The following is a 72,089-nucleotide window of genomic DNA, read 5'->3' as shown; positions in this document are numbered from 1 at the left end:
AACGAACCAAGGCATGTATATGTTTTTATTGACTCTTCAATCGAGTCATATTAATATTTTAAAACATCATATGTGCATCAATCATGAAGGGGAAAACCGAAATTTTCAGCAACAAGAACAAGAAATAAATTCTGCACGTTTTCCTTTCCATTTCATGCTTCACGGGTTGGCTTGTTTTCCTTGTTTCAAGTATTGGTTCAATTCCAGGCTTCCAAGGCTGCTCCTAGACATGCACTAAGGTGTGTCAAGACCATGTTGGTCCATTCGTTCAGTCCCATACACGCTGGAAACTCGCATGTGACAGCAACACCCCAAATGTGTCCCTTTGAGTCTCGATTTGTATAGTTGTTGTCAAGGGAGGGAGTTTCTGATCTTGGATGCCCTAGGGGCCTATAGCCATGGTTAGAACGCTTCCCTATCATGTCTAAGACGTGATCAAGTTGCCCTTTTGAGGCTTGGTCCATGGTGAATTTTTTTTCAAATCAAAAAGAAACAAGAACAGATTTTCGGCCCCTTCCCCTTATTTCATGTGTTGTTCGATTTTAGGGAGTGGTGTGGATCTTGTTTGGCCTCTGGCCCTTAGCCACGGTTCACACCCTACCTCTTGATGTCTAGATTGTGCCATGGTCAATCAAATGGCCACTGGAACGACACGAGACAGCAAACAAAGAAAAACACCACACGCACGCAAGGGTGCTCTCGGGTGGGACTTTTCGGTTGGTTTCGAGTGTGGTGCGAATTGTGGCTGGGCTAGGGCCCTTAGCCATGGCTCAAATCATTCCCTAGGATGTTGGTAAGAGCTTTGGTTGGTGGTGCAAGCCCCAATGGCCGATAGTCTCGAAAACGACACAAGAAAGCGAAGGCACGGCTGCTGTATTTTGTGGACAGCAAGTGGTGCGTTGGTTCAGAGGCTCGTTCGAGTTCGTGGTTGGCTTCTAGCCTATGGCCTTGGACTGGACAGTGCCTCATCAAGTTGGAAGGTCATGGTTTTGGCCGTTTGTGATTCGGATCATTTTAGAGGTCGTACGAGAAATTACGGTGCGATGTGCCAAATTGACTCTCGAAAGAGCGTTTCATGTTTTGGCCTCCATTCACCAAAATTTCGACTTGCATCATTTTTGGAGCATTATTTCGTTATTTTAGGTTTATTTTAATCATGACTAAATGATGGTTCGGGTTGGCACGGAGTCATGATTAAATACGAAGTCGTTGGGCGTAATTGTCTCGTTTTTGGATTCAATTACAAAGTTTGGTCAAGAAAATCATTTGCACATTTTCATGATAAATTTAGGTCGCAGCGAGCCTTGGAAAGATCCAATCCATGTGGTAAAATAATACAGGATATTTCATCATGCCATTTAATTATATTACGTGCATAAAAATATAAAATATTCATTTTTGAAATTTATGCGATATTGCTTGTGGCCATTTCACTATCATGGGATCATTGTATCATCCGGTCGTCAGTTACCGGTCAGTTCAGTTCAGTTCCACCCAGTATACTGTGGCATTAGTCTGATCAGACGTTCATTACTTCACCCGGTCGCCAGTTATCGGTCAGTTCAGTTCAGTTCAGTGCAGGGGCCACTTGCGTAGAACATAATCTCACTAGAAAATTATTACATGCTATTTCATTACAGGGCTCCAAGGATCAAACATTTTCACTATGACTTTCAGTTCAGTTATGCACGTATTATAATTAATCTTGCCATGATATTTTACATTATGCCTCATGAAATGATATTTTCACTTGCATGCAATTTTATTATATTATTTACTCGTTATTTACGATATATGCATGCTGAGTCTTTAGACTCACTAGACTTGATTGTTGTAGGTATTGATGATGTTGGGGGCCGAGGGCGGGGACCAGTGAGCTAGCTTGGATCGGCAGTAGTGGAACCCGAGGACCTCATTTACAGCATTCGCCATTTTTATGCTCAAACATTTTAATAGTTGTTGGATTACTTTAAACTTGTTATTTTGCGAACAATAAGTTCTTCCGCTGCTATTTTTAAACATTAAACTTGATTTATCAGTTTATTTTGTTAATGAGGCATTTTAATTATTTTAAAAAGAAAATTTTTTATTTTTCCGCAAATTTTCAAACACGAATTTTCGGGCCATTATACAATTCCTCATCTGGAAGCTTTGAAGAAGACCATTGAAGAATATATCTGGATAAAGGTCATGTCTTCATGGTTCAAGGTGCATGATCTTCAGAATGTGTATCAAAATGGTTTGACTTCTACTACTGCACAAAGAGCAACAGCAAGGAAGTACAAACGGGAGTTTGAAGTTGATCGTGTTTCTGAGCTTGCTACTGATAGAGTTCTGCTTCACTTGATGCTCTGGAAGGAATGGAATCAACTAGAAAAGATTTCCAGTGCAGAATCTTTTAAAAGGATTAGGAGTCATGAGTTGAATAACTGGATTTCTGAGTGGCAAGACTCTGTAGGAAATGAATTAGATCGTGTAACTTGGTTTCGATTACATTCTAAATTAAATAACAATAGTTGTCACATGTTGTCTCTTTACTCTTCTGCAAATAAATCAAAGTTATTCGAATAACATATAACTGATTTTACCAAAATAATCAAGTTAAATCAATTAAGCCGAGTGTATTACGGAAATAAGAAAACTTATTCTCAGGCAGAGGTTTTGTAAAGATGTCTGCTACTTGTAAATCAGTAGAAACGTATTCCAGACGAATGTTCTACTTCTGCACATGATCTCTAATAAAATGATGTCTAATGTCGATGTGCTTTGTTCTGGAATGAAGTATTGGATTTTGCGTAATTGCAATGGCACTGGTATTGTCACAGAAGATAGGTGATTCAGAAGCATGAACTCCACAGTCTTTAAGCTGTTGTTGTATCCATAGTATTTGAGAACAGCAGCTTCCAGCAGCGAGGTATTCTTCTTCTGCAGTAGACGTAGCTATGGAAGTCTGCTTTTTACTAAACCAGGAGATCAGCCTATCAACAAGGAATTGACAAAAACCACTTGTGCTTTTTCTGTCTAGCTTGCAACCTGCATAATCAGCATCTGAATATCCAATAAGATTAAAATATGAATCATTGTGATACCATAAGCCGACATTTTGAGTTTCCTTTAAGTACTTCAGAATACGTTTAGCAGCAATGTAATGTGACTGCTTATGGTTAGATTGAAATATTGCACAAATGCAAACAGCAAACATAATATCAGGTCTACTAGCAGTAAGATATAACAGAGAACCAATAAGACCACGATACTGAGTTACCTCTACTGAAGTTCCACTATCATCCTTATCAAGTTTAGTAGATGAGCTCATTGGAGTGGAAGCAGCAGAGCATGCTTCCATGCCAAACTTTTTCAGTAGCTCCTTGGTGTAATTAGCTTGATTTATGAAAATTTCAGTATCAAGTTGCTTGATCTGCAGTCCTAGGAAGAATGTTAATTCTCCCATCATGCTCATTTCAGACTGATCCTGCATTAACTTAGCAAACTTTGCACATAATTTGGGGTTAGTTGACCCAAAAATTATGTCATCAACATAAATCTGTACTAACCAAATGTGTTTATTCTTAACTAGGGTAAATAGAGTATTATCTACTGTGCCGATTGTAAAATCATGATTGACAAGGAATTGTGAGAGGGTGTCATACCATGCTCTAGGTGCCTGTTTTAAACCGTACAGGGCTTTGTGTAATTTAAATACATGATGAGGTAATAAATGATCGATAAAACCTGGAGGTTGTTCAACGTAGACCTCTTCTTGCCGTAGACCATTTAGGAATGCGCTTTTCACGTCCATTTGATAAACTTTGACATTTTTGAAAGCAGCAAATGCCAAAAATATTCTGATGGCTTCAAGCCTTGCTATTGGTGCAAAGGTTTCATCGTAGTCTATTCCTTCTTCTTGTCTAAAACCTTGAGCTACCAATCTTGCTTTCTTTCTGACCAGAGTGCCTTCTTCATTTAGTTTGTTTCTGAATACCCACCGAGTTTCAATAACGGCTTGATGAGATGGTCTGGGTACAAGAAACCACACTTCATTTCTCTTAAATTGATTCAGCTCTTCTTGCATAGCTCCTATTCAACTGGGATCCAGAAGAGCTTCTTCAATTTTCTTTGGTTCATCCTGGGAGATAAAGGCAGCATGCATATATTCATTCATCATTTGCCTTCTAGTTCTTAACGGAGCTGCAAGATTACCAATAACCAGGGATGGAGGATGTGATTTCCTCCAAACAATGGGGTTTAGCGAGATTTCTTCCTGGTTTGATGTATTCGAATTGGGCTCAGCTGGAGCAGTAGCAGGTTCTAGAATGTTCACTTCTGGTTCTGATAAATTTTGTGTCTGAACAATTTGTTCTACCAGAGGAATGTCTGGTTCTGGATTTTGTGCATCTTTAACTCTAGGTTCTGCATCATCTTCACTATCCAGTTCCAGATGAATTCTGTCTAACCTATTACTTAGATTTGATACGTTAGATATTCCAGGAGCACTGCTATCCTCATCAAAGACAACATAAATAGATTCTTCAACATTAAGAGTTCTATTGTTGAAAATTCTAAAAGCTTTGCTTACTGTTGAATAACCAAGAAATAGTCCAGCATCTGATTTTGAATCAAATGCAGATAAATAATTTTTACCGTTGTTGTGAACAAAGTATCTGCAACCAAATACATGAAAATAAGATACGTTAGGCTTACTCCATTTCCATATTTTATATGGAGTCTGATTGTGCCTTTTGTTGATCATGGTTCTGTTTTGTGTGTAGCATGTTGTGTTGATTGCTTCTGCCCAGAAGCACTGAGAGATGTCTGGATCTGGTAGCATTGTTCTAGCAGCTTCCTTAAGAGTTATGTTTCTCCTCTCAGCCACTCCATTTTGTTGAGGCATTCTGGCAGCTAAATATTCATGATGAATACCATGTTCATCTAAGTACAACTAAAGAATCTTGTTGGTAAACTCAGTACCCCGATCACTTCTGATTTTAATGATGGAAATAGATTTTTCATTTTGAATCTTTTTCAGAAGCTTGATCAGGAGACTACTGGTTTGATCTTTTCCAGTAAGAAATATTACCCATGTAAATCTAGAAAAATCATCAACAACAACAAGTGTATAATTCATTCCCCCTAAGCTTATGATAGGGATTGGACCAAACAGGTCCATATGCAATAATTCCAAACACCTTGAAGTTGATTTGCTACCTTTATTCTTGAAGCTAGATCTCACCTGCTTTCCAAGTTGACATGCAGAACATACATGATTCTTAACAAAGTTAATATCGGGCAATCCATCAACTATGTTCTGCTTCTTGAGATTATTTATTGACTTGAAATTCAGGTGATTCAATCTCTTGTGCCAGAGCCAATGCTTATCAGCAAGAGAGGCAACTAAACATGTAAGAACAGTAGCATGATCTAAGTTCCATGAAACTTTGTAGGTGTTGCCTTCTCTCTTTCCAGTTAATACAGTAGACTCCGCAGAATCTTTAACTATGCATGTGTGCTTCTGAAAAGCTACAGAATAACCATTATCACACAGTTGACTAATGCTAATCAAATTATAACAGAGATTCTCAACCAATAGTACATCATTGATAGTTATGTTACCATGGATAATCTTACCCTTACCCACGGTTTTACTTTTTGAGTTGTCCCCAAAAGTTATCTTTGGTCCAGTACAACTCATTACTTCTGATAGTAAATTTTTCTGTCCAGTCATGTGTCTTGAGCATCCAGTGTCCAGATACCATGTGGAGCTGCTGATTTTGATTTTCTTCTGTTGTTCCTGCAAACACAAATTTTAGTATCTGGTACCCAAGTCTATTTGGGTCCAAGCCTTATCAGTCATTTAGGGACCCACATTTGTACAATTCTTGGTGACCTTGTACTTCGGGTATCCAAAGAGGTTTGTGCAATAGAAGGTCTGTTATTTCTAACAGTATGCATATTGGAATGTTGTTCTTCCCTTCTGTTTGTGTTGTCTGGCCTGTATCTCTTCTGAACAGGTCTAGAATTATAGTACTGGTAGTTTTTAACCTTCATAGAGGATTGTCCTCCTGAGTTGAATCCTTTACTGGATCCAGCACTCTGGTGAACTCTCCCCTTAGGTTCAACATAACCCAGACCATAATGCTTTCTTCTGTTCATCTGATTTACATTCCTTTCAACTCGAACAGTTGGTACTTCAGGTTCATATACCACACTGGATTTGACAAAGTGAATGAATTTCCCTTTGCCTTTATCCAGTTCTGGCTTGGTTAATAGTTTCAGAAGTGCTTTCATTATTGCTGAATCCGAGACCACTTCTGTCACCGGATTGCTTCTGCAACTCTTGCATCTTCTCTAAAGAAACAGAAGACTTGTTCCATGCATTTACCAGAATAGATAACTTCTGATTCTCAGACTTCATCGTCTGGTAATTTGCATTAACCCTGTCATTCTCAGTTCTTAACTTACTTATCTCAACTTTTAAATCATTGCAGCTATTCTCTTGTAAACAAGTGAACTTACTGACTTTATTTTTTAAGTTTTGATTTTCGGTCTTAACTTCCTCGAATGACTGAGAAAGTCTTGAGTACTCTTCCACCATGTCATGCAGTGCTTTAATCAAATCAGTTCGTGTAAATTCATCAGAGTCAAAGTCAAGTACCTCTCCAGATGTCGAGGTTGGTTCAATATCCACCATAAGAAACTTGATCTCTTCTGCATCACTTTCGCTAGAATGACTTTCTGAGTCAGAGGACTCAGAACTAGAATCCGCCCATTTAAACTTGCTTTCCTCAGCAATCATCGCTTTGCGGTCTCTTCTGAATTTCTTGTCATTCCTTTTGTATTCCTTCTTCTTCTGGTCATCCTTCTTGGGCTTTGGACAATCAGCAATAAAGTGACCGATCTTTCCACAATTAAAGCACGCCATATCACTAGGTGGTGAATTCTTCTTAAAGTTCCGATTAGGACTTTGGCAAGCTCGGTGATTCTTTTTCATAAATCTGGAAAATTTCTTCACAAAGAGAGACATAGCATCATTACTGATTTTTTCAGCAGTCTTTTCAGAAGTGGTCTCAATGATGGTAGCAGGTACTGCTTGTGGAACAACTATAGCAGCAGCAACTGTGGGATTAGTAGCAGCAGTAGCCACAAGAGCCTTGGTTGGTAGATTTGTTGAGGGCTCTTTTCCACTTTTTACTTCCAATTCGAACTCATAGGCCTTCAAGTCAGTGAACAAGTCATGTAGTTCCAACTTGTTTAGATCTTTAGAGATTCTCATAGCCATTGTTTTGACGTCCCATTCCCTGGGTAAAGCTCTCATCACCTTGAATGTTATTTCTCTGTTGTCATGCTCTTTACCTAGAGCTGCTAGCTCATTAACCAAGCTGCTGAAACGTTCATCAAACTCATTGAGTTTCACCAGCTTTCATTTTCAGATTTTCAAACTTCTGCATTGCTAGTTTCACCAGCTTTCATTTTCAGATTTTCAAACTTCTGCATTGCTACAGACAGTTTCTTTTCCTTCGTCTGCTCATTTCCTTCACATATTTGGATGAGCTTCTCCCAAATCTCTTTAGCAGTAGAACACATTTTGATTTTGCTGAAGGTATTTTTATCGGAGTTTTTTAAAGAATGTTCTTATAAACATTATCAAGATTGGCTTTCTTCTTATCTTTGCCAGTCCATTCGCTTCTTGGTTTTTCAACCATTTGCGTTGCACCATCAGTAACAGCAACAGCTGTATTAGGCTTTAAAATTTTTAATGGACCATCTGTGATGACATACCACATGTCAACATCTTGGGCTGCAAGATGAGCTTGCATACGGATCTTCCAATCATCAAAGTTTTCTTTTGAGAACATAGGAACCTTGCTGAAATGTGCCATAACTATTTGTAAATATTTCAGAACAAGAGAAATCTGCTCTGATACCACTTGTTGGGGATCGATGAAGAGTTTAGAGTGGGGGTGAATAAATTCTTCCCTTTACTGATAGATTTTGCAAAGGGTGCTAGAATCCTGTTAGAGATTGTAGTTGTTCTTGTTCAAGAGTACGTCCAGCAGATCACAATAATAAGTGCGGAAACAATCCGATGGAGTAGGGTGAGAAACAGTAGTAACAATAGGCAGTAGAACAGTAGTTTCTGCAAGTTCGAAGATAAAATCTTCTACGTCTCCCCTTCTTCTGTTTTCAGAAGGTATTACTAAAAGACTTTGGATTTTACAGTACAACACTCGTACACACCCACTTCAGCAGTACTTATCCTTTGCCTACTGAAACTCTTAGTAACTCAACACAATATGATTCAATATGACAAGGTTCTATAAAAAGACTATTTTCCAGTTTACAAACTCTTCTTCAAAAGAATATCGTAAGGCGTTTTACTAGAAGAAGTGAAGAAACAGCAGTAGAAAATGATCTCCAAAGATCAGATGTAAGATATTAAGCGTGTACTGCTTTTCTGCAAGTTGAGCTTGGAAGATAACGATTTGTTCGCGATTGCTCAATGTAACGTTGGATAGATAGTGTGTTTCTTGATAAAAAAAATCAGTGTTGTTTTCATCAAATGAGTTTGATCCATATACAGATGACTTGAATCCAACGTCTATAATCAAAACGGCTTCTTTGACTTCTGATAGAAACAGCTTTATTGCTAAAAGTAGTTCCTACAAAAAGGCTTCAGAACAATCAGTCTTGTTACATACTAAAATAGGTATTGCATATTAAATGATTTTGTTCATCATTAATGAAGCATTTAATACTCGTACTTGGTAAAGTAACGGTAACATCTAATATATCAAGGATAGGTTATGTTTCTAGCAGTGAGTCAAGTTCTGCTTCTGTTTTTCAAAACTGATAAGTACTCGAAGAGTACTACTTAGTTAAGGCGACAAGAGAACTTCTGTTTTTATATAGTCTTCTGGTTTCACTTAACGAGATCTACTAATTTTAACTATCATCACCGCAATTAAATTAAGTGTATCAATTTTAATATGTTAAATTATGATTTTTAAATGTTTATAGATTTTTATGATTTAACATTGACATTTAAAAGATATGTTGCATGCTTGGTTTAAAATAAAAACGATATTATATGCATGTTTTTATTAAGTGTTGGAAATACGAAATGTTGAAGGACATGAAGGGATTGTGACTAAATATGTTGGAAATATCATGAAGGTTATGGTCCCAGTGGGAGCCCGACGATCGTGTTTCCGTTGATACGAATACGAATACGTTAATATGTTAATACGTTGGCCAAGGCCCAGTTGACCGATGAGAGTGTCGCTGGTGTCCCCGTCGCCCAATACTATGGTTTTCTCTAGATGGATCGATCGTCCAATACGATTAAGAATACGAGTCACAATCACGATTTGAATTCAACAAACACAAACATGATTATAAATATGAATATGATGATATGAATATGTTGATATGAATATGGATACGAATATGAATATGTTTATGTTTATATGAAAATGTTTATGCAAAAGTTATGAAAATGTCCATGTTTAAAGTTGATGCATCATTATGAAAATGTTTTTATTTAAAGTTTATGCATCATGAAAATATTTATGGAAATGTTTATGTTTAAAGTTTATGCATCTTCATGAAAGCGATATTTTAAGTACAATAATTTTTCACTGTTGTATGTGATCTGTATATGTATTATGTTGTTATCAATGTTATGGTGTGTTGAGTCTTTAGACTTACTAGGTATGATTGATGCATGTGATATTGATTATGTATATGATAATGAGATCTTGATAGTTGACTTTGCTGGACTGAATGTGCACATAACCCGAGGACCGACGCTAGCTTTCCGTACTAGTTTATGATATATGATTTTAAGTTATGTTAAAAATATTTTTTGACTTTTATTCATGGTTATGAGGGGTTTTGAGATGTTATAGTATGTGCTATATATTTCGAATAATGTTTTTAAGTTTGGTAAAATGTGTGATGATTTTATGATTGAACTAGTTTCATTGATTTTTAAATGTATGTTGGTTGTTTTATTTTAAAATGGTATCAAGGTATTTTAAAGTATATATATATGTGTGTGTGTATTTTGAATTATGGATATTAAGGAGTAAAAAAAAATTATAGCACGTTTTAAGCAAAACGAATAGCAGACATTTCAATACTGATCGATGCCTGATAATTGTTGTTGTATGTGAACTGCACAAGAGATAACTTCAGCTCCCAGCTGCCTTGGAAGTCGATCATGCAAGCTCAAATCTCTGAATCTCCGTCTGTAGCAGTCTCTGTACCGACAATTGATCAATCACTGCATGCTTCCTGCTCAGAGCATCTGCAACCACATTACCCTTACGCGGATGGTAGCTAATGTCACAGTCGTAATCCTTCACTAGCTCTAGTCATCTCCTCTGTAAGGTTCATTAATTTAATTCACGTAACCTGGATGCATACAATCTAGGATTTTATTTTATATTATTTATTTAATTATTTTTATGCATTTTATGCATAACTCATGCATGGTAGAATTTATTTCATGAAATTTTATCAGTTCATTCATTAGGGTTTCTAGGTGCATTTCACGCTCGAACGAGAAACGGAAACCGGAGAATTTTCAGGAAAATTATTTTTATTACATGATTAATTTTTATTAACTAATATAAGGTGTTCTTAAGAGTATTTTTCAAAAATGAGATTTTATTGGGTATTTTTACCCACATGATGTTATTTTTAACGGTACGTAAATTTTTTCGAATCGGGGGACTTTTTAAGGGTTCGGCTAATATTTTCAAAATCTTTTCAACACGAAATATTTTTCGAGAGTGTGTTTGTATTTAATGGACCTACTTTTAAGCTTATTGGGCTTAATTATCTTTTTAAATTTTTAACTATCAAATTAGGGCCCATTATCTATTAGTTTATTATATAATTACCACCTAAACTACCATTTAACTAAAACTAATTCACACTCTCCACTTAGCCGCCCACACCCTCCAATCACTCGTCCTTCTCGTGAGTGCATCAACAAAGAATTTTGATTTTTTGTTTTCTTTCAAAATCAAGCTCTCGGGTGTGCATTCCTTCGAGAATTTGTGCACAATAAATCACCAGGCACGCCACGTATCTCCTTTGCTCATCATCCACGCCACTTTTATGTGTTATTTGTATGTTTACACTAGCATGCATCGGAACTATCATGTACATACGTTTGCATTTGTTTGATATAAAAAACTTGACTTTCTTTGCATGTTTCTCACGGTTTTCATGTTGCTATTTAAGGGGGTTGTCAATTGTTGGTGCTAAAGGCCAAATCATGGCATGGTATAGAGAAGACAGGGCTGGAGTCGGTGTGGGTCGAAGCTTGGTGTAGATCGAGAGGAGGGTTCATCGGGGGTGGCTCGATCTTTGGGTTTATAGCATACAGGGTTCAACCAGCACTGCAGGGACCCAGCTGAGGCTTATACCAGACCCTGGTGGGTGTGAGACAAGGCTTGGAAGGGCTTGGCTTGTGCTGGAACCATCCCCAATCGTTGTGGATCGAGAAGGTAGAGGCTTGCCTTCGGTTTTGACATTTTGGTGAGATTAGCAATTTGAAGGGGGCTGCGGCTTGCATGGGATGATTTGCTTGGGTTCAGTAGGTTCACGGGAGTCCTAGGGTGGTCTAGGTAAGGTTGATTTGAGGCTTGTTCCATCGGTGGTGAGCTAGGACGCAACCTTGGAGGTTAGTGCACAAGGGTGACTTAAGTGGGAAGGACCGAGAACTTCATTCACTTGCTGGACCATCAGCCATAGGTTTAAGGGTCCGAGATTAAGATTTTAGGACCATTATAGCGTTTTTAAGATACGACAAAAAGTTGGGAAAAATTCGGTTAAGTTTCGAGTCGATTCGGGTTAAAACCGGGATCCCCGATCCAAGTTTTAAAACGAATCAGTTAAGTTATGAATTAAGCTTGATTTTACGTCTAGGAATGCTTTTAAAAATGTTTTGGGACATTTTAAAGAGTTTGATAAGTTTTGAGTCATTTTTAGAGGTCCAGGGGTGAAACGATAATTTTTGGGTTTCAAGGAGCAAAATGGTCATTTTACACCCGGGGTGAGATTTTGGTCCTGGCAGCGCCCCGAGCACAAATTTATGACATTTTAAATGTTTATGCATCATGATTCATGATTTTTAAGATTTTATGAAAATATACGTTGCATGCTTGAATTTAAAGAAAATTGCATTTGCGCATGATTTTTATAAGTGATGTTTTGAATGATGAGAATTAGTTGTGGTTATCGAAGTATATGTAAATGATGATGATGAGGCCTAGGTAAAGTGGATGGATAATCCTGTCACTGATGTCCGACAGCCACCGGGTACATCGTAAATGATGATGTACGATAGTCATCTCTAATGAACTGAATGATGAATGATAAAAGATGATTGATGATTAACGATGACCTGTTTTGACACGTCACGATTGCATATGACACGTTTACATTAAGTTTTTAAAGTTCATGAAAGATATGTTGAATATGATATTTTTCACTGCTATGTGCTATGTATAGATATTTGTTATTTATGGTACAGGTGTGTTGAGTCTTTAGACTCACTAGGCGTGTGTGATGCAGGTGAGTTTGATGTCGAGGAGACTGAAGGTGCTGAACTCTGATTCAGCGGATCTGGTGGGCGACACGACCCGAGGACCTTATGATTTTCCGCACGTTTTCGATTTTATGTTTTGAGAGGATATGAGGATTTTATACGCTGTTTTATTTTACTTTTGATGTTAGGATTTTACTCGTTTTTACTCCGCTAAATTTTTATTGATAATTGCTTATAATAATTTTTAAATGATGTTTTTAAGTAGGATTTCATGCATGTGATTTATTTAAATGTTTATTTTCAAAGTGAGAGCTTTTAAAAGAATATATATATTTCCGCACTTTTAAAACGATAGACATTTCATCCTCTGTCTCATGCTCAGTTATTTCTGTGTGAAGAAGTACTTCAGGCTCTTGTGATCAGTGAAAATCCCGCACTTCTCCCCATACATATAGTGTCTCTAAATCTTCAGGGTCAATACCACTGCTGCTAGCTCAAGGTCATGAGTCGGGTAATTCTTCTCATGGACCTTCAGCTGTCTGGATGCATAGGCTATAACTCTGTCATGCTGCATTAGAACCGAACCCAAACCAAGCTTTGAAGCATCTGTGTAAACCACTGAACTCTCCCTGCCTTAATGGCATAGCTAGAACTGGTGCAGTGGTCAATTCTTGCTTCAATCTGTCAAAGATCTCCTGGCACTCAGATCCCCAAGTAAACTTGGCATTTTTCTTCATCAAGGCTATCAAAGGCACCACAATGGAAGTGAAGTTCTGAATGAATTTCTTGTAGTATCCAGCCAATCCCAAGAAGCTACGGATCTCTGTCATGCTTTTAGGCACTGGCCAATCTCTGACTGCCTCGAGCCTTACTGGGATCGACCTCAATACTATCCCGAGATACAATGTGGCCCAAGAATGCCACTCTATCGAGCCATAACTAGCACTTACTGAACTTGTCATACAGCCGGCTGTCATGTAGAGTCTGCAATATGGTCCTCAGATGCTGACTGTGCTCCTCTCTGCTCTTCAAATAGATCAAGATATCTTCAATGAAAACTATGATGAACTGATCTAAAAATGGCTGAAACACGCGATTCATGAGATCCATGAAGATCACTGGCACGTTCGTCAAACCGAAGGGCATCACCATAAACTCATAGTTCCCATAACGCGTCTGGAAGCTTGTCTTATGCACGTCAGACTCTCTCACCTTCAGATGATGGTATCCGGATTGAATATCTATCTTTGAAAATACCGAAGCTCCCTAAAGCTGGTCAAACAAATCCTCAATCCTCGGCAGTGGATATTTGTTATTGACTGTAACCCTGTTCAGCTCTCGGTAGTCAATGCAAAGCCTCATACTGCCATCTTTCTTTTTAACAAACAGTACCGGAGAGCCCCATGGAGAAAATCTAGGGCGAATAATCCCTTATCTAGCAAATCATGTATCTGATTTTTCAGTTCTTTCATCTCGGCAGGTGCTAGACGCTAGGATGCCTTAGAAATCGGTACTGTACCTGGCATGAGCTCAATAGTCACTTGTATCAATAACACCTAGTGAATCTAAAGAATCAACACCCATAATCTTGATAACAAATAATATGTATACATATCACATACAATAATGAAAAATACTTGTAGTTAAAATAACATTTTCATGAAGATGCATAAACTTTAAACATTTAGAAAAGTCCACCTCCTTGTCTGGTGGAAGACCTGAAACATTTTCAGGGAAAAAACTGGAGAACTCTCTGACCACATCGACGTCCCCTAGCCTAGGATCGTCTGGCCTAGATACTGATACAATGCTGGCAAAAAAAATCTGGCAGTCTCTCTTCATAAGCTTCCTCGAACACATGCAGGAAATGATGTGCGGCAATTGCTAGCATCTGGATGCCTCAAATATAAACGGATTACCACTGAAAGGTCAGATAGATTCTGATCTCTGTCGAAATACTATGACAGTTCTGTTCAACGAAAGTTAGACCATACCCAGAATAATGTCGAACTCCGGCAACGGTAACACTATCAAATCTGCTTGACCGTATATTTCTGTAACCTAAGCTCCAATCCCTTCATTATCTGGGAAGTGAACATCTGATCCCTGGATGGAATCGATACTATGAACCCTGAATCCATCGCCACTGGTATGATTCATAGTCGCTTGACGATTGATTCAGATATAAACGAATGTGTAGCTCCTGAATCTAGCAATGCATACATGGCTACACCTGAAATCTATATCCTTCATGTGACAAAACATACCATCAAATCTGATCTCGTTGAAACTTAAAAAATTTCTTACCACCAATTATCCCAAAATCCTCAAAATTCACGGATTTGATCCCAAGTATCCCACGAAAACTACACTTTGAACCCTATAAATTTTTTTCGAAATATACGGTTCGAGTCCTCAGCATTTTCGAATTCTTACTCCAAAAATCGTAAAATTCCCGAAATATTAGAATAAACCCCAAAAATTAAGAAGTTTCAAAAATAGCCCCCTAAAAATCTCTCTTTTTGCAATTAGGTCCTCAAATTTCTCAAATCATGCAATTAAATCCTTAAAGTAAGTTAAGTAGAACATGCACCCTAATCCTTCTATGTTTGTAATTTAATAAATTAATTCCCATAATAAATAGATCACTTAATGCAGTCAAAATGGTAAATACATAAAACTTAAGCGTAAAAGTTATCGGTGATCAAAGTGGAGTCTGGCTCCGCCTCTGCCTCCTCGGCATGCATCACGTATGCCATGTCAGTAGTGGGGCCCTTGCTCTGAGGGCAATCTGCCGCCTTGTGCCCCTCCTATTTGCACACGAACCATCTGAAGCTGCCCCACATGCATTTGTCGCAGTGCAATCTGTTGCACTGCTTGCACACATGTCCTTCCGCCGCCTTAGGAGTCCCGGGTGCCTGAGGTGGCCTCTGCTGTCTAGGCCTCTGAAACTATCCCTGGGGTTTCTGCTGCCCCTGCTGTCTCGGTGGCCCTGTAAACTGCTTTTTTTGCGGCTGTGAACTGGACTGAGTCTACTGTCTCTTCTTTTGCACCTAAAAATCAATGTCTCGCAGCGCCTGCTCCGCCTGAAAAGCACAGGCGGTGGCCTCATCATAACTCGCCAGTCTCATCAACATAACATCCCGGCATAGGGGTTGGCCTCAGTCCGTCCATAAAATGCCTCAGCTTCTGAGCGGCATCTCTAGCGATAAAGGGCACAAAATGACAGCCCCTGTCAAACTTACGGATAAACTCCTGCCACAGATAAGTCTCTCTGTCAGAGACTCGTGAACTCCCTCGTCAGGCGGTCCCCTGACATCAGCTGGGAAATACTTGCCGTAGAATATCTCCTTGAACTTGTCCCACATGAGAGTATCCAAGTCCACTGCATGAGCGGCTCCCTCCCACCATAGGGATGCATCATCCCTCAACATATATGTGCGCACCTGACCCGCTCATCATCCATCATCTGCAAATACTCAAAATGAAGATCTAGCGATCGGATCCATCACTCTGCCAAGAATGGGTCTGTGGTACCCCCGAAATCCTTCGGGTTGAGCCGTCTAAACTGCTCAAAAATATCGATCTGAGGTCTGGGAGCCTGCTGCACTTGCTCCAATATCCTAGCCATACCCTCCAGTACACGGGTTGCTGCATCCATCGGTGGTGGTGGTGGTGGTGGAGGGCCTCTGCCACCTGCAGGAATATCGTTATGTCTGTCTACGCTGGGGTCGCGTGTGGGAGGCACGATAACTGAATACAGTCCAAATTCTAAACGTAACCCATCATGCAATTTAATCTAGTTTTTAAAACATTTAACCATGAAAGTAGCTAAGCATTCACCGTAAATCATCGTAAAACGTATATCACGTAAACATGCAGGCGATAGCAGTAATCATTTAAAACATTTAAAACATAAAAGCTTACAGACTTGAGACATGAAGACTGAGCTGCAGTAGCTGGCGGTGGCATAACCCTATACAGGACCCTTGCTCTAATATCAAATGTAACGTCTACTAATTTAAAAATGCTACTAGATTTTTTTTTGACAAGCTCATTTTTCGAAAATAACATTTAAATATTTTGCATGCATGCACCTCTGCGGAGAAATATGCCATTTAAAAATAATAGTAAACAATCGATCAATAAATGTTGTGGTTTAAAAATTGCCAACTCGGCTTTCAATCATGCATGAATAAAATAAAACAAGTAAAATCCTGAAAATCAACGGTGTATCATAAAAACGTATAAAACTGAACGTGTCTACTCCAAACTCATAAGATTGCAATGTGCGGAAAAGTGTGGTCCTCGAGTCGTGCACGCACATACAGCACTGCCTACTCAGAGCTCGGCACTTCCAGTCTCCTCATTCAAATGCTCACCTGCATCACACATGCCTAATGAGTCTAAAGACTCAACAAACATGTACAGTTAATAGCAAATACATATACATAGCACACAGCAGTGAAAAATATAGTATTCAACATACAATTTCATGATCATGAAAAAACGTATGCATAATCGTAACCTGAACAAAACATAATAATAACCATAGCACATATTATCATATCAACATATACGTTTTCGTTTTCTTAATTTGATTTCCGTTCGTTAGCTGTGACTTTCGTATTATCATGTCAGTCGATGGATCCATCAACGTGTAACCGCAGTACCCGACGGCGGGGACATCAACGACAATATTACCTGTCTACTGAGCTTTGACCTTACATATCATCGTATTAACGTATTCGTATTAGTTACAACCAACTCCATTCCTTCAAAAACATGTCATCATATTCATCACTTAATAAAACATGTATATACATAAACTTTTCTTGAAATCAACCATGCAACGTAATTTTCGTAATTACATAAAAATCATATACATGATGCATAAACATTTAAAAACATGATAGAATTGTGCTCGGGGTGCTGCTAAGATTAAAAACTCACCTGGATTCAAAAATGACCATTTTGCCCCTAAGAACACAAAATGACCATTTTACCACTGGACCTCTAAATTTCAATCCGAAGCTTACCAAACTCCTGATAATATCCCAAAACATATTTATAAGCATTCCTTAGACGTAAACTCGAGCTCAGTTTAAAACTTAAACGATTCGTTTTAAAACTTGGATCGGGGTCCCGGTTTTAACCCGAATCGAACCGAAACTTAATAAAATTTCTCCCGAAACTTAATCAAATTTCTCTCAACTTTTTACCACACTTTATACACACCTTAAAAGCCCTTAAACCCTCAAGACTAGCCCCATAAAACTTCAAACAGCCCCAAGTTGCTGCTAGAATGTTTCGGCCATAACCCTTCCTCAAACCCTATCCGCACCAACTCAAGTTTTATCCATTCCAGACATAACCCTCGAGGACCAGCCTTGGAAACACCTTCCTAACCACCCATATGACCCTACTGGACCTACTCGCTCATGAACACTGCCCCATGCTAGCCCCACAACGCGCACACTCATTATTTCCCTAAACCGCAACACCCGAACCTCCTCTCCTTACAAGCGATCGGCCGACTCCACAGATGGTTCCAGCGGTGGTTAGGCCTTCCTATGACGTGGCTCAGATCCACCAGGATCTGGTCCATGGCTCGGTTCAGCCCGTGCACGGTCTGATCCCCCTTACTCGATTCCCAAACAAAACGGGCCAACAAGAGAACTAACGATCGGCCTTTACTCACACTCGACTACTTAGTGTCTCCAACTCGTTGACACCATGAATCCCAAGGTATACAGCCCTCAAACATTCAGTCGTGGCAGCCCCTTACATAAAAGTCATGAAAAATTCGTGGGTTGCAAGAAAGAACAAGTTTATTTCATGATGAACGAAGCATAATCGAAGCAACAACGGGTTTAAATGTTTTTCTTATGCAAACACACATGTAACAACATATAATGGCGTGAATGATGGAAAAATAAAGATACATGGCGTGCCTTAGTGATTATATGCCCCTAAACTTGAAGGAATGTGTGTCGGGGAGGTACCGGAGAAGCGGAGAGGAAGTTTTCTTGAAGAAAAAGGGGAGGAAAACCGATGGTGACTGCTTGAAACTTTCGAAGGAGTGCTGCTGTTGTTGAGGGGAGGGGAGGCCGAGATGTGCAGGTTTAGGGTTAGGGTTTTTAGTTGTAGGTTTAAATAAAATTTGTGTATAATAGGCCATTAATAAAGTAATTAATTTAAAAGGGTTTTAGGCCCATTATGCAATTAAAACAAACCCCTCAAGCCCATTATGACAAAACGAGTAAAAATACCAACTAAGGCTCAATTTCGAAAAATACACTTAAAAGCACTCCATATTAATTAATTAAAATTAATCTCTTCATAAAAATAATTTTCCTGATAATTCCCCGGTCTTCATTCCTCGTTTGAGCGCGAAATGCATCTAGAAACCCTAATGCGTGAACTTTTAAAAATATCATGAAATAAATCATAACCAAGCAATAATTATGCATTAAATGCATAAAAATAAATAAACACATGATTTAAATAAAACCCTAGATTGCATGCATTCAGGTTACGTAAATTTAATTTTTTGAACCTTACAGGTTCTTACTCCATTTCCTAGTCAACCAATGACACATTCGAGATATCGGTACATTCGAACCTTCACAACGTCTAGCAGACATTCCAGCAATTGCTGGAAAATATTCATATGCTAGCACAAAAAAATAAACACATTTATCAATATGATAAAAAATAACAACGATATTTCATATAATGAACAATATTTAGTTATATGTAAATGATGAATAAATCCACTTATATGGAAGCTACTGCACCCACTAAAATCTGGATCATTCACATGGCGTGAGACCAAATTTTCATACCTTCTGAACTTACTTTCGAGATCTTTCTAAGTCCATAAAGTACTTTTTTGAAAGCTATTGTACTCCATGGATAGTTAATAAAACTATCAAAGTTATTAACTAATCTAATAAATTCTAAATCAGCTGTATCATTTTTATTTTTCTTTTGCCTACCCAATACACCTCATGAACAAAAGACTAGTCAATTTCAACTTCTCTATGTTTATCTCATCCCCTATGTCATTCTCGTACTCATCCATTTTAACTATGAAATCCCCCAAACCTATACTGTTTGTTCCACCAAAATGTCCTCCACCTAAATTCATCTTCCTCAGGTATCTCAAGGATAAAATTTTGAACAATTTAGCCCCATTAACAAGCAATACTCTAACAATGAAAATTGTAAATGTCGTTTACGATATTTCATCCAAAATTCATTACATCCAGTATCATAAGTTTGTCTACTCATCAAAAACCATAACAATTGAATTGTTATAATCCTTAGCACATATAATTAAATTACCGAATTGTGTATGCTTGACCAAATATGGTATTTCTTTCTCATTCAAAAATGATACAATCTTCTTACAAATCTCAACGTATTTTGATCCTAAAGTTAACTTACATTCAAAGAATTGATTCCTTCCAAATTTAGTCCTAAAGTTAACTTACATTCAAAGAATTGATTCCTTCCAAATTTAGTGGGGAAGTGAATCTGCAAAAAAACAAAAATGTTATTAGTTGTCAAATTTTAAAATTAAATTGTATTCATTTAAAAAAAATTGGGTTGAATCTTCGACCACGTGTGGGTCGAGGTCGAGCTCTTCTCAGATCGACCCAGGCCTGGGTCGAGCTCTTTACACCTGGGTCGGGCCTGGGTCGATCTGAGAAGAGCTCGACCCAGCACCTCCCACATGGATCGAGCTCTTCACACTCTCATGCGTCGATTGGTCGATCGCATCAGTCGAACTCATGGGTCGAGTTCGACCTAGGAAAATTCAAAATAAAAAGTTGATTTCTTACCTATACGTGATTCTCTCGTTCGATCTCTTGCAGACGAATACCTTGTAGACTCATTGTTAGCTAGAAACCAAACATATCAAAGTAGATTTGGTAAGGAGGATTGAGAAGAAGAAGATATTTTGTGAAGATTGAGAAAGAATGGAATGAGATGTAGATTGAGTTGAATTGGATGAGATTGAGTCGTATAAGTTTTTTATTTAGTTAAATTATAAATTTTTATATATAAAATTAAAATTAAATTTATATACACTAATTAAAAAAAGTAATTTTTAAACAAATTTAAAAAAAGATAAAATAAATTATATTTACTCTCTTTTTCTAATAAACACTTTCAACCCACGAAATTTTTTTTTTTTTCAACTTGAACCCAACCAGAACCTGAAGCAACCCGAAAACCCTCAACCCGAACACGAACACGAACCCATCTAACCCGACTCAACCCGTCTAACCCGCCTAACCCGAATTTTATTTATTTTTTTAATAAAATTAATGAAAAAAACTCGAAAAATATAAAAAAATTTTAATTTAAACACATAATAACAAAATTTCCAATTTAAATTTGAAAGTTTAATTGTAGAAAATTAAAGTATATTTATTAAATCAAATAAACAATCGTTAAAAAATAAAAAATATACAAAATAAATATTAAATGATGAAAAATTTATCATTTAAATATATAATAAATTTTGTTCAAACATATAATATATAAAAATATAAATAATATTTTCAAAAAAAAAAGTTTTTGGGTCAACCCGCGACCTAATCCGACTAAACTCGAAATCCGTTTAACTTGATACTAACCCGAATCTATCCAACTCGAACTCGATCCGAATCCGAAAACCAGACCCGAATCCGAAAAACACCAACTCGAACCAAATTGAATTGACGAGTCATGCTACATTTTGACCGCCTTGATTTTTCCTCGTTTTCCCACTTTCTTTCTCTATAATGGCGATTACTGTACTCTGACACACCCCAAAGAGACTGTTCAATTCTCCATTGCTCCTCCGCGCCGATGGCCAGGAAAAGGAGAGTCCCGGAGGTCCTGTGGAGGTTGTTCCACAACAGTGCTCGCACTCTAGCCGAAACAATATTAGCTTTGGTCCCTCCACAGCCGGCCGAATGCAGGTGCCGTGGGCGGCGCTGCCTCAGTTGCATGTGCGACCAAGCAATGTCCTTCATTCTTCGACCCGAAGATCCTCCCGAGTACCGTAAGCTCTTAACTGGATGCTATGCTGTTGTTTCAGAAAATGCTCCTCCGATTCCTGTGTTTGACCCTCACTGCCGTTGGCCGCAACGAGAGGTATTGTTCTCCATGCCTTTCTTTGGTTGTCAGTGCTTCTTACTGTAGAGATGAAGAGAATAGTGAAGTATCTCCAGTTTTGGCGGGAAAACGCGTTGGGTCTCGTTTCATTGATTTTTGAGGGAGGCTTTTACTATGCCATGGCGTGATTCGTGTTTTTTTGCATTCTCTTGTAATAGTTGTCGGGCCTCCAGTCCGGGTTTAAACATTTCGTGGACCTGTATGAAGTTTCTACGGTGAACCGTTAGATTTACAAACATGACGTGCATATCTAGATCCTTGTGTACTTTGGAATTTCTTGAATGGTCGAAAGTTACAGATATATTCACCATGGTGGATGGCCTAGACGAACTTCTATGGGAGATTTATTAGGAAAATTAGAGGTGAACAAGATGAATGACCTTGAAAGCCACCCTCTAAGAAAAAAATAAAAACTTGAAAAGGAAATCGTTGAATCATGACTCCCTGTCCTTTTGAAATGATTCCTTTACACAGTTCAATACTCGAGTTTACATGTTTTTAGCTGGAGTTTATCTGAGATTGCGGAGACATCAGAATGTACAAGTCACCGATTTGGACACACTAGGTGTGCACCTGATCAAGCGATGTACTAATAATACATAAAAGTGGTCGAGCATGCCTACAACAGAGAGAGACTGCATCATGTAATTTGGATTTCCACCATTGTATCAGTATTCACATGGTCATTAAAATATGCATGGCATTTAAACTTATCGGATTCTGAAATCTGAAGAACCCTTAAACTTGATTGTTTGGGCACCTCATATTTGTGAATATTACAAATTACCTTTAGTGACAAAAGGTTCTTTCAGACTACTTGATTTAATATATTATTTGCCTTCAAGCTTTTGGCTCTTGGTACTTGCATTTATCAATGCTCTTATTTTACATTCATAAAGATTACCACCCACTTTCAATTTGTTGAAGCATTCATGATTTGACACATGGACGCACATATTATTCAGTTTAGATATACAAGTATATAACTGAATATCCTTTGTTTTCGGACGCATAACTCTTATGTTACTGTTGTGAGTATGGTTCTAATGTGATGTCACTTTCAAGAGGGAAATGTATCAATGTTGCTTGTAAGAATATAGACCCCACTTAAGCAACTGTTTTAATTTGCTTGTAAGTGGAACTCTGGGCCTGACTAAAGCAATTATCTTAGTTTCAATATACCAATTGGAATGAAGTTTACGATTTTGGTTGTATTATAGTCTAATATCGTACTTCCTGAGTCAGATTGTCAGAAGATCCATTGAAATGATATTGTATGAACAACCATCTTCTTCAAATCTGATCTGCTGCGGGTATGACAAAGTGAGTTTTTATAATTTTTACAAATTAGTCTATTCAAGTATACTATTACCGGTAGAAGTTTCATATGCTAAAATTCATCGAGAGGATCTCGGAGACCAACCAAATATACATACAAATGCCATTTTAATTATCGTGCATAAGATAGCTTGATGGTAGGTGAATTCCCATTGAGGAATTTCATATCTGGCAGGCCAATCGCTCTAGTGGAATCATTGATATATTAATGTCCTCAGCATGGATTCTACTCCTTACAAGAGTAAGTAGTTGTATGGTTTCTATCAGTATTTTCTTTAGTTTTGTATATTGCAGCCATGGTGGTGTACCAATTACAATTTACGTAGGTCGGAGACACTCTGATGATGTATTTACTGAAGTACACTTCACTATTTTTGCCCCTGCCTCGACATAAACAACATCATCAAATAATTGGTTTTCCTATCAGCGAGCTGAGCTTAAAGTTGTCTAGTTCCTTGCCTGAGTCTAAATCTCATAATCATCCACTCACCTATTGCGGTAATGCTTTGGACTTGTGTTGTTTGAAATGGTTTCTCGTATGTATTTTGTTTTCTTAGATTGACAAGCTACATGAGTTAAATGACACTGCATATAAACATAGTTATACCCCATTTCAGAAAACTTACTGGAAGATGTTTGTGCTAATTTTTAGATTCAACCTACAAGATATGCTATCGAATCTGGGATGACCGTGTTGTAAACTTCCTTGGAGACCTAAAAATCTGGAAGTTCTATAGTAAACTATGCATTTTATTTAAATTCTTTTCAAATTGGAATCATTCTGACAACCACCTTTACAGCCAAGTTGGCAGCATATATGCAAATTTCAGTTATTGTAACTATGCAATTGCTTAACCATTTGTCGACATCAAAGGACCTTAATGTATAGCACTGTCTCAAAGCATTTTAGCCTTTTCAAATTGACACTAACTGTTTCAGAAAATGTTTGTCAATAGCTTGAGCCCACTTCTTTTCATTGCTACTCTTATAGTCTGTTGCATTCAAATTGTCTTTGAAACTTGTATCACTTGACTTCGTGAGAATTGCCGATTTATTTAAGGTTTTCGTAAAGTGTATCTGGTTCAAACAATTTTTATGATTAGGGAAGAAGAGAAAAAAGGCCGACGAAGATGAGTCAATAGTAGGGAAACAGCTCTGCTCACGTTCTTTGGGTGTTGAGCCTTCTTCAAGCTGTATTAGGCATGTTGATAGTCTTGGACCTCATGGTAGGGTTGACTCAACTTTATCTCGTAGTTCGTTTCTTATTAAAAAAAGAACTTTATCTCGTAGTTATTGACAAGAATAATACTTTCTCAAAAAATTTGCCGAACAAGATGTATAACTTGCAGGATCTTGGTGTTCTTCTAAGGAAGAATTTACACTTCAAAAATCTGAGGGGACCTCAAAACCAAATGTTGGACCTCGTCGGAAGCGTAAAAGACTGTATCGCTGGCAACGCCAAATAAAACGTAAACAGTTGGCCATTCAAGAAACCTGTTCTTTGATGATGCTCGGTGAAGAAGATTTTAGCAACAACAATGGCGTATCCATAGGCCTTCAAAATGCCATCTTCTCAAGTTCAGTTCAAAGTGATGAAACTGTACGTATGTTGGTTTTTGTCAAAAGTAAACGGTTCATTCCTTTTAATTGTATGCAAGTTTTCTCGTATTGATGAACAAAAATAATTAGGTCTTCACTAATAGCAGAATCTATTTACTTAAACTACTACTCTATAGCAATGACAAATGCCTGGTGGACATTAATATCTGTGTAAATAAGGTGTCAATCTCTATGTAAGCTTAATGATTGGACGTTCTTATTGAGTTGCCTGACCTTATCGATCCCCCAGGCTGATCTTGGGCTAATTCTGTTATGAATAGATTCAGAAGTTCTCTCCAGTCTGGATATCTATCACTTCATGTAATATTATTAATCAAATCGATATGAAGAATAATTGAGATAAAATCCCAAGTTTGGACATCAATCACTTGATGTAATATTATTAATCAAATCGATATGAAGAATAATTAAGTTAAAATCCCAAGTTTTTGCTTTGTTCATGCATTTGATTGTTGTTCTTTGATTATTCAACATTACTAAATGCTTTTCTCTTATTTTATACTGTTCCATTTAATTTAAGTGACTTCTTAGTCTTTAAAATTTCTTCGTCTTTAATTAAGGTATTAATTATTTTTTTTCCATAAGTACCTCATTCGTGATGGCAATATCTCTCATTCTAGTTATTAGCAATGATTCGCCCTAATAACTAGAATGAGAGATGCTGCCATCACCAATGATTCCCCCTTAAAAGGGAGTAGAATTGATAAACTATGGCCTAATATTATCAATCGAGGCTTCCTATATATGTTTTTTTCTCGAAATCTTCCCTCCAAACTGTCAGAGGGGAATGTAACAATCAACAAAAAATTTATAAGGGTAGGATAATATTCTATTGTTGGTAAAGAAAATATGACTAGATCTCATTGGGTTCACTGTGTTTGTTTTCATGTCAACTCTATTTAAAGTAAAACTCCCTCTTAAATGGGAAAATATGAATTTGAAGAAGGACTGATATTGTGAGCTTTGTTTGATAGCTGAAAATAGAACAAAATTACACCTCTTCTCCTAAGTTCTTGTCAATAAAATAGGTGTGATTTGATTAGATTAAATATGTCATGATTTTATCTGATTGACATAAATTTAGGAAGGTAATTATTAGGATTATAATATTTCCTTATTTTGTGAGATTTGGACTTGTACAACGATGTATTGAGATCTGAATTTTAAATGAATAGAAAAGAAATTTCAGTTTTTTCTTTCATTTTCTTTTGGCGCATTATTCACTGGGTATCAGAGACCGGCTCTCGGTCATGAATTTCAAAGCCGCTATGGTTGGCGCAAACTCAAAATCGTCTGGGTCGAACACTGGCTATAGTGGACCATCCTTGGAATGAAGAACCGACTAAATCCAAATATCTCCATGTCCGATTCCCTCCAAATCACCATACATAGATTCAATGGGAAAACTACCTTGAATGGGCTCAATCTGTGTGCTTGGTGATTGTTGGTAAAGGGAAACTCGAACATTTGAATGGAGAAATTAAGCCACGAGCCTCAAATGATCCGAAATAGAAACCATGGTGCTCGGAAAATTCTTTGGTGACTGCCTAGCTTATTAACTCAATGGACCCGATCATTGGCATGCCTTTCATGTTCTTACCAACAGCTCGTGATATACGGGAAGGTGTACGTGAAACCTAATCTGATATGGAGAATCATTCTCAACTGTTCGAATTAAATATTCAAATGTGGAGAATGCATCAAGGAAACCGAGATGTTACTGCCTATTACAATGAAATGATGACTGTGTGGCAGGAACTAGATCTATTTGAAGAAGAGGAATGGGAAAACTCCAATGATGGTATTCGATACAATAAAGAACCTAAAGAGAACCAGGGTGTTTGTGTTTTTGACAGGTTTAAATAAGGAGCTTGATAAAGTTAGGGGATGGATACTTGGGAGAAAACCTCTGCCTGCCATTAGAGAAGCTTTTTCAGAAGTCCGTCGATAGGAGGCTCGACGCCAAGTGATGCTGAAAGGAATTGAAGAACCAAAGATAGTGGATAGTGAGGGATCTGCCCTTGTCACCAAAGGAACCAGCTTTGAAGGAGATAAGCCAAAAATCTGGTGTGAAAGGTGCCACAAACCGTGGTGGCACATTTGTGGAGACATGCTGGAAAATCCATGGCAAACCAGAAAATTATAGAAAGAAGTCAGGCAGCAGCTCTAAAGCTACTAAAGGTGGTGTTTGGGCCCTTCAAACAAGTGGTATTGATTCTGGACAGCAATCATCAGCCTCTGAATCTCTTACTTTCACAAAGGATCAAATAGAGCACCTGTATAAAATACTTCAATCTCAATCTCACACTGTTGGAAATTCTAACTCTTCTTGCTCTTTAGCTCAGACAGGTATATTTCCTATAGCTTCCATCTCCATCACAAACTCATATGGTTCTTGGATATTAGATTCAGGTGCCACCGTCCATATGATAGGGATATCATATCACAATTTTTCTCTTCATATACACCGTGCGTAGGGAATAAAAAGGTTAAAATTGTTGATGGATCATTTGTTACTATCGCTGGGAAATGAACCGTTGTTGTCTCTCATTTCCTTGTCCTTGTCCTTAGAGATGCTTTGCATGTTCCATATTTATCACATAACCTGTTATTTGTCAGCAAACTTACCTTTGATCTAAACTGTCATGCTGTTTTCTGTCCTCTCACTGTGAATTTCAGGATTTAGCCTTGGAGAAGATCATTGCCAAGACCTTAAGACCTGTTTCAACTTGATTTCTACTTCTCATGAGAGTGAGATTATAATATATTATTGCATTGTTGCCATCCAAACTTTCAATATTTAAGACAATTATTACCTAAGTTATTTTAAAGTCCATCGTTTAGATGTGAATCTTGTGAATCAGCCAAACATCATCGCTCGGTGTTTCCATTAAAATCATATAAAATCAGCACCATTTACTTTGATAGATAGTGATGTTTGGAGTCCTCTAGGATAGTAGCATTGTCCGAAAAACATTGATTTATCACATTTATAGATGATCATACTAGAATGACTTGGATATTTCTTTTGAAAGATAAATTTGATGTTGGAAATAACTTTTATAATATGGTTCAAACACAATTTCAATTACATATTAAAATTTTTCATAGTAATAATGAGAAAGAATATTTCATTCAATTGCTAGGGAACTTTTTTGCCGAGAAGGAAATTGTTTATCAAAGTTCTTGTATTCACACTCAACAAAATGGAGGAACTAAAAGAAAAAATAACATCTCCTCTGACCGACGATTTCGGTTGGGAATAAATCTAGCAAGCGGACTAGGTCAAGTTATAGTAAATGGATGATGAGTCCAAGTATCGATCCCACAGAGACTAATATTTAATTACTAGAATATTTATCACTTAACATAAGCTAGACAAAATAAATAAAAAGATGATATGTGGATTATTAATCTAAAATATTAAATAAAATAATATCAATTAAAACGACGGATTCAGATATCAAAGAGGGATTCAAATTCAAATAAATAACTAAGACACGCAACGGTACCAAACTCTGCTATGTTGACACGTGTTTAAATTCAATTAATTATTTAATTCTTGACAATCACGGTGAAATCCCCAAATTTATTTATTAAACGATTCCTCGAGTTAATAAACCTATTTAAATTTAACAGTCCAATTATTTCTAATTGAATTTAATTAAATCTAAATGCATTAAATCTTCGTGGAATTTCAGTTTTCACCTAAAACCGCACACTGAAACCGAATACTATTTCTAGTCAGTTTAACCATGTGTTGATGACGTCTTTGTTGATATATTTAACCATTCATCTTTAGATTCGTGATTAATCAACAGACATCTAAATAGGTGATTAGGCTATTAACAAGAAATATTAAACTAACATCAATCAATAATTAAAATCAAGAAAAATAATATATTGAAAATAAACCAAATATCAAACAAAATATTGTTTGGCCCTATCGTGGTCTTAGCCTAAAGAAAATTATTCCATGAATTCAAAATAGAAGTGAAAAATCATATTTAAGTTCATAGAAGAAAACAAAATTAAGAATGAGTGAAAAGAATTCTCAGTGATTTGTGGTGTGTGATGAGGAATTCCTCCGGCTTTTGCCTCTGTCTTCCTCACTATTTCTTTTCTCTTCTTCCTCCCTGGTTTTCCTCTTTTCTCTCATTGTTACGGATCTCCTCCCTTCTGTTCACTTCCGTTCACTTTCCTTTCTTCTCTCTCCTTCTCTGTACTTCTTCTTTGCCTCCTTCTCTTCCTCCTTTTTCCCTTCTCCGCTGTTCACTTCCGCGCTGATTTTTTTTCTCTGTTTGCGCCTCTTCTTCATGTCTCTGCCTATTCTCCTTTTTATCCTTACTCAATGGGCCTCCTTCTTTCTTCCTTCTAAGCCCATGTCAAGTAAAGAAAGCATAGATAAGATATTTATCAAGATTTACATAGATTTTTCAATATCATCAAGGAATAAAAATATTTTATTTCCCTTCTTTTGATATTTTGTTTCCTTTGAAATATAGTAAATTTATTTTATCTCTTAATTTAAACACTTTTTCACTTTTATTCAAATCTAAAATTATTAATTCAAATAATCACATAATTAAGGATAAAAATTCTAGATAAGGGCAAATATTATAAAATTAAATCACTAAAATATTTGCAAGATTTGGCCTTATCAATCCCCCCACACTTAGCCTTTGTTCGTCCTCGAACAAATAAAAAAATAAAAATATAACCGAGGAATATTCAATGATTCACCACAAAATTGATACAATCAACACTTTTCAACCATCCAAATTCCGTCACACTCAATCAAAAGGCCACACTTTGAAAATCATAAAATTCACATTCGTTGCAACTTCAAAACTCAAGCATTCGCTAGAAAAGATCAATATAATGAGACGTGTGTAGTGTGGAAGTCAAAACTCATATTCCTCAAAGGTGTTTTAGTTCAAGGAGTGCTCATATTTTCTGAACTTTTTTTTAATTTTTTTTTTAAGAAATTCTCCATAAGCTTGTCTTTCATACCTTTCTCCACTAAATGTTGGAGGAATATGACCCGGTCAATAGGTCTTTTTAAGCTTATAACGTTAGGCCACGGCTCACGGCTACAATAAAGGTAGGGATATTCAAACTGAGAGAAAATAAACAATTATTCCTTCAGCGCATTCTTTCATCTCTTATCTTCCTCCCCTTTATTGAATTTCATCATCTTCCATCTAACTTTTCATCTTCCTTCTACTTTCATCCATCTTATCCCATCTTTTTTCTCTTCCTTCATATTTTTTTTTGATCTTCAACAACATTCTCTTTTAGGTTTTTCAATCACCACATCATACAACGTTCAATCCTCCTTCTTTTTTTTTTCTCTTCTTAATTATAAATATCTTTTCATCAACTCCTTTCTCATTCTTTATGATTTTTTTCAAACTCCTCCAATTTTTCTTATCAATTATCAACACATGAGAGTTATTGAAAATTTTAAAGCGCTAGAGAGGTTTATTTCTCTTAAAATTAAGGTAGAGGAATAGTGTATGAGCTAAAATTGGGTAGTTGATGCAGGATTTTGAAGGAATACGAATGGGGGCTAATTGTATGTCTTTGACACACTCCATTCGATTTATTAGGCTCAAAAGGGGATACTAGAGATATAAATGATGCATTGGGTAGGCTCGAAAGGCTTCAAACGGTCCAAAGATCGCCTAAATCATCCCTAAGTCATTTTCCTCCGTATTTTCGCCTCGAAAGATAATCAGACAAGTTCTAGATTGTTTCTTTTCTTTCTTTTTTTCTTTTTTTTTCAATTTTTTTATGAGCTCACCTCTTGCTAATTCACAATTAATTCATATAAGTATGACTTAAAGTGCATAGATGATGTCTCAAAACATGATACAAAACTAGTTTGTGCTCAAATCCTTCGGCTACAACTACAGCTCATCTCAATCAATTCTAGGTGTGATTCAATCTCTTGAGTGATCAAAAATCTAGAAAGTCAATTAGTGTGTCATGTAATCATAAGTGCAGTTTTTCAAAGAATAACCAAAAAAAAAATTTTCATGCTCGAGGATTAAACATTGAAGCACATGCTAAGTGTGGTGACTGTGAAACAAACACAAATCAAATCCCCCCCACACTTTAGATTTACACTGCCCTCAGTGTCATGCCATTCAAAAATAATATAGAATTTAGATTTAGAATAGTAAGAGAACACTTCCCTGGCAGTGTGCTTTAATATCCATGGAGTACAACGTGGGGATGATAGAATTCCTCAGTGCTGGTAATCTCTTATTTCAACAGTTTAGCTTTTCCAGAGTCTAAGTCATCTTACTTCATTCCAATATTCCCTACATACACCAAAATCACAGAGGATTAACCTAATAGAATGAAAAAGTAAAAAATAAAAAATAAAAAAAATGAAACGAAATAAAATAAACCACTGGGTTGCCTCCCAGCAAGCCTAAATTCATTGTCTATAGCTTGACTATGGAGAAGCAGCCTTCAAATAGCGGCTTCCGCCCATAGTAAGTATCATACGATATTACATATCAAGCTTGGCATGATATTGACATTGTAAGCTCGTCGCTCCAACAACACTCGGCAAAGACTGATTATTAGGGGAAGAACAATCTAATCCATGATAAAGCTCGTAGAGGATGTAATATTCTTGAGTTTGCGTTGATGGAAATAAAGAATCTGCTGGTGGAATATATGTTAAGACCATATATGAGTTCAAATCCTTCGACTTGTGTTCTTCTACATCCTCCAACTTCTCTTGTGTCTCATCTTCGCATAGGAATTCTTCCAACTTCACTTCTACCTCGTCTTTGCGTATGGATTCCTCGAAGAATTCTTCTTCCTCCAGCTTCACTTCTGCCTCATCTTTGCATAGGGATTGCTCATAGAATTCTTCTTCCTCTTGTTTGATTTCGGACACTGGTTGCATTAGAAGCTCAATCTGTTCATCGATGAAACACAAAGAGTTGACCATCTTTTCACACTGGGCCATGATTTCATCTAAATGTGCACTACGCTCTTCTTGTTGCTCAAATGGTTTGTTTACAAAATTGGGGCAAAATTGTGGAGGATATTGGTGACTCAAACCCTGCAGTGAAGGATCACAATACCAGTGGTAGTCGAATTCTGCCATATCATTTAACAAGTGCATCGCACTGTTGTATTCTCTATTAAATAAGTGACTACCAGTTGCCAAAACTCCATAATTTACCCAACTTCTTGTTGTCTCATCCAAACCAAAATAGAAAATTTGAATAAGAGTGTAGTTTGACAAATCATGAAACCGAAAGTTGTTTGCAAGATCATTGAATCTCCCCCAAGTAGCATAGAATGGTTCTGAGTATTGTTGGGCAAAATTCGTGAATACTCGCCGATGATCCATCTTGAAATACCTAGCAATAAAATAAAAATAAATCAAATAAAATGGAAAAAAAAATTCGAAAAAAATGTCTAGTCTCAAATAAGTAATTTATTCTAATATTAAATAAATCAGTCCCTGGCAACGGCGCCAAAAACTTGACCGACGATTTCGGTTGGGAATAAATCTAGCAAGCGGACTAGGTCAAGTTATAGTAAATGGATGATGAGTCCAAGTATCGATCCCACAGAGACTAATATTTAATTACTAGAATATTTATCACTTAACTTAAGCTAGACAAAATAAATAAAAAGATGATATGTGGATTATTAATCTAAAATATTAAATAAAATAATATCAATTAAAACGACGGATTCAGATATCAAAGAGGGATTCAAATTCAAATAAATAACTAAGACACACAACGGTACCAAACTCTGCTATGTTGACACGTGTTTAAATTCAATTAATTATTTAATTCTTGACAATCACGGTGAAATCCCCAAATTTATTTATTAAACGATTCCTCGGGTTAATAAACCTATTTAAATTTAACAGTCCAATTATTTCTAATTGAATTTAATTAAATCTAAATGCATTAAATCTTCGTGGAATTTCAGTTTTCACCTAAAACCGCACACTGAAACCGAATACTATTTCTAGTCAGTTTAACCATGTGTTGATGACGTCTTTGTTGATATATTTAACCATTCATCTTCCGATTCGTGATTAATCAACAGACATCTAAATAGGTGATTACGCTATTAACAAGAAATATTAAACTAACATCAATCAATATTAAAATCAAGAAAAATAATATATTGAAAATAAACCAAATATCAAACAAAATATTGTTTGGCCCTATCGTGGTCTTAGCCTAAAGAAAATTATTCCATGAATTCAAAATTAGAAGTGAAAAATCATATTTAAGTTCATAGAAGAAAACAAAATTAAGAATGGGTGAAAAGAATTCTCAGTGATTTGTGGTGTGTGATGAGGAATTCCTCCGGCTTTTGCCTCTGTCTTCCTCCCTATTTCTTTTCTCTTCTTCCTCTCTGGTTCTCTTCTTTTCTCTCACTGTTACGGATCTCCTCCCTTCTGTTCACTTCCGTTCGCTTTCCTTTCTTCTCTCTCCTTCTCTGTACTTCTTCTTTGCCTCCATCTCTTCCTCCTTTTTCCCTTCTCCGCTGTTCACTTCCGCGCTGATTTTTTTTCTCTATTTGCGCCTCTTCTTCACGTCTCTGCCTATTCTCCTTTTTATCCTTACTCAATGGGCCTCCTTCTTTCTTTCCTTCTAAGCCCATGTCAAGTAAAGAAAGTATAGATAAGATATTTATCAAGATTTACATAGATTTTTCAATATCATCAAGGAATAAAAATATTTTATTTCCCTTCTTTTGATATTTTGTTTCTTTTGAAATATAGTAAATTTATTTTATCTCTTAATTTAAACACTTTTTCACTTTTATTCAAATCTAAAATTATTAATTCAAATAATCACATAATTAAGGATAAAAATTCCTGATAAGGGCAAATATTATAAAATTAAATCACTAAAATATTTGCAAGATTTGGCCTTATCATCCTCGAAGTTATTACCAACAAGGATACTGAATTTTCAAACTCCAATAAAAATCTTTCGAAATTGTTTCCCTCGCTCTCGACTCTTCACATATATTCCCCTAAAGTTTTTTGGTAGCATTGTCTTCGTTAACAATCATGATCCAAGACGTTCTTAACTTGATCCAAAATTTCTAAATGCATCTTTGTTGGGTACCTTCCAAATCAAAGAGGATACAATGTTTTGATCCAATTTTTTAAAAAAATGGTATCCTTGGATATCACATTTTTTGAAGGACAATCTTACTAAGATCTCATCTTCAGGGGAGCAAGATGAATGTTTAAACAAGTCGAACTTAACCTTTTATTTCGAGGAAGAACCTAAACGTGTGCCATTTCAAAGCAGTGACATGATAGAAAAGGTAACAATCGGTTCAAATGTCTTGTTTACAGAAAGGAAGGTCGGGCTCAAAGAAAAGAAGACATCGTCCATATACAAAACCAAGAATCTGATCAGAGGTAAATTATGAGACCAACAATGATTACTCAAAGATCCTTGACAATAGAACCCAAGGTATGTGTGACGAACCGTGTCTTAAAATACTACTACTTTAATATTTGCAAAAAAATTTAAAATTTTCTTATTAAAAAAATTATTATAAATATAACTCATAAAATAAATCAACGGTCACCACTTATACTAAAATAAAATTAACATTAAAACTCCATCATTTGAAATACCAAAACCATCAAAATCTCAAGTGTAAAACATCCACCATAATTTGAAAAAGTCTTAACATAATATAAAAAGTTCAACATACTAGTCACCAAAACCAGTACAATAAAAGCAGAGTAAATAGTTATGAAATGTGCATAATAAAAACTCGTGAACTACAAGGTCCTCGAGTTTGCACTGTCACTGGCCCGAGCCTGCTCACCGGTCACCGCTTCTTGTCTCCTCAACTACATCATCTGCATCGATCAATTCTAGTGAACCTAATGACTTAGCATGCATAAACCGTGGATAACAGGTACTACATAATAAAAATCCATGCAGTTTAAACATAGCTCGTGCATAGCATAACTTAAGAATAAATATAAGCATAAATATGTATAACACGACTTTCTTGCATAAACATTTAATAAAAATCATATTTTCATGCTCGTTATAGAAATCGTAATCGTAAATCATTTTGCGTAGATATCTGTTTAATGCAAGTGGCGCATAACATAAATCGTTTGATCAAACTAAACTAAAATACTGAGACGGCAGGGATCACCACAACTCTTGGACTGGATGTCCACTCCATAAAACAACATAATTCCTCCGAAGAGGTTGGAGAGGTCCCCGGACACGTTCTCCGGCTTCCAGACCCGTAACATAATTTGGCTACAAGACAAATTGCATACCTAAAAATAATTATTTTGCACGTCATATATACTTACGAACATCTCGAATCTCGTTGGATCGTCTGTGGACATGCTGCCCTAGCATACTCAAATTTATACCCAAAACAGCCCCTAAAGTTCATTCGGATACATACGACTCCCAAATTAAATAGAACCACTTAGGACGTACAAATCGACTCGGGACTCGACCCACACATAAAACACATCCTAAGCTACTGCCCAAGGCCCTAAACTAGCCCCGAACCATAACCAAACCCCGTACCATGCTTAACGAACAATATAGACACAAGCTGCCCAAAGAGTGACGTTATGTCACTTATGCGTTTCATACGAATTATATTGATTCTAACTCGAAACAAGCCCTAGACTCGACCCTTAGACATCACTTAAGCCTCTGATCCAGCCGTTCCAGCCCATAATGCACCACAGCCCATTAAACCACAAAAAACGTGAGCCCTAGTCGCGCCTAAGCCCTACGCGCGCAAGCTGATGTTCACGACTCCAGCAGCTATTTCCACCCAACCGGACCCTAACCAACCCATACCAGGCCTACTCCGGGACCATAAGACCCCGCCTAGACGCTAGCCACTCACCTTGATCCAGCCTTCAAGCACCCCGACGTGAAAACCCGCGGCTTGACCCTTATGTGTGCGGTTGTGTGCTTGCTTTGTTTCCTACTGTCTAGCAGCCTCTTGCCCCATCATGGGCCACCTAATGATATCTAAACACCCCCTGAAACATAACCATATGTGGCATCAAGCCATAGGATCGGTCCAGCGAAGACGACAAAAACTCGAGAAAACGTTGAAGTTCATGCAATATATATATTGAAACGATTTTAATAACGTTCTAGCATACATATAATCAAACCAATGTATTTTCATGCATAATTTGTATTAAAATACAGTATATAACAAGGTCGATGCATAGAAGAAAGATTTAGACATGTCTTTGCGTTAAAACGCACGATATATTGACAAACGAATACGGGGAAGAACGGAGGCAGAACTGAGACGCATTGTTGCGTTTAATGGCTTGGAAAGTGGCTAAATTAATCAAGGATTGTAGTGTGAGTGTTCGGCTATAGCTTCTTGTAACGTCCAAAACCAACCTACGTAAATCACATGCATGCAAATGAATTAAATTACATAATTATTTTAGTTAATTTATTTTAAATGCTTGCATGATGCATATTATATGATTAAAGGTATGATTGTATGATTAAAGGATTACATCGCATGATTTCATGAAATTGAAGGATTTTACCCGAATATTCGATAATAGGCTGGAGAAAAGAGACCGGGAACGATGGAGTTAAAAATAAATATTTTTCATTAAATATTTGCAAGGCTTCTTAATATGACCAAAAAAATGATTAAACTTTTCTAAAAATGATAGAGTTCAAATTATTTTACTAGACGAGCTCGATTTTATCCGGGAAGCCAGTTTTGGGCAAACAAGTAACTTTTAAAATATCAAATGCATTATTTTTGAAAATTATAAACTTCTATTTTTCAATTAAATAAGTGTTATTGAGCCCAATTCAACTAAATTGAGTAGGCTCAATTGCTCCTAAACTTGAAAGCCCAAAACCCGAACTCATTACCATGCAAATTAAAATTTATAAAATAGAAAACCTAGGTCTTTTGAGAGTCATACCAGCCGAAAATTACACACACAACACACACCAAAATTCCAAATCTTCAGGGAGGAAAAGCTAGGGTTCTTCGTCGCCCGTTCGTTCTTTTTCGTGCCTGCCGACGATCGTATATTCGAGCGTTTGAAACGCAAAGGCATGCTTCTAAACTCCCTTGACGCATCATTCAATCCGTAATATGTATGTTTTGTTTATTTTGCATGAAAAACATTGATGTTTAAATTGATTAATGTTTTGACGATTATTTCTAAAGTTTTGAAAGTTTTTACGTAAATACGAACGTGTTATGATTTCCAACGAGTACGCTGCCAACATAGGATGTTTTATGGATAGAACGAGGACGATTTAAGGTGGAAACGAGGGCTGGACGGTAAGCAAGAGGGCTGCACGTGGTTAGCTAGATGATGCTAGGGTTCGAGTGGTTTTCCATGAATCCTAGTGCTCGGGTAAAGGGAGGCAACACATGGGGCTTGGGTCAAGGCCTGTGCGGGGCTTGGTAGGGAGACTAGGAAGAATCCGTGAGGGGCTGGAAGTGGCAGCAGCTAGGGAGAAGAGTCTACATGTACAAGGACTCCTCCATGCATGATCGCGGCTGCTGCGTCTTCGGAAAAGGAGTGTGGCTCGGTTGGGGCTGGCCCAGCAGGGTCTAGAGGGTGGTCTAGGGTCAGGGGCTGGTGCTTGGTGGCTCGATGGTGGCTCGACCAAAGCTTGAGGGAAAGCACACGGCTCATGTTCTTGTACACAGGAGCGTTGTGCATGGGCTAGGGGCTGGTCAGCTGGGTTAGGCTAGGTCAGAGAGGGTCCAGGGGGCTTGAGTGAGGGCTTGGTCTATGATGGTCCGGGGGTGGCTCGGTGAAATCGAGCCGTGGCTCAAGGGAGTTAGGCGAGGTCGAACTAGGGCTAGGGAAAGAAAAGGGTTGAACCATGGTCCACAGGGGTCGATTCATGGTTCACAAATTTTGTTGAAAGACAAAGGCTATACCCAAGGACAATATGATTATACTTTAATCACAAAAACTTCTAAGAAAGACAAGATTTATGTGTTGATCGTTTATGTCGATGACATAATCTTGACTGTAGATGATATAGAAGAGATGAGCAGATCGAAAGCAAACCTAGCCAAGGAATTCGCTATTAAAGAATTGGGTCAGCTAAGGTACTTTCTTGGAATGGCAATCGCGAGATCAAAAACATGTATTTTGGTGTCTCAGAGAAAGTAAATTCTCGACCTCTTAAAAGGAAACTGGGATGAGGGGTGCAGAACAACAGATACTCCAGTCGAAGTGAATGTAAAGCTGGGAGATATAAAAATGACATTCCGGTAGACTTGGTAAAATATCAAAGACTTGTTGGGAGACTAGTCTCATACTTGCCCTGACGTTACTTTCACAATGAGCATGGTCAGGCAATTCATGCATTCTTTATAGGAAGAACATCTTGATGTAGTGTACCGAATCACAAGGTATTTAAAAAGAACACCTGGAAAGGGATTTTTCTTCAGAAAAAATGAGAAAAGAGATATTGAAGCATATAAGATGCAGACTGGACAGGCTCTGCTACTGATCGAAGGTCAAGTTCAGGGTATTGCATATTTGTGTGGGCCAACGTGGTAACCTGGAGAAGTAAGAAGCAAAGTGTTTATAGCCAGAAGTACTGCCGAGGTTGAATTTAGATAATTGGCTCAAGGAGTGTGTGAGATTCTTTGGTTAAAGAGAGTTTTGGATGAACTAAAGAGACCAATAAGCCTTCCTATGAAGCTATACTGTGATAACAAAGCTGGAATCAATATTGTTCATAATCCAGTTCTACATGATATAATGAAACACATCAAAATTGATAAACACTATATAAAAGAAAAGCTAGAAGTCGGAACTATTTGCACTCCATTTGTTCCAACCAAGCTACAAGTTGCAGATGTTTTGACCAAGGGACTTTCAAGACAACTCTTTGAAACAAAAGTTAACAAGCCGTGCATGATGAACATCTTTGCACCAACTTGACTGAGAGTGTTGATAAATTAGGCAGGATTTGATTAGATTAAATATGTCACGATTTTATTTGATTGACATAAATTTAGGAAGGTAATTATTAGGATTAGAATATTTCCTTATTTTGTGAGATTTGGACTTGTACACTTTCTTCTATTTAAAGATGTATTGATATCTGAATTATAAACGAATAAAAAGGAAAAATTAGTCTTTCTTCTTCATTTTCCTTCAGCATTATTCACAGTTCTCTTTTGGAAATTTAAATATGTTATTAATGATTAATCATATGGAACGAGGAGTCCTTGCCTCTACTTGAGAATGCTCATGTTTTTAATACTAAAGGTAGTTGGGACAAATCAACTTCTAGAGTGAATGCTGATAAATGCTGATATCAAAGTGGTGATTTTTTTGCTAAAGGAAGTTGTTAACTTGTTTAAACCTTTTTGGACAAGACGATCATGCTTGATTATTAAGCTACATGGTGGAATGTTTAAAGCGGGTTTTTTGTGTTTTTTTGTAACTTTACCTTTGCATCAATACACAATCTTTTTGTTTCATTGCATTTCATTTTTTCTTTCAAATGATAGGATTTTTGGTTGACTTTTTGCAGAACATGTCACAATGCTTTTGTTGTTTGGTGTTTCGAAATTTACCAAAGTTGGCAAAAAGTGCTGAGATTCGTAGGCGAAATATATTCTATAGATTGGAGAATTCACCATTTGTGTTCCCCAAAAAGCGTATCCTTATCATATATTTCAGTATATCCAGCTAGTCCAGGAGTTTTTTACCTGAAGATTTTTGTATCTGTTATCCTAATACACGAATCATAGTGAAGCATTCAGGATTGTGTTTGTTTTCCATGGAAACTCTCATCGTTATTTAGAAATTTTCAAATTCAATTAATTTGATTTCCCATTTGTTGGCTTGATTTAGCTGTTAAATCTTCACTGTTACTTTCTTTAGCTTCCAGTTTCCGTAAGATTATCCCATTTGCACTTGACCCAAAGACCTCGAACTTTTAGAACGCTGGCATTACTCTCTTGTGCAATATTATTCCTTTCAGTTTGTTTTTTTAAGAAACCTTTCAGTTTGTTTTGAAAATGATTATACTTCATCCTCAACAGTGAACAGACATTTTGAATAGGTTGAAGCCCAATGAATTTGGAGCAACTGTTCTTTTCAATAATATCTTTGGAATTCCTGGCATGGACAAGAATTCTCAAGCACTGCAGTGTATTCACAGCAAAAGCAGTTACCCTATCAAATCTGACTGTTTGTAAGAACCAAATAGTGTTATGTTATTTTCATGGATTGATGTGATCTCATATTTTTTTCCCTGCCTTTTTTTTAAGTGTTGGTTGTATGGTTGAGTTTGATATAATTCCATAAAAGTTTGCACTTTGTTGTTGGCCTCTATATTTGACATGATGGTCAAGGTTTAGAGCTTAATATTTTCACTGTTGGTCAAAGTCTAGAGCTTGACATTACACTGTTGAAATGAAGTTCATATTTCTCATCACATTCTCTGTTTTGTGCAAAGTGTGAGGAAAATGAAATGAATTATGTTATCTGTACACAGGGATGTAAGAGCTTCACCAGCTGACATTCAATTATGCTGAATCATGTTAAATATTCTGATTTCTAAATTTGAGCTCGTTTATTCTTACAGCACGTTTTAGATATGTATGTTATGTTAGAACATAACTTGGATATTCAGTGATTTGTTGTCAAGGAGTTGGCCCTTATGTTTCTTCACTTATGATGTATCACAATATGGAAAATTGATTAGATTTGTTATATTACAGCTCAACTGAGTTTTAATTTTCTTACTTGGAAATTTTTCTGGATATTTTGACTTGAGGAGAAGATAATTTTTGTTTCTGCTTTTAAAGCTGAAATATTCAATCCAAATGTTCTTTAATGCTTATTTTATGTGTTCTAGCTTGTTCATAATTTTATTCATATTTGTTTTCTGGTAATGGGTTCGAAACATCTGAAGTAATGTGAAAGTACCTCTATAGATTAAAGAAATATCTCATGTATAAAATATAGGAAAATTTTCCCGCTATATTTTGAGAATGGGCCAGGCACATGATAAATGGTTTTAATGTGCCCCCCTTTGGTTTGTTTCCAAAACAAAAATAGAAAAATCTACCCATGGCAAGTTACATTCTCCTTTTGATACCTGCTTTAGTTTTATTAATTGGGAAGATTGCACTCAATATTTTATTTTTGTTTGGAGGACCTTAATGAAAAAGTTATTGCACTTGGTCATCTATCAACACATTATCCTTTTAGATTGTGATCACAAATGCAATTTGGAATTCCTTAAAACTCTCTCCCTTATCAGATGTTCCATCTAATGTCTTCTTGTACTCTGTCATCTAGGTATCACTATCTTATTAAGCTACTCAAAAGTCTAATTCGCAAGACTCGTAATTGCCGACATTTGAGGCTGTTGGACAAGCACTGCTCCGTCACAGCCTTTTATGAAAGTGCAAGCAAGGGTCCTGGACCTATGTCTCAGGTCAGTATTTATGATCGAGGATATTTCCTTGTTTATCTTGTACAATTCAAAGGTACCCTTTTTCCAACTGATGTTTTTCGTACAATGAGCACTTCATAAAGAATGCTTTATTGAACTTTGAATCATTTTGATCTCAAGCTGAAGAGTCATGTATTATGTGTAGGGTGTAAATTAATCGAATCAATCCGAACATAAAGAAAAAATTAGGGCTCGAATTTTACTCAAAATAGATATATTCGAGTTCAAGTTCGGTTCGAAGCTCGAAATATTTAATATTTTTGGTTTTAACTCGGTTTGAATCGAACACGAACTATTTTAATAGGTTCACGAGCTACTCGAAAATAAAGGCTCAAAACATATTCATTTAATAAATAATTATATTAATAATTAATAAAAATTAAAGCTCGCGAGTGGTTCACGAACTATTGAAAAAACTAATTTGGGCTCGAGATCAACTCGAAAAAGTTCGAACATGTTCGAATTTGACTCGAATTCATTAATTTTGAATACAAATTAAGTATTTTTTCGAGCAGATCGGTTCTTTTGGTGGCTACTATTGCTGATCAATTTATTTCCACTCACCTTTTTTATATTGCTTCAGCTTGATTGCCAGAGAAAATTTTAACGAGTTCAGATTTTTAGTACATGACTCTTTGATGGATTCTTTTTGTTGTTACTTTTCCTTTTAAGCAGATTGAACAGGACATGAACTTTATTATGTTGTGCATGCTCAATTTATCAAATTTAATGAGTTCGTACTAATGGCAGGATCTAGTTTTTTATTCTTCCTTTTTAAAAGAAGGATCAAGATTAAATCCTCCATTTCCTTCCCATGTGACTCGCACGATATCATTGAGGTCCATTTAAACTTCATCATGTTGTTTTTTTTATGATTTGTTAATTGTGATGCTTTTGGCTTGTGGGTTTAGGAAAATGATGATGGAAAGAGCATAACTGCGAGTGGATGTTGTGGGGGTGAAATTGAAGGCCAGACATCTCATGATGATAATGAGGCAAGTTGCAAGATGTTTTCTGAAGCCACTAATGATCTGGTTGAGCCAAGTAAGAGTTATTGTCCGAAGAAACAGGTTATAGCATTTATTTGGGCAATTTGTCGGAGAATAGTTCCTGTACAATTGCTTGGAACCCCTTCTAATTGGAGAATTTTGAGGAAGAACATATCGAAATTCATTCAGCTGCGAAAATTTGAGAAGTTCTCGCTGAAGCAATGTACACACAAATTGAAAATATCAAAGTTTCCTCTATTGTCAAATAACCATTTTGCTTGTGGCTTAAGCTTTAATGGGATGGGTCATTCTAGATGGTCGTCTAGGTATATGGATAAGGGATGCAGTGAATTTGCTGTAGCAGATCTTGTTAGGCATAAGATTTTGGAATGCTGGATGTTTTGGCTTTTCACGCAACTAGTGTTGCCAGTGGTTCAAGCAAACTTCTATGTCACAGAAAGTGAGAATGAAAAGCAAGAGGTATCATATTATCGAAAGTCTTATTGGAAGAAACTGCTGAGAGAAGCAGAGAAAGGCCTGAAGGATCAGAGTTATTGTCAACTAAATCATGCTTCCACCAGAAAAATTTTAGGAAAAAGGTCATTTGGTTTCTCGAGGATCAGACTTTGTCCCAAGCGAAAAGGTTTTAGGGTTCTGGCAAACCTTCAGGCGTCTTCCAAAATTCCACATTGTCCACTGCTTCCTGGAATTCACTTCGATCAACATTCGGGGAGAACAACAAGTCACAATCTGCGAAGTGTCAAATTTGAGTCATTTAAGTCGGTAAATAGTGTCCTTCACGATTTGCATGTGGTTCTAAAAGGTATACAGACAATAGAATCGGATAAGCTGGGTTCATCGGTATTTGATTATAATGATGTCCACAGAAAACTAGTTCCTTTCTTGTTTAATCTGAAAAATGGACCTGCCCCCATGCCTGGTGCATTCCTTGTGGTTTCGGATGTGTCAAAAGCTTTTGATTCTCTTAATCAGGATAAATTGCTCGATATTATGAAGGATGTCATGTCTTACGATGAATTTACTTTGGAAAAGTATATTCAAGTTATCTGCACAAAAAAATCTTTGAAGGTCCATCAGCGTCTTGTACTATCACAACAAGGTGTAGTTTCTGAATCTGAAAAAATCAAACGACTTCCTGCCCATTCATTGGATAGTATTCTTGTTAAGAAGGTATTGATATTTTCTCAGAAGAATGGCTTTCGTGAATTAATTATCTTAGAACTAGGATCAGACTCTTTAAGTAGTAAGTCACTTTCTTTTCTCTAATTTTTCGATTAGGATCACTCTTTGAGTAGTAATCATTTTCTTTCCTCTACTTTTTCAGGCATTTAGCCGAAAAATAAGGAAGGAAGAGTTTAACATACTTTTGAAAGAGCACATAAAGCATAATGTGGTGCAATTAGATAAAAAATTTTACTTACAACGTGTTGGCATACCTCAAGGAAGTGTTTTGTCTACTTTGCTTTGCTCATTTTACTATGGACATATGGAAAGGAATGTAGTCTTTCCGTTTCTTGAGAAATCTTTTGAGAACATTTCTGGAGATAGTGGTACCTGTGGTGCATTAATTTCAGAGGGTAATCATACTGAAGAAATATTTGCTCGAACTTCTGAATCTCTTCTACTTAGGTTTATTGATGACTTCCTTTTCATATCAACTTCAAAGAAGCAGGCTTCTATGTTCTTCTCCCGGTTGGAAAGAGGAGTTCGTGAGTACAATTGCTACATGAACAAGGAGAAATACGGTTTAAATTTTAATATGAACAGCAGCCAAGGATTTCTGTCAAACAGGCTACATGTTGGCAAAGATGGTGTCTCATTTCTTCGTTGGAGTGGACTTCTGATCAACTGCAGTACGTTGGAAATTCAGGCTGACTATACGAGGTTGTGTTCTTTATTCTGTCATTATTTACTGGGATAGACGCACGAAATGAAATGTTTTTTCCCTTATAATCCTTATATTCTGCTTGTCTAAGTTATCAGTCAAGAAGTTCATGACTCCTTTCAGACACTGACATTTTTTAAGTTTCCTGAATGAATTTCCTTTGTGCCATTCATGAACTGGCTAATCACGCTAACAGTATATATGCTGTGTATGGTCATGCATGAGACAGGTAAATGAGTTTTCCAGGTAGGTCGTGATATATTTCCCTGTCCGTTGCACCTTCTTCCTCTGCCTTTCCAAGTTTAAGGTTTGGCTCTATTAGAATGATTGCTGGTTTGCATGCTGCCTTTCCTGTTTCTTTGAGATCGGTAACATACTTCTGTTGGGAGATAAAAATGCCATGCTTAAATTGAGCCACCTCAACTCCAAGAAATCATGTTAGCTTCCCTAATGCTACTTCTTAATGCAAAAAAGCGATCTTGACATCAAACTGCTACAACTCCCAACCACCATTAGCTGATGATGACAATAGTATTCTAACGGTATTCATCTTTACTACTAGAGCAGTGGTTCCTAAGTGATCAATACTATAGGTTTGAGTATGGCCTTAGCTTCCAACCTTACCTTGTATCTCTCTATATATTTATCTGCTTTATGCTTACTATATGGATTCATGTTCACCCCACATGTTTCTTTCCTACTGAGGACTTCACCAACTCTCAAGTTTTGTTCTTCTATTCATGTAACTATAACAGATGAAACACATTTACAGCATACTGGGTAAGAAATACGCCATGACTACTATTGTCTTTTAAGAACATCACACCCGTGCAGATATCAAATGATACTCAGAAATTTCCCGAATTATTAGATAGTGGTAGCAATGTTTGTATCATAATCTTCTGGTACAGGTATATGGTTTATGTGTTTGTTTTCATTTTTCAAGTATCACTCTGTTTTTGTGTCCCTTCATTTAATTTTATAAGGCTTTCCGTCGATTCCGCGAAAGAGTTTAATGTAAAACAATGTTCCATGAACTGAAAACTCAGTTTATCATTGGTTACATTAAAATGGAAGGTCTTGTACATTTTTTTCCTGTTTTGTATTAGAGTCAAACTTGCAATATGAGACCGCAATTGGTAGACATCAAAGAACTGATTTGTATTGATAAGGTTTTTTGAGGTACATTCATGCTCCTTTGTTTCTATGTACTGAATGTAGATTTATATGCTGAATAGGTACCTGAATTCTCATTTGAGTTCGACTCTAACAGTCAGCTGTCAAGGTAAAGTGGGTTGTAAGCTGAAGGCAAAGTTGTGTGATTATCTGCGACCTAAATGTCATCCAATATTCTATGATTCGAAACATCAACTCTAGTGCTGTGGTTAGGCTTAACATCTACCAAGTTTTTCTTCTTTGTGCCATGAAATTTCTTTGTTATATCTCGGACCTCTCATCAGTGCCTAAATTCCACCCAAAATTCCTCATCAATTCTATCAATGCGTCTTTGAGGTATGGATTTATATATTATTGCCATTAGTTTACTTCTGTTGAGGGATTCAGCAACTATTGTCACTACCTTGTTCTCGGACTCATTCATGTTTTATATTTCTTCACTTCTCTCCAAGTGAAGCATTTCCAACTTGGGGCGAATCCAGATATAGGGCAACTAACCCCAAAATATGAAAAAAAAAAAAATAGAACTATTAATCCACCTTTATTGACTAAATCATTGGATTTTTCCCCGTTCCCAATCATCATTTTACTGAAGGGCATCATATTTACCAATTTCCAGGTACATGCACAGGCTCATAAAGAGAAAGATGTATACCTTTGAATCCGAGATTGATTTTCGTCCAAAATACAAAATTAAAAAGAATGAAATACTATGGCTTGGGTTTCACGCGTATAGTCGGGTTGTAAAGAAGAAGCAATCCCGTTGCAAGAAGCTCTTTCATTATCTGACGCGTAAGTTGAAGGCACTTGAGAAAGTAGAGAACATTTCCTCTGATCTGAGTTACGCTACTGATGATACACATTCATCTGCACTTTGGAGCATCAAGTATTGACCTTTCAGTACCATGATTGTGACTATTGACATGCATTTTTTGCCTCATATTGTCAAACCTCTCAAGTTTTTTAAGTTAGGCAGTAACGAGCAAATGTATATATATTTTTGTGGCAAACATGAACTGTGCTTGGTCATGGTCCTGGTTTAGTGAAATGGTCTAGTGACTTGAGTCACTTTCATTAAGAAATAATTTTGATCTCTCTTTGTTTTAAAGCCTAGTGATACTCCATAAATGGGCTCATCAAGTGGTCAGTTCCAAACCAGAATTTTGACCCCGACCCCATCTCTAACCAAGATAGGTGGCCCATGGTGGATCTTATATACTCTAATATAAATATCAGGTTTGAAAGTTTAATTTATTCATTCAATATATTGACTTTCAACACTTTAGCTGTTCTGAGCGTCGAAAGAGTTACGTCAGGATACCCTCACGGCCCTTTCTAACGGTCTCTTTTGTGATTTCAGGCCCACAGTAGGTCCGAGGTCTGAATTCGGGCTAGTCTCGTCTACTGGAATCGAACTCTATCTTTTTAATGAGTATCGCTTAGTACCGTCTGTGGGAAAAACTTGAGCCAGGACGTAGAGATGGTAGGCCGGAGAGGGAGCAGAAGAACTAACTCAGTGTCATCACGTCTCTTGTCCCAATGAGAACGTGGGGAATTTGATCTTGGAACAGTTAAGCTAATTCATTACCAAAATAGTAGAGGAGGCTATGAATAAGAATCAAGAATCTATGTTTGTCGAAGATCATGATCTTCACCAAGAGTTTGAGGAGAATGCCGAGGACCATCAAAGTAGGGTCGAAGGCACACATCCTCTCTCGAATGGGGAGAATCTTGACATAGAAGAGATGTAGAAGGAGATAGAATATTGAGACAACGGTTGGAAAACAGAGCTCCAAAACGAAAAAGAGAGATTTTGATGCAAACGTGGTTGGTCAAGCACCAAAGAAGGCATGTGAGTCGTTGGAGTTGCCCGAAGAACCTATAACGAGGGGACGTAGCAAGAAGTTTAAAGAAGCACTTCAAGGATTCATGGTGAGCTACCAAGGAAGTTCAACAAATGAGGTGTCTAAATTAGAGGAGCTTGGGGAACATGGACACAATGATGGAAGTGTTTGGAATATAATTCAAGTGCTAAAAGATCATGAGGACAGCAGCACGCGTGCACCCGCGCCTAGAAGCGGTGCAGCCGCGCGCATGAAGCAGCACTAGGCGCGCCACCGCGCGTAAACCCGCGCCATCGCGCGCCTGGAAAGAATCTCGCGCGCCACCGCGCGAGATCATGCGCAGCCGCGCGCCCTGCCGTGTAGAATTTGTTCACAACTTTCTTTATGACTTTTTACACTACTTTTTATGGTTTTTGTTGATTATTTAAGCCTTGTAATAGACCATGAACGAAATATAATTCAGATGTATAAGATTTCTTGAGATTTCTCTCAAATATCCAAGGCTATTTTAGCTTTATTATTCACCAAAAATCAAACTTATCAAAGATTGCATCTTTGTGGCGTTTGTCAATTGTTTTCGCACGGATTGTCAAAACAAGTTATTTGAAGGTTCGTATGAAATTCAATTGTTCTTATCGTTGATATTTGTTGCTAAGTTTTAATCACTTAGAGGTGAATATCACAAATCGTTGCTTGTTTCAAAAGATCGGGACAACATAATCGATCCTTGTTCGTTATTGAATTGAGGGCGCGATTCTAATTAATCGTGTTTGCTTCTCATTCGTACGAGGATTCGTATCATTTGGTATCAGAGCTTTTGGTTCTCTTTGATTCAAGTAACTTATCGTTGCTATTTTCAGATCTGTTTAAAATTTCGTTATGTTATCGATCTGTATTATCTTTTCGTTGCTATTTTCAGATCTGTTTAAAATTTCATTCTGTTCTCATATCTGTGTTATCTTTTCGTTTTTATTAAATATCTTTCTAAAATTTCGATTCTGTTTTCAGATCCGTGTTATGCTTTGTATTGTTGTAAGACCTGCGTTATTCTAGTGTTCTTTGTTTTGTGCAGTCCAAGTGAGACAGCTGCAAGTGTCCACGAGTTGAATCTTGTTAGTTTGATATACAAATATAAAGATTGATCACACTTTTGAGAAAACTATCACATTCCAGTGAAAACATTTGAGTGCGAGCGTTATTTCTTTGGAGTGATCGTGAGAATTTGGGTGAGGAACATCTTTTATTTCTACTAACATTTTCTTGCAGGTATAAAATCTGAAAGTAAAATGGAGAGGGAGGTAGGAGATAGTTCGAACCAGGGGTTGTCTAAGGTTCAAATGGAGGCGTTATTTGGGCATTTCAGTAGGATGATGAGGGTCGAGTTAGACCCTTTACATGAGAGGTTGGATAGGCTTGAGGTTAGTACTAGCGAAAATAAATCTAAACCTAAAGGTTTGGGTAGAGGCGAAGAAGAAGAGTATGAATATGATTTGGAAGGAGAAGAGGAGAGTCAAAACGAGAACTGGGGTAGGAACGGAAGAGGTAGAGGGTTTGGTAGAAGAAGAAGAGAAGCCGTACGGGGTAGGTACGATGATGGGAATAGGGAAGATGGTAACATAGGTAGCATTAAGATGAAAATTCCGTCGTTCCATGGTAAGTCAGACCCAGAGGCTTATTTAGAATGGGAAAAGCGAGTTGAATTTGTTTTTGACTGTCACCACTATTCTGAACTCAAAAAGGTTAGGTTGGCAGTGGTTGAGTTTGTTGATTATGCACTTATTTGGTGGGATCAATTATTGACCACTAAGAGAATATGCAGTGAGAGGCCTATAGAAACTTGGGCTGAGATGAAGAGCGTAATGAGGAAAAGGTTTGTACCAAATCACTATTATCGAGATATGTTTAAGAGGTTACAAACTTTAAGACAGGGTGTGAAGCGTGTTGAGGATTACTATAAAGAGTTGGAAGTTGTCATGATTAGAGCAAACATAGAGGAGGATCGTGAGGCTACTATGGCTCGTTTCTTGTGTGGTTTGAACAGAGAGATTCAAGACCAAGTGGAGCTTAGACACTACTTGGATATAGATGAGATGATGTAGATGGCGATAAAAGTGGAGCAACAACTCAAGAGGAGAGGAGTTGGTCGCACTACTCAAGTGGGGAATGCATCAACACCTTGGCGTTCCAACGTTGTTAAACGAGAAGAAGGCAAGGTTGTGACCAAGTCCAAAGTTGACATTAAACAGGAGGCGCCTAAGCAGGTAGTGCAAGGTAAACCTGAAACTCCTATTAATCGTTCTAGAGATATCAAATGTTTTAGGTGTCAAGGAGTTGGACATATTGCCAGCCAATGTCCCAATAAAAGAGTGATGATATTGAATACTTATGAGGAGTATGAATCTCATAGTGAGGGAGATGAATGGAGAGAATGAAGATGAGATGCCTGCATTAGAGGATCCTGATGAGGGATATGAAGCAGTTGTGGGTGAGGCATTAGTGACTAGGCGTATCATGAGTGCCCAAGTCAAAGAAAAGGAGACGAATCAGCGGGAAAACTTGTTCCATACTAGATGTTTTGTCAGTGGCAAAGTTTGCAACATTATTATAGATGGAGGAAGTTGCACCAATATGGCTAGTAGTGAGATGGTAGAAAAGTTGGGTATACCTACGTTAAAGCATCCTCAACCATATAGGCTTCAATGGTTGAATGATTGTGCGGAAGTGATGGTGACAAAACAAGTGTTGGTTTCTTTTTCGATTGGGAAGTATGTTGATGATGTGTTGTGTGATGTGGTGCCAATGCATGTTTGTTATATTTTGTTAGGGAGACCATGACAATATGATAGACAAGTGACACATGATGGGTTTAGAAATAGATATTCTTTTGTACTCAAGAAAGAACCCATTGTTTTAATTCCTTTGTCCCCAAAGCAAGTGTTGGAGGACCAATTGAAAAAAAAAAAAAGAGAGAAGAGGCCGAAAAAAAGAGTGAGAACAAAAGTGAGATGGCCCTTGAAAGAAAAGATGAGATGACTGAAAGAAAGAGAGATCAAAAAGGTGAGATAGCCATACACAACAAAAAAGAGAAAAAAGAAATTGAGAGGAAAGAGGCCAAAAAGAAAACATATATGGCCCAAAAAAAGCGAGTTGAAACATTTAATGCACACACATGAACCACTTGTGCTGATTCTTTACAAGGAGATTCTCTTTAACACAAGTGACATAGCCGGGTCCCTTCCGAGCATTGTTGTTTCACTTTTGCAGGAATTTGATGATATATTTCCGGAGGAGCTACCTCAAGGACTACCACCATTGAGGGGGATTGAGCACCAAATTGATTTGGTTCCCGGGAGTGCATTGCCAAATCGTCCAGCTTATAGGAGCAATCCGGATGAGAGTAAGGAACTTCAGCGGCAGGTAAGTGAGTTGTTAGATAGGGGTTTTGTGCGTAAGTCCATGTCACCTTGTGCTGTACCTGTTTTACTAGTTCCTAAGAAAGATGGCTCATGGCGTATGTGTGTAGATTGTAGAGCAATCAATAACATAACCATTAAGTATAGGCATCCCATACCTAGACTAGATGATATGTTAGATGAATTGCATGGTGCTTATATTTTTAGCAAAGTTGATTTGAAGAGTGGTTATCACCAAATTAGGATGAGAGAAGGTGATGAGTGGAAAACTGCATTTAAAACCAAATATGGGTTATATGAGTGGATGATCATGCCTTTTGGCTTAACTAACGCTCCTAGCACCTTTATGAGGTTAATGAATCATGTTTTGCGTGCACACATAGAGAAGTTTGTTGTGGTTTATTTTTATGATATCCTAGTGTATAGCAAAAACTTGGATGATCATGTTAACCACTTGAGACTTGTGCTAATCACACTAAGGGGTGAAAATTTGTATGCTAACTTAAAGAAATGTGATTTTTGTACAAGCAAGCTTGTCTTTCTTGGTTTTGTGGTAAGTTCACAGGGAATACAAGTGGATGAAGATAATGTAAGTGCTATTCGAGATTGGCCAACTCCTGCTACTATTGGTCAAGTCCGAAGTTTTCATGGTCTTGCAAGCTTCTATAGGAGGTTTGTAAAGGATTTCAGCACACTGGCAGCACCGATAACAGCGGTGATTAAAAAAAATGTTACATTCCATTGGGGCGAGGAGCAAAAGAAGTCTTTTAATATTATTAAACAAAAATTAATTAATGCTCCTTTACTTGTTTTGCCAGATTTTTCTAATACTTTTGAAATTGAATGTGATGCTTCAGGTATAGGTATTGGTGGGGTTTTGATGCAAGGAGGACGACCAGTGGCATAATTTAGTGAGAAACTCAATGGAGCAGCACTGAACTATCCAACGTACGACAAAGAGTTGTACGCGCTTGTGAGGACGTTGGAGATGTGGCAACACTACTTGAGGCCTAAGGAGTTTGTGATCCATACGGATCATGAGTCTCTAAAGTACCTTAGGGGACAACAGAAACTGAACAAGCGGCATGCCAAGTGGGTGGCATTCATAGGAACATTTCCCTACATAATCAAGTACAAACAAGGTAAGGAAAATGTAGTGGCCGACACACTATCACGGAGGTACGTACTAATCTCTATCTTGGAGTCGAAAATTTTGGGGTTTGAGCATGTGAAAGAGTTGTATTTGTTGGATGAGGATCTTAAGGAGATATTTGAAAAATGCATGCATAGTCCACATGATAAATTTTATTTACATAATGGGTTTTTATTTAGAGAAGATAGATTGTGCATTCCTAAGTCATCAATTCGTGAATTACTTGTGAGGGAGGCACATGGAGGTGGTTTGATGGGGCACTTTGGTGTGGCTAAAACTTTGAGTTCTTTGCATGAACATTTTTTTTGGTCACATATGAAACGTGATGTTGAACGTGTTTGTGAAAAGTGCATAACTTGTAGACAAGCTAAGTCGAAAACACAACCACATGGATTGTATACACCACTTTCCTGTTCCTAGTGAACCTTGGGTTGATATTTCTATGGATTTTGTTTTGGGGTTGCCTAGGGCTAAGAAGGGGAGGGATTCAATATTTGTTGTTGTTGATAGATTCTCTAAGATGGCACATTTTATTGCTTGTCATAAAACCGATTATGCATCAAACATTGCGGATTTGTTCTTTAAGAAGGTCGTTAGGTTGCATGGTATGCCTAAAACTATTGTATCTGACTGTGATGTTAAATTTTTGAGTTACTTTTGGAAATCTTTATGGGCTAAACTTGGCACAAAACTCTTGTTTTCTACTACATGTCATCCTCAAACGGATGGACAAACTGAAGTTGTTAATAGGACTCTAGGAACACTTTTGCGTGTTATACTTAAAAAGAACTTGAAAAATTGGGAAGAATGCTTGTCATTTGTTGAGTTTGATTATAATCGTAGCATGCATTCTACTACGAATTATTCACCATTTGAGATAGTTTATGGTTTTAACCCTTTAACTCCTTTGAATTTGATGTCTTTGCCTGTGAGTGATAGGTTGAACATGGATGGTAAGAAGTGTTAGAGTAGGTGCCCGTCGAGCCAAGTGTTGGCCGAGGGTTCATGTTTAAACTCTATGTATAAACAATCTTTATTTTAATAATATTTGAATTTATTGTTTTGGCACATCTTTATCTGTATACCCATGCTAGTTGCATAGATAAATTCCTTGAATATACAAATAGTAGAAATAATATAAGATGCTCATATGATGAGTATCATGAAACTCATATTTGGAATACTATATATTCTAAACAGTTCCTAGTCGATTCAGCCGCCGCTAAATAGGATATAGGCCGCTCGAGTTTGAGACTAGTATCTGCGATGTGAGTACCATGTTTCATTGGTAGGGGACATTGTGATGTCCGAGCATGCAGATAGGTGCTCCTGGTAGAGTGCACTGAACAACCCTCCATAAAGGACTTTCAAGTGGTTCTCACTTATCGAGTGGAAACATCCTAGTTTATGGTTGTACACCATTAGTCCTTATGACCCGGGACAACATTGAGACTCTATATGCTAGCATTGCACTTTGAATTGTTTACCGACTCTCATGGGGTCATCAGGTGGCAAGGTTGGGTGTTTTGTCGAAACATATAGATGCATTGTAGTCGGGGATTCACCGCTTACCTCGGGTATGGATATCCTATGTGATCACATGTATATGTAGTATGAAATCTCTGATCAGAGTATGATGGTAATTATGAAAAGGGTTTCATAGATTACACCATCGATGCAACTACGACATGACACATAGTATCGATTTATTGACAACTCTCGATATACCAATGGTTGTCGAATTGGTCGGGATATATGAGTTGAAGGGACCGTACTGTACGCTAACCATAATTGAATGGTTCTTGCAGGCACTATCATTTGATACCTAGGAAATCATGTAAGCGATGCTGCTAGGCGTTTAACATGATTGGTTGGGTACTATCAGACTTGAGTTCTGACGTTCTTATTATCAAGGAGTTGATAAGTAAGAATGGAGCAATTGAGGTATGCTCGTATAAGGACATGTTTAGTCCGAATCACATGGAGATGTGAACCCACGGCTAGTTGTATCATTGAACCATTGAGGGTCACACAAGTGCTAACTTTTTAGATCCCGTTGAGAAGTAAAATAGTTCAATGTGTTGAACGGCTTATAAAGGAGTTTATAAGCGTAAGGAAAAATAGAAGTATGACTTCTATAAGGAGAATGTAACTTTAAATTTGAGGAAGTGTTCCTAAATTAAAAGTTGGCCAAATAAATAATGTATTTGAAAATTGTGATTTTCAGTAAACATTATTATGGACTTAATTAAATTAATTCAAGTGTTGAATTAATTAAACACTAGTGGACCTAGTAGAGTCAAAATAATTAAATTAATTCAAGTGTTGAATTAATTAAATAACCTTGGGCCTTGTAGAGCCCAATTAGAAATAATTATTAAACTAGTGGACTTGAGTAATATCAAGTAAAGTTTAAATGGACTCAAATGTGTTTGAGACATTTAAATAAAAGTCCATGGGCCTTGTAATTGTTACAAGCCCAAATAGAATTGCATGTATGGGAGATGAAAGTTTGGGAGACAACTTTTTCAATGTCCAAGACATGACATGCTTTTGGGAGACCACAACATTTTTGTCCAACCAAGAAAAGTCTCCCCTTCCCTTCTCTAGCACGTGATGGACGAAATTTCAAGTGGTTTTCTCCTCCATTTTTGCTTCTTTCACTTGTTAATGAAAGCACACACTTCTCAAAAAAAAATGCCTAAATTTTTCTAGTGCAAAATTAGGGTGGATCTACCTTGTTAGTGGTGGACCTAATTTGAAGAAAGGAGTCCAAAAGAAAGGTGAAGCTTGTAGATTTGTCATCCTTTCAAGAGCCAAGTTGTTTACAACTTGGTTGGAGCCATAACATCAATCTTTGTGATTGATAGGTAAAAATTCTAAATACCCTATGTATGACATTTCGTGTTTTTGTAATTTGCTATACTACATCTTGTGAGGTGCTCGGTTTTGTTTTCTTGTTGAAAAACATTTTTACAAAACTTCCGTTGCGCAACCGGGCACCGTAACCGATCCCCTTTCAAGTAGTATCAGAGCCAGGTTACTATTTTGTATAGCATATACATAATATTATATTGAGGGCAATTTCTAACCGCATTAGCTGAATTTTTGCAACAAAATCAAGGCCAAGAAAATGGGATTTTCGGGCAGCAACAAGGGCTGCCCATTTCGGGCATGTTTTTTAAATAAAAAAATTTTTTTTGTTGGCCGGAATCCGGCGACGGTGATGACTACTAGGGTTTCCAAAAGTGTTTTGAATTATCAAAGTGTCATGGGCCTTGATGTTGTTGGGCCATTAGATGGCTAACATATTTGTGAAATTTAAATGGGCCAAAATGTTTTTGGTGAAAAATGATTTTTTGGGCCCTTAAGTTTAAATTTACAAAAGTTGCAAATATTTTCTCATGAAATAAATAATTTAAGTTGGACTTTAATTATTTATAATAAATGGTGATTTACAAGAAATTCGGTTATAAATAAATTAATTAGAAAGTAGACAAAGGTGTTTGTATACTTTTGTTAATTTAGTTTATAATCGTGGCGGTTAATGATTGGATCAAGATATATAATATTGGATCAATTAATTATTGTGATAATTAATTGATGGTGTATGATATGAGATATTATGCATGAAGGATGATCAAAAGCCCAAGCCCAATTTGCTAGGTGTATGCTAGGATATTTTGTGTTGAATGATTGTAATAATTATCAAATTTAAAGTGGGCTTGGTTTATGGCCCGTTCCCACCCCATGAGATGTATCCCTATTTGTCATGGATATTTATTTGTAAATATTAGAATAGTGGAAGATCAAGATTGAAAGATGGTGGCCTTGATGATTATGAAGATCGAAGACATGTAAATATTGGAAGCTTATGAAATAGTTGCATTTGCATCCCTTGCATTTCCCTAGGATTGGACCTAGGCCCGTGCTTAGCTCACACGGGCCATTAGTTTTGGGGCGATTGATCATCCTTGTTTTGTTTACTGTTTATAATATATGCATGATATGTTATAAATAATGAGTATGTGCGTTATTATTATGATAATAACAAAGTTGCATGAATCTGGCAAACATATGATCAAACATGGCGAGCTTTTAAATAAAATTAATGATGAGACCTTTCAAAATTAAAAACCCTCATTTTAAATAAGATTCAAAATTAATATCAATCCCGAAAAAGGGAATTATAAAGTTGTTTATAATTTTCATGTCTTCCATCGACAATAGGTGTATGATGAACGCTACCCGTGGTCAGGGCTCGGCTCATATTATTGGGGAGCCCTGGGTGCCGGAAAGCTGTGACATTTATTGACATGGTGATGTGAACTACGTGGAACTCCCATGATTTCGGCTCATATTATTGAGGGAACTCATGGCGACCGTCCATTAAGGTTCAACATCGATGGGTAAGGCTTGACACGTAAAGATGAACGACGTCATATTACTGGATCCTAATCAAACGTGAGACAAAAGTTTACGTAGAGGGTTGCATGGAGATGCAATTGGAAACTACCTTTTAGGAATTGTGATTGGCTGATATTATTTGGGATCATAATTCGCTAATTGGATCTTGCGTACCTACTGAGTAAAGGAGTTTCCCGTTTTCACTAGAGGGTAGTGAAAGATGTCAAAACAGTGGGAGTAAAAAATTTCTGAAGTAAAAGTCCATACTTCATATCTTGCCAAATATTTTAAAATAGTCATTAACATTTATCTGTTTTACTTTTCAATACTTTTTACAACGTCTTCGATTCGCAATTCGCTATCTGTAATACTCGACAAACACGTATTAACCGGACCTAATTACCTCAATTGGGTAAGAAATCTGAAAATCGTCTTGAATTCGGAAAGGATAGCGTATACACTTACTGAGTCGCCCCCTATTGAGGCTCCAACTGACTGCACTCCTGTGGAATTGCAGACTTACAAGGAATTGTGTGACCATGACTTGAAAGCCAAGTGTTATATGCAGGCTTCTATGAAAGATGAGAAGTCGGTTCTTTATGTGGGCTCTTCATCTGTTACGAAGACTGGTCCACCTGGGAAGGGAAAGAAGCGTTCTTTCCAACGTCCCAAGAAGAACGTGCCCTTGAAGAGGCAAGCTCCGAATCCCGTTGTGGCAGCCCCACCAGTAAAGGCTGACAAGACTGCTGATATTTGTCATCACTGCAAAAGACCTGGACATTGGAGACATAACTGCAGAGAATATCTTGCCCAGAAGAGTTTTGGAAACGGTATGTTCTATATTGAAGTAAACATTTCAATTAACTCTACTTCTTGGGTATTGGATACCGGCTGTGGCTCACATCGCTGTAATGATTTACGGAGGATGGGAAGAAGTAGGAGACTTAGGGAAGGTGAGACCTTCTTGAGGTTGGGCAATGGAGCAAGAGTTGTTGCCGAGGCCGTATGAGATGTTTACTTATTGTTGAACAATGATTTTAAGTTGATTTTAAGAGATGTTTTGTTTGGTACCTGATTTGGTGAAAACATTGTTTCCATTTATATGCTTGATAAAGATGGATATTCTTGTTTATTTAGCAAAGATGTTTGCAACATTTACAAGAATGAATGTTTAATTGGTACTGGAGAACTTGAAAACGATCTCTATAACTTAAAATTGAAAGATATTCCACTAAACAATGTCCAAGCAATAACAACAAAAAACAAGCAAAAACAAGATACTCTAAATTCGGCACAATTGTGACATGCTCGATTAGGACATATTTCCCTAAGAAGGATGAACAAGCTAGTGGGAGTAGGCATGTTTGATATGTCTGATATTAATGCTCTCACGACTTTTGAATCCTGTCTAAAATGAAAGATGACCAAAATTCCCTTTAAGGGCCATGTGGAGCGAGTCAAAGGGTTATTGGATTTGATCCATACCGATGCGTGCGGTCCGCTTAGCATCATCACTAAGCATGGACATGCCTACTTCATCACCTTTACCGATGACTTTTCGAGGTATGGGTATGTGTATTTGATGAAATACAAGTCTAAAGCCTTTGAAAGGTTCAAAGAATTCAGAAGTGAAGTAGAGAAACAGTTGGGACGAAGTATCAAGACACTTCGATCGGATCGAGGTGGTGAGTACTTGAGTGCCGAGTTCCAAGAGTATCTTAGGGAGAATGGGATTCTCTCGCAGAAGACTCCGCCCGCTACACCGCAGTTAAATGGTGTTTCGGAGCGTCGTAACCGGACCTTGATGGACATGGTTCGGTCTATGATGGGGTTCACGGAGTTGCCGCCATCCTTTTGGGGATATACGCTTGAGACAGCGGCACTGTTGTTGAACAATGTCCATTCAAAGGCAGTTGATAAGACACCATATGAGATATGGATGGGTAAGCCTCCCAAGTATTCTTATCTTAGAATATGGGGGTGTCCTGCTTATGTGAAGCAGGTAGTGGGAGATAAATTGGATATTCGATCCATTTTATGTTACTTTGTGGGATATCCAAGGAATTCAGTTGGATACTATTTCTATCATCCCCAAGAAACAAAGGTGTTTGTTTCTAGGAATAAAACCTTTTTGGAAAAGGAATTTCTATTGGATAGAAAAGGGGAGATGATAGAACTCGAAGAGGTTCGAGAGACACCCACAATTATAGAAACCACGTCCGAAGAGCCAAGAGAGGAGATACAAGCTCCTAGAAGATCCGAGAGAGTCTCGAGACCACCTATGAGGTATGGTCTGCTTCTTGAAGAGGGCCATGATGAGCCTAACCATGGATGTGATCCAAGGACCTTCAAGGAAGCGTTATCTGATGCCGATTCATCCAAGTGGCTTGAAGCAATGGAATCTGAGATGAATTCCATGCATTCGAACCAAGTGTGGAATCTCGTGGATCCATCTGAGGGAATTGTTCTCATAGGGTGTAAATGGATTTACAAGAGGAAACATGGGGCGGATGGGAAGGTATTGACCTTCAAGGCGCGATTGGTAGCAAAATGATATACTCAAAGACAAGGAGTTGACTTTGAGGAAACCTTTTCTCCAGTTGCAATGTTCAAATCCATAAGGATATTGTTAGTCATAGCTGCATGGTATGACTATGACATATGGCAGATGGATGTCAAGACAGCCTTTCTTAATGGGGATATTAAGGAAGAGATTTACATGTCTCAACCTGAAGGGTTTACATCTGTCGGAAGTGAGCATATGGTATGCAAACTTCAGAGATCTGTTTATGGTCTAAAGCAGGCATCTAGGACTTGGAACCTTAGATTCGATAGTACAATCAAAGAGTTTGGTTTTACTAAGAATCCTGAGGAACCTTGTGTGTGTAAGAAGGTCAGTGGGAGTGCTGTGACATTCCTGGTGCTTTATGTTGATGACATTCTACTCATTGGTAATGATGTAGGAATGTTGCAATCAACTAAAATATGGTTAGCGAGTAAGTTCTTGATGCAGGACTTGGGTGAAGCATCTTTTGTATTGGAAATACAGATCTATAGAGATAGATCATGAAGATTGCTTGGTCTCACCCAGTCCACATACATTGATACCATCGTGAAGAGGTTCTCGATGGATGAGTCCAAGAGAGGACATCTACCAATGTGTCATGGCGTGTCCCTATCCAAGTCTATGTCTCCCAAGACTGATGCAGAGATAGCGGCGATGACACGCATTCCATATGCATCTGCGATTGGTAGCATCATGTATGGGATGATATCTACACGTCCTGACGTGGCTTTCGCACTAAGTGTAGTGAATAGATATCAATCGAACCCTGGTCTTCCACATTGGAAAGCTGTGAAAGACATCCTCAAGTATTTGAGAAGGACCAATAAGTTGTTCTTGGTCTATGGGGTTGGAGAACTAAAATTGGAAGGCTATACCGACTCTAGCTTCCAAAGCGATATCGATGACTGGAAGTCAACCTCTGGATTCGTATTCATGTTCAATGGTGTTGCTGTCTCTTGGAAGTGTGGGGACCCGGGCTCTAACTCCATTCTTTTCGGGAATTAATCGGATCCTTGTTCAAGTAATACGGGTCAAAATTTTGCTTTTAACATTAAATCAAATGTTTACAACTCAAGCACAAGATAATTCTATATTCATTTCATTACAACAAACAAAATATACATGTCCTCGTTTTATTCATATTCTACAAACCAGTAATTAAATATAGTACATATCAAAAGTACAACTACTAGTTCATCTGCTACGCCCGTGATTACCACGCTATGTCCATCTCTCATCTCTGTCGCGACCCTGATCCTGCCCCACCTGTTGTTATGCACACATGCAGACATAACAACAGCCGGAAACTCCGGTGAGAACAAATCTCAGTATAAAACATGTATACATGCTGATACGTAATCATAAATCATGAATCAAAGCAATAATAATGGGCTCCATAGTCTATGAACCCAATCTATATAAACATGCAATTCAAATCAAATCATGTCTTGACTCGACTCGACTATACTCTAGGGATCCCGGTGTGAATAAGACGTCACTGTCTGTCACCTACCCTCCCAATCGGGGTAACTGTACGTCTTATTCCTAGACTTCGGTCATGTCTGTATCGAATGTCTACAATCGGAGTGAATCTGATCCGAAGCGTCGATACCACCGAACATCTAGTTTGGCAAGTCTGCCAATGACTCTCCTATCTCAAAGGCTTGAATATAAATCTATAAACAAGACAACATCCTATCAAGAGGTTTGAATATAAATCTATAAACAAATCAAATTCATATCAAAAGATAAACAACAATTCTAGTATGTGATTTGGTTGGCAAACTCAAATTGAATCTCATTTGAGTTGTGTCTTCCCCAAACAAAACATGCATTATACCTTTCGTCGCACAATGTTTGTCGATGTCGAAGTCTCGATGACGAATCTGTCACTATCAAATCTGAAATAGAAATGTTGATACATATTCTATCAATCTCTAATCTCAATCAACACATATCCAATTCAATACTTGACCTCGGTACCATTTGACGGCATAAGAACGTAATTTCTCAATACCGGTCAATCCAACTCCCACATATATCAATAATTCATAGGTCTCAACTCATAATCATCATCATAAGCATATGATAGTACTCAAAATCTGCACAAGTTAACTCTAAACATGCTGGAAAATAATAACTATAGCATACAACGTCCGTTCTTCGATCCGGTTGCATTTCTACGATATCAATCATCTCAAGAACATATTATCACAAGTATATCAGCATTTCTCCAACATGTATACTTCAAAACATGTTAAAACTTAACCAAACTTACATCCTTTTGTAGCCCTTAAAGAAAGGAGCAAGATTCTATGCTTGGATTAAAGTTTGGATGTGTAATTTTTCCAAAATCATAACCTTAAAGCAAAAAGAATTGAAGCTTCTCCCCACTCTCTCACGTTCTCAGCTGATGGAAGTGGTGAAAGTGAAAACTCAGCACATTTCTATTTATATATATGCCATGTGTCTTCCTAAGAATTAAGGGTGGCTTTCTCGCACAAGGCTCCGCGGGGTGCGCTCCGTCTAGACCACGGGTGCGCTTAAGCTTCGGCAGTCCATTCATTTTCCAAAATCGACGATCGCGGGTGCGTTACATATAAGACCGCGGGTGCGGTAACATCAACGCAGGTGCGGTTACGTTTGAACCGCGGGTGCGGTGTCATTTCTGTAAATAATTTCCAACTCTCTGTCCATCAACCGCGGGTGCACTCTTTCTTGGACCGCGGGTGCGGTGACCCTACTATAAAATGGCCATCTTTCTGTCCATGCACCGCGGGTGCGGTGCTTCTCTAGGCGCGGGTGCGGTCCCTTTCTTCAAGCAACACTTCATCTTTTCATTTTATCCACATACAATCTAGGGCATTACATTTCTCCCCCTCTTAGATATTAGTTCATCCTCGAACGTGAAATCAGTTAATCAAAGTATGTACAAACAGCAGTAAAATCAAAAGCTGAATAAATACTCACATCATGAGAATAACTCGGGATATTTCTGTCTCATATCTGCTTCTGTCTCTCAAGTCGCTTCCTCGGTGCCATGACGATTCCACTGGACTTTCACTAGCGGAATAGTCTTTGTTCTGAGTTTTTTCTCATTCTGATCAAGAATCTATATTGGTTGTTCAATATAACTCATTGTTTGATCCAGCTCAGCTTCGTCAGGCCGAATGACATGAGAACAATCTGGCATGTATCTACGCAGCATCGATACATGAAAAACATCATGTATCCCGGATAGAGAAGGAGGAAGAGCCAGTCGATATGCTCGATCGCCAATCTTCTCAAGAATCTCGTATGGACCGATGTATCTAGGAGACAATTTCCCACGCTTGCCAAATCTGACAATGCCTCTGAAGGGAGAAATCTTCAAGGATACTCTGTCCCCTTTTTCAAATACAAGCGGTCTACGTTTGATATTGGCATATTTGGCTTGCCTATCCTGTGCCGTCTTCATTCGCTTCTGAATGATCTTCACCTTCTCAGTCATTTCCCGAATCATATCAGGCCCAAGTTCTGGTACTTCAGATATATCATCCCAATATAGAGGAGATCTGCACTTCTTGCCATATAACGCCTCAAACGGTGCCATCTCTATGCTCGTTTGATAGCTGTTGTTGTACGAGAATTCACACAACGGTAGTGAATCTTGCCAACTAGTGCCAAAGTCTAGCACTACAGCTCTCAACATGTCCTCCATAGTCTGGATAGTCCACTCTGACTGTCCGTCTGTCTGGGGATGATAAGCAGTGCTCAGGTGGAATGTCGTACCTAAAGCCTGCTGCAGACTGTGCCAAAAGTGAGAAGTGAATCGTGGATCACGGTCTGATACGATAGACTTCGGCACACCATGTAATCTGACTACCTCTCGGACATATATCTCAGCCATCTGATCATGTCTGTACGTCATTCTGTACGGAATAAAACACGCTGATTTGGTTAATCTGTCTATCATAACCCAAATCGCATCACAACCCCGGGATGATCGAGGTAACTTCGTTACGAAATCCATGGAAATGTGATCCCATTTCCATTCAGGAATAGACAAACTCTGAAGTAAACCTCCGGGCTTCTTTCTTTCGGCCTTCACCTGTTGGCAATTTAAGCACTTAGACACATATTCGGCAATATCTGATTTCATCTGTTTCCACCAGAACTGTGTCTTCAAGTCGTTGTACATCTTTCTGCCACCAGGGTGAATGCTGAACCGACTACAGTGCGCTGCTGACAATATTTGTTGTTTCAACTCTGAAGTATCTGGCACTACAATACGGTTATTCACATATAGGACAAAATCATGTACCTGATATTCAGACTGATGTCCTGATCTGATCATCTGAATTGACTGCTGTATATTCTGATCTGTTCTTTGGGCTTCTTTGATTTTCATCATCAAATCTGGCTCAACTTGAATCGTGGCAAGTCTTAATGATCTAGTATCTGTGTCAAATGCTAAACCAGACAAACAACAATCTTCAACTAAATTCGAAACACCTATCGTCGATAAGGATAGGGCACAAACCTTTCGACTCAAGGCATCTGCTGCTGCATTTGACTTCCCTGGATAGTACTTGATCTTGCAATCAAAATCTTTCAGTAGATCAAGCCATCTACGCTGCCTCATGTTCAACTCTGACTGAAAAAACAGATACTTCAGGCTTTTATGGTCAGAGTAAATCTCAAATTTCTCACCATAAAGATAGTGACGCCAGATCTTCAAGGCAAATACGATAGCCGCCAATTCAAGATCATGAATGGGGAATCGAATCTCGTGTGGCTTCAGTTGTCTAGAGGCATATGCGATCACATGACCCCGTTGCATAAGAACACACCCCAGCCTTCTGTGAGATGCATCACAATATACAACGAAATCACCAGTACCTGAAGGAATCATCAAGACAGGTGCACTGGTCAGCCTCTTCTTCAACTCTAGGAAGCTAGACTCGCAATCCTCCGACCACACAAATGGTGTATTCTTTTGTGTCAACTGGGTAATCGGCTTCGCAATGCTGGAGAAATCTTTGATAAATCGTCTATAGTACCCTGCTAGACCCATGAAACTGCGTATCTCAGGCACCGAAGTCGGTCTCGGCCAACTGATCACAGCTTCCACTTTACTCGGATCCACAGAAATACCATCTCCAGATATGATATGTGTAGAGGCCTAAATTTCCGTACTTGAAAATTTGCGGAAAAATTAAAATTTTTCTTTTTAAAATAATTAAAATACCTCGTTCATAAAATAAACTGATAAATAAAGTTTTATGTTCGAAATGGCAGCGGAAGTAAATGTTTGTTTGTAAAAATAATAATTTAAAATAATCCAGTAACTTGAAAAATGTTTGATCATAAAATAGTAAATGCTGAAAAAAAATGAGGTCCTCGGGTCCCACTACTGCCGACTCGAGCTGGCTCACTGGTCCCCGTCCTCGATCCCGACATCAACAGTACCTACAACAATCAAATCTAGTGAGCCTAAAGACTCAGCATGCATATATCATAGTGAAAATGATTGCTCCTTGGAGCCCGGTAATAAAATAGCATGTCATAAATTTTCTGTTGAGATTATGGTCTACGCAAGTGGCCCCTGAACTGAACTGAACTGACCGATAACTGACGACCGGACCGGTAACTGGCGACCGGATTTAGTAATGTACGTCTGATCAGACTACTGCCACAGTATACTGGGTGAAACAACTGAACTGACCGGTAACTGGCGACCGGATTTAATAATGCTCCCATAACCGGTAACTGACGACCGGACCGGTAACTGGCGACCGGATTTAATCATGATAGTAAAGTGACCACAAGCAATATCGCATAAATCTTAAAAATGAATAATTTGCACGTAATATAATTAACCAACATAATTAAATATGAACAATTTCGATCTTCTTGCATTAAAATCATGTACTTGCGATATTTAAAAATACCTATATGGCTTGATTGAAGAGTGAAAGAAGATATAAACATGCCTTGTTTGTTTTGACAGAAAACAAACGAAACAACAACGCGGCGCGGCGGAGACGGAGTGCTCTTCACTTTCTCACTTAATTCCTTTAAATTAAGCATGCACCATAATTATTATAATAGCGTAAAAATCATAAACGTGATGCATGAACATTTAAAAATATCATGATTTGTGCTCAGGGCGCTGCTAGGACTAAAATCTCACCCCGGGTGCAAAATGACCATTTTGCCCCTGAAAATCCAAAAATTATCGTTTCAACCCTGGACCTCTAAAATTTACCCGAAGCTTACCAAACTCCTTAAAATATTCCAAAACATTATTAAAAACATTTCTAGACGTAAAATCGAGCCCAATTCATAACTTAACCGAATTGTTTTAAAACTTGAACCGGGGTCCCGGTTTTAACCCGAATCGACCCGAAACGCACTCGATTCTTCTCCAACTTTTGCACCATAATAAACCACTCATCCTAGGCCATTTGCTACCTTATTTAAGTCCTCAAATTATCGGCCAACACCTACCCCACTACAACAACTCTCGGCCTCCCCCATTATTTCAAAACCAAACACATGTCCTACACCACTACAACTCCTCTCCAACATCTCGGTCCACTCCTCTACAACCATTTGTCCTACCTTTAAACTCACCATTAGGAACCTAATGACCCTTCTAAACCAAGCTAAAACCAAGCAAAAAGGCTGTTGTACAGATTAAATGTAGGAACCAATCGAAACCATTACACCCCCTCCCGATCACTCGAACCACCCAAGACCCAAACTCTCGGTTCTTCACTCGTGTACGTCCAGCACATTTACTAAACCTCATGACAGCAACTTGTCACCACCAGCGGCCTCTAGACACTAAAGAATCACAGCCCCTTGCACCAAATTCAGAAAAAAAACGTGAGTATCATGCATGCTAATAGACAAGTCCATGAAAACTTAACCGAAACGTAGTTACGGAATAGATCGAGTGATGAACATGCATAAACATGAATTTTCGATGTATATAGGACGTGAATGATGAGAAAGTAAGAGATACAAGCGTGCCTTAGGGATGATTGGAGAACAAGGATGATGAGAGGAACCCGTATGAAGTTTTCTTGCAAGAACAAGTGGAACGCCGAGGCTTGCTTGATGGAGTTTTTTCTGAAAACCGAGAGGAAAAGTGCAGCTGAGGGAGGTGTCGGCTAGTGTGCTCTTAGGTTTAGGTTAATTAGTGATTTAGGAGCTTAATAAATAATAAACAAATGGTTAATGGGCTCTCAATTATTATTAATTAAAAGTTTAAAATAAAGATTTAAGCCCAATAAGTCCAAAAGTGGCCCATAAATCCAAACCTACTCCCGAAAAATATATCGTGTTAAAAAGGTTTTGAAAATAATAGCCGAACCATTAAAAAGTCCCCCGATTCGATAAAATTTGCGTACTGAAAAAAATAAAATAAAATCTGCGGGTAGAAACATCCAAAAATTCCCATTTTTCAAAAATACACTTAAAATGCTTTAACTTAATTTATAAAAATAATTCGTGAAATAAAAATAATTTTCCTGAAAATTCCTCGGTCTCCGATCCTCGTTCGAATGTGAAATGCACCTAGAAATCCTAATGCGTGAACTTTTAAAATTTTATGAATTAAATTCTACCATGCATGAATTATGCATAAAATGCATAAAAATAATTAAACATAAATTGATGGAATAAACATGCATTTAATGCTTTAAAAACAATTAAATAAAATACCAAAGAAGTTTAATAACTTGCATGCATGCCAACTCTTCGAAATATAATTACTAACATGCTAAATTACCGCTTCTTAAATAAGTCTTTATTAACTTATCTCAATACTCCATCTCCGGTCCGGCCTCACTTATTTAACTGAAAAGATAAGAATTAAACTACTGCGTAAAATAAATAAATTTAAAGAAAAGAATTTAAATACTCATACGATAAAAATCATTTTAATTTTAAATACTAGAATTATGCATGACTTCTACGTAGCCTGATTTACGGGTTCTACAATATGACCCAAGAAGACAACCTGTCTCAGCCAAAACTCACACTTTGACAGTTTAGCATACAATCTTTAATTTCTCAATGTTTGCAACACAATTCTCAAATGATTAGCATGCTCATCCAAATTCTTTGAATACACCAAAATATCATCAATAAAAACAATCACAAACTCATCTAAATATCTCTGAAAGACGCGGTTCATCAGTCCCATAAACACCGCCGGAGCATTCGTTAAACCAAAAGGCATGACAATAAATTCATAATGTCCATACCTGATTCGGAATGCTGTCTTTGGTATATCAATATCTCGTACTCGCAGCTGGTGATATCCAGATCTCAAATCGATCTTGGAATAGATAGATGATCCCTACAATTGATCAAATAAGTCGTCGATACGAGGCAAAGGATATTTGTTCTTTATCGTTGCCTTGTTCAGCTGCCTGTAATCTATACACAATCTCATAGAACCGTCTTTCTTTTGCACAAATAGCACTGGTGCGCCCCAAGGAGATACACTAGGTCTGATATATCCTTTGGCTAGAAGATCTTCTAATTGTGCTTTCAGTTCTTTCAATTCTATTGGCGCCATCCTATATGGAGCTCTCGAAATAGGAACGGTACCTGGAATGAGCTCAATGCTAAAATCTACCTCTCGAGCTGGAGGTAACCCTGGAATCTCGTCAGGAAATATATCTGCAAACTCCCGTACTACTGGCAAATCTGCCAATGCCGGGCTCGATTTCAGTAAATCTACTGAATAAATAAGGAACCCTTCTGCTCCTTGTTGCAACAATCTACTCATAGTCAGAGCAGATACTAAGGGAATCCGAGATCTGGAACCCTTACCATAGAATTTCCATTCCTCTGTCATTTCAGGTCTGAATCTGACAATCTTGTGAAAACAGTCTACGGTGGCTCTGTACTTAGTCAACATGTCAATCCCGACAATACAATCAAAATCAGATAAACCAAGTACAACACATTCTAAATCGATCTCATGCCCTTCAAATTGCAGTAAGCAATGTCTAACTGAAGTCACAGATATCATACCACTTCCCAACGGAGAAGAAATAGACACTACAGTAGACAATGACTCTACAGGCAATGCATGTGTCAATGCAAAACGTTCTGATATGAATGTATGTGATGCACCTGTATCTATCAATACATATGCAGGATAACCGCAAAGAAAACAGTTACCTGCAATCACCTCGTCTGGTGCATCTTGGGCTTGCTCTTCCGTCAATGCAAACACCCTAGCCTGTTGTCTGGGAGGTTGGCTCACTGTCTGGCCACCTCTGGCTCTAGGCTGGGACTGTGTAGGCGTGGGCTGGAAGGAATGGACAGACGAAGCTTGCCTCTCAGGCTGAGTCACTGATGCTGATGACCCTGCACTCTGAAATCTCTGTGCACCTCTCTGGGGACAGACTCTGGCGAAATGTCCCTGTTGCTTACATATGTTACACCTGCCCATCACTCCCTGACACTGCTCTGTGGCATGTCGGCCTCCACAAGTAGTACAATATACACCTGTCACATCTGTACTCTGGCCAGGACCTCTCTGTCTTAACCCACTGGAGCTCGATGAACTGCTCCCTGCTCTCTTGAACTGCTTACCCTTAGCTTTCAAAGAATCTTTCTTCCCACTACTACTGATTCCACTATCAAATCGAGGAGGAGGTGGTGGAAACTGTGTGGCGAACGGTGGCGGTCTCTGACCCTGAACACTATAGGAAGCTCCTCGCTGCCTGATCAAGCCAGCCTCTACTCCCTTCGCTCGATTCAGCGCCTCAGAAAAAGTGTTGGGTCGTCCCGTGTTCACTAGGGTGAAGATATCCGGATTCAAACCATTTATGAATTGATCGGCAACTGCCTCATCATTCCCTGTTACATGAGGTGCAAATCGAAGCAAGGACGAGAATTTGGCAACATACTCCTCTATGTTCCATTGCCCCTGTCTTAAGTTGGCGAACTCTGCCCCTTTGTCTTTTCGATACGACACTGGAAAGAAACGTTGATAAAATTCATCTTTAAAGACTTTCCAAGTAATATCAATACCTCGATGTTTTAAGGCTCGTTTCGCCGTTAGCCACCAACTCTTGGCCACTTCTTGCAATTGATGCCCAACCAGCTTCACTCTATGTTCATCTGTATAGGCAAGTGATTCAAATAACATCTCTATATCATCCAACCAGCTTTCACAATCCACTGCATTTTCTGTGCCCTTCAAGGTAGGTGGATGGAATGATTGAAATCTCTTCAACAAAGTCTCCATCGGTGTGGCAGTAACATCCATCTGAGTACCTAACGTACTACCTTGTTCTAGCACTTGTCTTGCAGCTGGTTGCGGTATCCTTCTAGGCGGCATATCTGATTATCAAACAGATTAAGATACAATCTATACAATCTGTCTCAGCCCTCCTCTGATCATATACCTCTGATCCAGAATCGGTTCTGATTCAGTCTTTACAAGTATATGCTGTAAATCAACTCAAATACAATACAACATATAATAGGGAAAGCATTAAATCATGCTAGCACATCAAAAGCAAGGAAGAAGATTCGATCTACCCCGCTCATTCTATTCTATCTCAATCTACAGAACCTACTGCTCTGATACCACCTGTTGTGGGGACCCGGGCTCTAACTCCATTCTTTTCGGGAATTAATCGGATCCTTGTTCAAGTAATACGGGTCAAAATTTTGCTTTTAACATTAAATCAAATGTTTACAACTCAAGCACAAGATAATTCTATATTCATTTCATTACAACAAACAAAATATACATGCCTCGTTTTATTCATATTCTACAAACCAGTAATTAAATACAGTACATATCAAAAGTACAACTACTAGTTCATCTGCTACGCCCGTGATCACCACGCTATGTCCATCTCTCATCTCTGTCGCGACCCTGATCCTGCCCCACCTGTTGTTATGCACACATACAGACATAACAACAGCCGGAAACTCCGGTGAGAACAAATCTCAGTATAAAACATGTATATATGCTGATACGTAATCATAAATCATGAATCAAAGCAATAATAATGGGCTCCATAGTCTATGAACCCAATCTATATAAACATGCAATTCAAATCAAATCATGTCTTGACTCGACTCGACTCTACTCTAGGAATCTCGGTGTGAATAAGACGTCACTGTCTGTCACCTACCCTCCCAATCGGGGTAACTGTACGTCTTATTCCTAGACTTCGGTCATGTCTGTATCGAATGTCTACAATCGGAGTGAATCTGATCCGAAGCGTCGATACCACCGAACATCTAGTTTGGCAAGTCTGCCAATGACTCTCCTATCTCAAAGGCTTGAATATAAATCTATAAACAAGACAGCATCCTATCAAGAGGTTTGAATATAAATCTATAAACAAATCAAATTCATATCAAAAGATAAACAACAATTCTAGTATGTGATTTGGTTGGGAAACTCAAATTGAATCTCATTTGAGTTGTGTCTTCCCCAAACAAAACATGCATTATACCTTTCGTCGCACAATGTCTGTCGACGTCGAAGTCTCGATGACGAATCTGTCACTATCAAATCTGAAATGGAAATGTTGATACATATTCTATCAATCTCTAATGTCAATCAACACATATCCAATTCAATACTTGACCTCGGTACCATTTGACGGCATAACAACGTAATTTCTCAATACCGGTCAATCCAACTCCCACATATATCAATAATTCATAGGTCTCAACTCATAATCATCATCATAAGCATATGATAGTACTCAAAATCTGCACAAGTTAACTCTAAACATGCTGGAAAATAATAACTATAGCATACAACGTCCGTTCTTCGATCCGGTTGCATTTCTACGATATCAATCATCTCAAGAACATATTATCACAAGTATATCCGCATTTCTCCAACATGTATACTTCAAAACATGTTAAAACTTAACCAAACTTACATCCTTTTGTAGCCCTTAAAGAAAGGAGCAAGATTCTATGCTTGGATTAAAGTTTGGATGTGTAATTCTTCCAAAATCATAACCTTAAAGCAAAAGAATTGAAGCTTCTCCCCACTCTCTCACGTTCTCAGCTGATGGAAGTGGTGAAAGTGAAGACTCAGCACATTTCTATTTATATATATGCCATGTGTCTTCCTAAGAATTAAGGGTGGCTTTCTCGCACAAGGCTCCGCGGGTGCGCTCCGTCTAGACCGCGGGTGCGCTTAAGCTTCGGCAGTCCATTCATTTTCCAAAATCGACGACCGCGGGTGCGCTACATATAAGACCGCGGGTGCGGTAACATCAACGCAGGTGCGGTTACGTTTGAACCGCGGGTGCGGTGTCATTTCTGTAAATAATTTCCAACTCTCTGTCCATCAACCGCGGGTGCACTCTTTCTTGGACCGCGGGTGCGGTGACCCTACTATAAAATGGCCATCTTTCTGTCCATGCACCGCGGGTGCGGTGCTTCTCTAGGCGCGGGTGCGGTCCCTTTCTTCAAGCAACACTTCATCTTTTCATTTTATCCACATACAATCTAGGGAATTACAGGAAGAGTTCCAAGCAAGACAGTACTGCGGATTCCACCACTGAGGCCGAATACATTGCTGCATCAGATGCAGCAAAGGAGGCTGTTTAGATAAGGAATTTCGTCCAAAAGTTGGATGTCATTCCTAATGGAGTTGCTCCTGTCCCGGTGTTGTGTGACAATACGGGAGCTATAGCTCAAGCAAAGGAGCCAAGGTCTCATCAGAAGTCCAAACATGTATTGAGAAAGTACCACATCCTCCGAGAGATTGTGGAAAGAGGAGATGTCTCGATTGACAAAGTCGGCTCCGCAGATAATGTTGCTGATCCGCTAATTAAGCCTTTACCTGGACCATTGTTCAAGAAGCATCGCGAATCGATGGGTTTGAAGCATATGGGTAGTTGGCTCTAGTGCAAATGAGATATTGTTAGAGTAGGTGCCCGTCGAGCCAAGTGTTGGCCGAGGTTCATGTTTAAACTCTATGTATAAACAATCTTTATTTTAATAATATTTGAATTTATTGTTTTGGCACATCTTTATCTGTATACACATGCTAGTTGCATAGATAAAGTCCTTGAATATACAAATAGTAGAAATAATATGAGATGCTCATATGATGAGTATCATGAAACTCATATTTGGAATACTGTATATTCTATACAGTTCCTAGTCGATTCAGCCCCTGCTAAGAAAGATATAGGCCGCTCGAGTTTGAGACTAGTATCTGCGATGTGAGTACCATGTTTCATTGGTAGGGGACATTGTGATGTCCGAGCATGCAGATAGGTGCTCCTGGTAGAGTGCACTGAACAACCCTCCATAAAGGACTTTCCAAGTGGTTCTCACTTATAAAGTGGAAACATCCTAGTTTATGGTTGTACACCATTAGTCCTTATGACCCGGGACAACATTGAGACTCTATATGCTAGCAT

The 72,089-nt window shown here is 37.9% G+C and overlaps 1 protein-coding gene across 1 annotated transcript; it reads left to right on the top strand.

Moving 5' to 3' along the window:
- Positions 1-21,340: 21,340 nt before the first annotated feature.
- LOC142526237 (telomerase reverse transcriptase) lies at positions 21,341-46,462 on the top strand. Its single transcript, XM_075630501.1, is given in 14 exon segments — positions 21,341-21,712; positions 22,979-23,056; positions 23,247-23,312; positions 23,398-23,569; positions 24,175-24,297; positions 24,421-24,671; positions 39,274-39,400; positions 39,795-39,939; positions 41,052-41,190; positions 42,120-43,388; positions 43,543-44,102; positions 45,342-45,465; positions 45,467-45,615; positions 45,899-46,462. Coding segments are annotated over 14 exon segments (3,765 nt in total). The 5' UTR covers positions 21,341-21,424; the 3' UTR covers positions 46,173-46,462.
- The last annotated feature ends 25,627 nt before the right edge of the window (positions 46,463-72,089 follow it).

This window comes from Primulina tabacum, chromosome 15, assembly GCF_025594145.1.
Source record: "Primulina tabacum isolate GXHZ01 chromosome 15, ASM2559414v2, whole genome shotgun sequence".
Lineage (NCBI taxonomy): Eukaryota > Viridiplantae > Streptophyta > Magnoliopsida > Lamiales > Gesneriaceae > Primulina > Primulina tabacum.
The sequence above is the reverse complement of the archived record's forward strand: the minus strand, read 5'-3'. Positions and strand labels throughout refer to the sequence as shown.